The 72,089-nt window shown below is 42.4% G+C and overlaps 1 protein-coding gene across 1 annotated transcript; it reads right to left on the bottom strand.

The window, feature by feature from the left end:
* Window positions 1-16,141: 16,141 nt before the first annotated feature.
* Window positions 16,142-50,675, bottom strand: LOC137002867 (carcinoembryonic antigen-related cell adhesion molecule 5-like). Its single transcript, XM_067362794.1, has 9 exons — window positions 50,615-50,675; window positions 49,922-50,239; window positions 49,474-49,818; window positions 27,859-28,176; window positions 27,420-27,761; window positions 27,278-27,337; window positions 27,124-27,183; window positions 26,889-26,969; window positions 16,142-16,203 (listed from the first exon to the last, which is right to left on the bottom strand). Exons 1-9 carry the CDS (start codon window positions 50,673-50,675, stop codon window positions 16,142-16,144), a joined length of 1,647 nt encoding a protein of 548 aa, XP_067218895.1.
* Between the last annotated feature and the right edge of the window lie 21,414 nt (window positions 50,676-72,089).

The raw sequence follows: 72,089 nt of genomic DNA, 5'->3' as shown, positions 1-72,089 counted from the left end.
GAGCGCTATCCAGGCTCCCAGAGACCGTGCAAGCGGCACCAAGGGGACCACTGGCGTACCCGGGGCAGCGAGGTGGAATGCAGGGACACGGCCCGGGAGGCTCTCTGTGTGAGGCGGCCCGAAGCGGGGTCACAGTGTGCTGTGCAACACTTACCTGCTTCCACGGGTGGACAGAGGGAGCAGTCGAGGTTTTGCCTACCTGCTGCTCGCTGCTGTCCGCTGGCGACAGAAGAGGTGGATGAGAGTGGTGAGGTTCTAGACCTCCCACTGCTCTCCGAGCCCTCTTCGGACCCGGAGATAGAGGAAACTGCTCTTTTATTGAAAATTTGGGTACCACTGGCCGTTGAGCCAGCGGCGGAACAAAAAAGGGGAACAAAGGATTCTCCACCCGGCCCTCCTCCGGGGGAAGGAGCGGTGCAGTCACCACCTCCTGAAGAGCAGTCCCATCCATCTCCGGGTCAACCGTCCTAGGGCGGCTTGGACTTGGCCTTGCCACCCTTCTTCTTAGGGGGTGGCTGGACGGGCTGGGCACCCCGCCCGCGACCGGCTCCACAATGCCGCTTGGATGGAGGCTGCTGGGGCGTGGGAGCGGGGGCGGCTGCAGGGGGGCGCCCTCGGCGACGGGCAGTCTGAGGTGCCGCCGGCGGTGGAGGTGCAGCAGCTGACCGCCTCGGCAGGATGTGACTGATGGCCTCAGACTGCTTTTGTACAGCCGAGAACTGTTGGGCAAAGTTCTCGACCGCGTTGCCGAAAAGGCCGGTTTGGGACACGGGGGAATTAAGAAACCTTACCTTGTCGGTATCCCTCATGTCCGAGAGACACAGCCAGAGATGGCGTTCCTGGACCACCATGGTGGACATTGCACGACCCACTGACCGCGCCGTAACCTTCGTCGCACGAAGCGCGAGGTCCGTCGCGGCACGAAGTTCTTGCAGAACTTGCGGATCATGACCACCCTCGTGCAGGTCCTTCAGTGCCTTGGCCTGATGGACCTGCAACAACGCCATAGCGTGTAGGGCGGAAGCGGCTTCCCCACAGGCCTGATAAGCCTTGCCGGTAAGATCCGACGAGTACTTACAGTCCTGGGAAGGGAGAGACGGCTCCCCCCGCCAGGTGGAGTTAGGGCACAGTTGCATAGCAACGGCTTGTTCCCCGGCCTGTATGGTGGAATTTAAATTCTTTTTCTTTTAAAAAAACTTGAGTTTGAAATAAAGATTACAAACAAACAAAACAAACAAACTATCACACACTGACCATAACTTACACATATACTGATCGTAACTATCACACACGGATCATAACTAGCACATATACAAAGCTGAACAAGGCCGCTGGAGTGATTGCACAACACACGCCTCACAAATCATTTAAAATATTTATGATGTTTATTTAGTTACTTGACATTAGCCAAGTCCTTACATTACTCCATAATTTTTTTTAGGCTTTCTGTTGCATTTTGTTTCACTGTAGGCCTCACGTTACTGTCAAGTTTGAATCACGGAGACAACAGACAGATCCAAGTGCAGTAGAGTTTAATGGGTAATTCAAAGCCGTATCCAGAAACAGGCAGGGGTCAAAATCTACAAAGCAGTCAAAAACAGAAAACCAGAAAACAAACAAAGAAACGGGTGACCAGAACTGAAAACTCCATGACAAAAGCAGAAACAAACAGGGTATAAATAGACAGACACTGATGAGAGAACTCAAAACAGCTGGGTGCAATGACATGAGATAATGGGTCCAGGAAGTGCATTATGGGTGATGAAGTTCATAAGTGGGGTGAGACACAGTCCGGGTTGGAGTGCCCTCTAGTGGCAAACAAGGGAACTCCCAGTAATGATCATGACATTACCTCCCCTCAAAGGAGCGGCTACCAGACGCTCCACCAGACATACAAAAAAAAAACAAAAACACAAAAACTCAGGAGGGAGGTGGAAAGGAGGAGGACCAGGGGGAGGGATGGTGGGCCAGGTCCAGAGTCTCCAACAGAAGGCCAGGGAGGAGCCGGGGGAACAGTCCATGGAGACTCTAGTGGGGTTGGGGTTCTGGCAAGTTGCCAAGGCAGTGCTGAAGGAACTGACCAAGCAGGTGTCAACAGGTCTGGAGTCCTGGCTGACTGCCAGGGTGGCGCTGGAGGAACTGACCATGCACGTGCCAGCAGGTCTGGGGTCCTGGCTGACTGCCAGGGTGGTGCTGGAGGAACTGACCATGCGGGTGCCAGCACGTCTGGAGCCCTGGCTAACTGCCAGGGCGGCGCTGGAGGAACTGACCAGGCAGGCTCCAGCAGGTCTACAGTCCTGGCTGATTGCCAGGGTGGCGCTGGAGGAACTGACCAGGCGGGCACCGGCAGGTCTGGATCAGGGAGAGCGGGCAGCTCGATGACGAACTCCGTGGCCATATCAGGAAGAGCGGGCAGCTCGGTGACGACCTCCGTGGCCGTATCAGGGAGAGCGGACGGCTCGGGCTGCTCTGGCGGCGGGGCAAGGCGCTTAGTTGGCGCCGGCAGGGCAAGGCGCTTGGTTGGCGCCGGCAGGGCAAGGTACTTGGGAAAACGAAGAACAACCTCTAGAGTGGTCTCCAGGCCTTGAAGGACGGAGGAAGCCCTTCTCCTCCATTTCCTCCTCTTATGAAGGTGAAGCTGTGGCTCTGTGCCTACCTCATCTGTAGGCACAGAAGTGGACCCACAGGCTGGAACAGACTCTGAAGCGAATTCCTCTGGAGCGGACTCACTGGCTGGAGCGGACTCTGGAGTGGACTCACTGACTGAAGCGGGCTCTGGAGTGGACTCACTGACTGGAGTGGACTCACTGACTGAAGCGGGCTCTGGAGTGGGCTCACTGGCTGGAGCGGGCCCACTGACTGGAGCGGACTCACTGACTGGTGCAGACTCACTGACTGGAGCGGACTCACTGACTGGAGCGGACTCACTGACTGAAGCGGGATCTGGAGTGGACTCACTGACTGAAGCGGGCTCTGGAGTGGGCTCACTAGGTGGAGCGGGCCCACTGACTGGAGCGGACTCACTGACTGGAGCGGACGCACTCACTGACTGGAGCGGACTCTGGAGTGGATTCACTAACTGGAGTGGACTCACTGACTGAAGCAGGCTCTGGAGTGAACTCACTGACTGAAGCGGGCTCTGGAGTGGACTCACTGACTGAAGCGGGCTCTGGAGTGGATTCATTGGCTGGAGCGGACTCACTGACTGGAGTGGACTCTGGAGTGGACTCACTGACTGAAGCGGGCTCTGGAGTGGACTCACTGGCTGGAGCGGACTCACTGACTGGAGCGGGCTCTGGAGTGGACTCACTAACTGGAGCGGGCTCTGGAGTGGACTCACTGGCTGGAGCGGGCTCTGGAGTGGACTCACTGGCTGGAGCGGGCTCTGGAGTGGACTCACTGGCTGGAGCAGGTTCTACAGTGGACTCACTGGCTGGAGCGGACTCACTGGCTGGAGCGGGCTCTGGAGTGGACTCACTGGCTGGAGCAGGTTCTACAGTGGACTCACTGGCTGGAGCGGACTCACTGGCTGGACAGGTTCTAGAGTGGACTCACTGGCTGGGGCGGACTCATTAACCGGAGCGGGCTCTGGAGTGGACTCACTGGCTGGAGCGGGCTCTGGAGTGGACTCACTGGCTGGAGCGGGCTCTGGAGTGGACTCACTGGCTGGAGCGGGCTCTGGAGTGGACTCACTGGCTGGAGCTGGTTCTGGAATGGACTCACTAGCTGGAGCGGGCTCTGGAATGGACTCACTGGCTGGAGCGGGCTCCGGGCCTTGAAGGATGAAGGAAGCCTTCTTCCTTCTCCTCCTCCTCCTCCTTTTACCTGGGTGAAGCAAAGGCTCAGTGCCCACCTCCTCTGTCTCTTCTAGAACGGGTTCACGGGCTGGAGCATGCACACTGACTGGAGTGAACTCATGAGTTGGAGTGTGTTCTGGTTGACACGGTACAGCCCCCCTACTCCGACGTTGGAGGTAGTGGACGAACCCCAAAAGTCCAGGTCTCCCAGTCCATCCATCTCCCACAGAGGTAGTGAGTTATCCAGGCACTCATTCAAAAGTTCCATTAAGGCCACATCATTATATCCCAGCCCTACCGCCAGGGTCCAAAACAATTGGGCAAAACCACCCACCTCATTGCCCAGTTGTTTCAGGGTGGTTAAATTCTCAAGTTGATCCATCCGCTCCCTCACAGTAGCTGGAGGAGTGATTCGAATCCCCATTCTGCTGGATCTAGTTAGGTTGGAGTTTTCTGTGACGTTCGAATCACGGAGACAACAGACAGATCCAAGTGCAGTAGAGTTTAATGGGTAATCTAAAGTCGTATCCAGAAACAGGCAGGGGTCAAAATCCACAAAGCAGTCAAAAACAGAAAACCAGAAAACAAACAAAGAAACGGGTGACCAGAACTGAAAACTCCATGACAAAAGCAGAAACAAACAGGGTATAAATAGACAGACACTGATGAGAGAACTCAAAACAGCTGGGTGCAATGACATGAGATAATGGGTCCAGGAAGTGCATTATGGGTGATGAAGTTCATAAGTGGGGTGAGACACAGTCCGGGTTGGAGTGCCCTCTAGTGGCAAACAAGGGCACTCCCAGTAATGATCATGACAGTTACTGCCATTTTTACATCTGAGGGACAGCCGACGACGAGTAGCGTCAACTTTTGGGATATAGAGGTGCTGGTCATATAATGAGAATATCATCAAAAAGTTGATTTATTTCACTAATTCCATTCAAAAAGTGAAACTTGTATATTATATTCATTCATTACACACAGACTGATATATTTCAAATGTTTATTTCTTTTCATTTTGATGATTATAAATGACAACTAAGGAAAATCACAAATTCAGTATCTCAGAAAATTAGAATATTGTGAAAAGGTTCAATATTGAAGACACCAGGTGCCACACTCTAATCAGCTAATTAACTGAAAACACCTTTAAAAGGCCTTTAAATGTTCTCTCAGTCTAGTTCTGTAGACTATACAATCATGGGGAAGACTGCTGACTTGACAGTTGTCCAAAAGAGGACCATTGATACCTTGCACAAGGAGGGCAAGACACAAAAGGTCATTACAAAAGAGGCTGGCTGATTAGAGAGCTCTGTGTCCAAGCACATTAATAGAGAGGCGAAGGGAAGGAAAAGATGTGGTAGAAAAAAAGTGTACAAGCAATAGGGATAACCACACCCTGGAGAGGATTGTGAAACAAAACCCATTCAAAAATGTGGGGGAGATTCACAAAGAGTGGACTGCAGCTGGAGTCAGTGCTTCAAGAACCACTACGCAAGACATGGGATTTAGCTGTCGCATTCCTTGTGTCAAGCCACTCTTGAACAACAGACAGCGTCAGAAGCGTCTCGCTTGGGCTAAAGACAAAAAGGACTGGACTGCTGCTGAGTGGTCCAAAGTTATGTTCTCTGATGAATATAAATGTTGCATTTCCTTTGGAAATCAGGGTCCCAGAGTCTGGAGGAAGAGAGGAGAGGCACACAATCCACGTTGCTTGAGGTCCAGTGTAAAGTTTCCACAGTCAGTGATGGTTTGGGGTGCCATGTCATCTGCTGGTGTTGGTCCACTGTGTTTTCTGAGGTCCAAGGTCAACGCAGCCATATACCAGGAAGATTAAGAGCGCTTCATGCTTCCTGCTGCGGACCAGATTTCATTTTCCAACAGGACTTGGCACCTGCACACAGTGCCAAAGCTATCAGTACCTGGTGTAAGGACCAGGTATCCCTGTTCTTAATTGGCCAGCAAACTCGCCTGACCTTAACCTCATAGAAAATCTATGGGGTATTGTGAAGAGGAAGATGCGATTTGCCAGACCCAACAATGCAGAAGAGCTGAAGGCCACTATCAGAGCAACCTGGGCTCTCATAACACCTGAGCAGTGCCACAGACTGATCGACATGCCACGCCACATTGCTGCAGTAATTCAGGCAAAAGGAGCCCCAACTAAGTATTGAGTGCTGTACATGCTCATACTGTTCATGTTCATACTTTACAGTTGGCCAAGATTTCTAAAAATCCTTTCTTTGTATTGGTCTTAAGTAATATTTTAATTTTCTGAGATACTGAATTTGGGATTTTCCTTAGTTGTCAGTTATAATCATCATAATTAAAAGAAATAAACATTTGAAATATATCAGTCTGTGTGTAATGAATGAATATAATATACAAGTTTCACTTTTTGAATGGAATTAGTGAAATAAATCAACTTTTTGATGATATTCTAATTATATGACCAGCACCTGTATTTTAAGGTAAATCAAACAGACTACTGTGCAATGGTGTGGATTTTAACCACTTGTCAGTGCTCAAACATGTGGAGACAGCTCCGTCATTCGTAACGCCTCAGAGTCTGGTAAAATCGGCTCTTTTTAATGCTCGCTCCGTGAACAATAAGGCAGTGATTTTATATGATACTATCATTGAGAAAAAAAACTGGACTTGGTCTGCTTAACAGAAATATGGCACAAACAGGGCGATGGACTTCTGTTTAATGAACTTACTCTCTCTGGCTACGGTTTGTTTGATGTCCCGTGGGGCGTTGTTGTGTTATATAATCAAAGATTTACAATAAGTCCAGTAGTCATCCCCCATTTTAATTCTTTTATGTCTTCTATGTCTTCTGTATGTCTTGTTTTAAGTGTCTCTGCACCCATCACTACCGTTATAGCTACATTATACAGACCTCCTAAGACAACTGAACACTTTTTATCCGAACTTGCAGAACTGCTGTCAGTAGCTTGTGGACTGCTCTACACATATCAGGGGTCACACCCTTGATCTCGTCATTGCAAATGGATCATTCTTGCCACATTGAGTCTTCATTAAGTGTTTTTTCTCCATCTGACCCTCTGGAGGACAAAATCTCTCTGTTAAATACTGTTCTTATGTCTGGTTTGGAATCATTTGCACCTATGAAATCCCGGTTTGTGGCCTTTGTGCATTCTGCTCCCTGGAATAATGAAGAGCTGCACTCTATGAAGGCAGCTTGACATAAGGTGGAGCAAAGGTGGTGTCTTTCTGGCCTGAATGTGCATAACCAAGCTTGTGTAGTAGGGCAGTCTAGGTACCGCCCTATTAAATGTGGTTGTCACCTGAATGACAGGTGCAACAGCCTATTGGCATATTGGTATATTTAAAGCGTAGTCTGTCATCTGGGTGCGCATTGTGCAATCATTGTTGTGTGTGGGTGTGTGAGCGCGCAGCTCTGTGGGAGGTATGCATCTAGTGGTTTGGCTCACGTCTAAGTGTGTATATTTTAGTGGTGGCGAAATGAAGCTTCATGAAGCTTTGAAGCTTTCCAGCTAGATGTGTTGAAAAGTGGTTCATTTCTTGAGGCTTCGAATGCACGCTAGGGACACCTGCTGGTCAATGTAAATGTGCCACTTAAAAAATTGTCAGGGGTGTGACAGTGCCAAAATGTGTGCTACATGGCTTACAAAGGCTTCATATAAACATATACACACAAACACATCTAAAAATAAAAAACAAAAATAAATAAATTGAGTGAATGAATGAGAACTTAAAATATTTTATAATTTTGTAACTGCCAGTGCTTTGGTTGAATATAGGGAAATTGACTTCTTTAGACTGGATAAAAACAGACTGAACATGATTAAGGTGGACTAGAGGGCATTGTGAGTGCTTGTGTAATACTGAACAGAGGGCATTGGAAATGCTTGTGCAGCATGAGGGGAAACCTTATTTATTTTTGTTTAAGAACAATATTTGTTCCACTGTCTTCAGGCTGAGTCGATTTCTCTTTTTGGATGTTATCTCCCCAGCCTTGGAAAATACCCGCTCACATGGCACAGATGAAGCTTGGCAACATAAAAATGTTTGAGCAAGAACATAAAGGTTTGGGTAAAAGCATTTATGTGCTTCCCAGTATTTAAGAGGGTCCTCTCCTCTCTGAATATTTGACTCAGCCATGTAGCGCTGAACCTCCACCATTGCATCAGCTGTATTATTTGTGTTTTTTTTTAGTTTGCTGGACAGATGCATCTAAATGACGCCACAAGTTACCTAAAAAGACAAAATTGGTTATTAAATGTCATAGTTCAATGTCAAAACAGAGTACAGTATTAAGAGCGTACATGATGTTGAAGGCTCCTCATCTTCAGCTGGCACTGCCTGTGTTGGTGTTTCTTGAGAAATTAATAATGCACACTCAGAAGTGAGTCTCCTAACAGCCTGATTCCCCTATATGGGCTGAGGAAACCCAGCACTTTAAAACGTGGGTCTAGAAGAGTTGGTAGAGTTAGGATACTCATGGATCACAATCCCCAATATAAAAATACTCCTCAGGTGTAAGTGGAGAAGTATCAGTGTGAAGAGATGCCACAGCTGCACCCACTGGCTCTCTCAGCTCATAAAGTCGCTGAAACATCTGGAAGGTGCTGTTCCAGCGGGTTTCTACTTCTTGAAGCAGTTTCAGCTGTGGACTGCCTAGGTGTGTCTGCATTTGCACAAGCCTTTCCTTTACACAGGATATAGAAACATAAGGATTTATTATGAGGGACAGTATAATAACTTTATAACAATGACAATGAAATTATGTATTACAAAAACTTCACTACTGATGATGTGAATTACAAGAGCGTGGTGTGCAATGCTGTCAATATCATGTCACATACCTTAGCAGTGGTGCTGCATCGGAACAGACTTACAAGCTTTCTGGCTTTTCTTCTCAGGTCAGCAAGTCCAGGAGTCTGGTCTAGTGCCAAATTTAGTACATGTGCAATGCAGATGGAATGTTTTACACTGAGCTCTCTGGCACAGACCATCATATTCGCTTCAGCATCTGTAACAGTAAAATTTGCAGCAGTGTGGGCTTGGGGGAATTTCTGCACTCCTAAAAGTACAGTATTAAGTGACCCCTCATTAAGAAATGGCATGTGATGGCAAGATAGGCATCCATATTCATTGAGGTCCACATATCTGCTGTCAGACTGACTGCCACAGCTTTCATGACCTGGGCCTTGGCTTCCTCCTTGGACTTTTTGAACTTTTCTGCCACCATTGTTTTTAATGCCTGAGGAAATGAGATTGAATGTTGAATAAAAGCTGTTGAAAAATATATTTTGTCATATATATTTATCAATGATCACATACAAACCTGTCTGGAAGGCAAAACATATGTAGGGTCCAGTTTGTTCACAAATTCCCTGAACCATTCATCTTCGACCAGGGTGAGTGGCTGAGAATCCTTTACTACCATATCAACCAAGGCCTCATCTAATTGCTGTTTCCTGGAAGCTAGGGAAAAAGGTATATAAAACAGCATAACAAAGTAAAATAAAATATATAAAAAAGTTATACCTATAACAACACATGTAAAGCAATATATACCTTCCCTACCTTGGCTAGGTCTAGGTCCAGCTTCAGTCTCCTTCTCATGAAGGGCACGGTAATGTCTCAACATGGAGAAGGTGTTGTTATTATATCCTAGCCCTTTGTCACAGAGTAAGCATTTCACCTAGGAATAAAAAAGACACCAATAAAACTAAATCTGTATTGAAAAGGTATAAAAAAGCTTTAAGAAGTTATCAATGAAACCAGGTTATTTAATTATTGTATTTATTTGTGTAGTTCATATAATAAAATAATTAAGGTAATTTCTGGGAAATCAACCTAAAAATACATAGTTAAAGATGTTGACATCAATGACACCATGAAATAATACAATAATTAGGCTAATAACTGGGAAATCAACCTACAAATACAAACCTTACTGGGAGAGATCATTTAAAAAAATTCCCACATAGGTGAAAACTTTCTTTTTCTTGCTGGCTCCATGTTATTGTGATGAAATTAGACAAGTATAAATTGCTAACGGAAACACTCCAACTACTGACAAACCCTCGAGTTCGAGAGTGGATTTGACACATCATATAGTCGAAGCGTCCCGCCAAAAGTGAACCCTTTCTCGAAGCACTGCACTCAAACAAGGCTTCGAATGTCATCAGTGACGTCACTTCACTAAAACAATACAAGCCTCGATTTGCGCTTCACTAAAAAAAAACTTCTGGGATTTCTCGAAACACGCTCCGAAGCCTCGGCACAGAACGTGTTATGGTCAGGATTGGTACGACGTTGCTGTTGGGCACAGGCTGTCTTTCACTCCAGGTATGTAATTTCAATGTATTAACGTTTGTTATATTGGGAAACGTGGTAACGTGCTTTGATCATATTGCAGTTTGTGTATGCTTCGGAACGCCATGCATATTTGCAGTCCGATTACGGATAAAACTGTGAGTAACTGAACCTGTATATTTAGCTATCTACTTCTGGGTACGTATATCTAGTCCCTTGAGCAGTATTGGGGTGGTGTCTTTGGCTAATTTTATTCATTTTGATGTATTTTAGTGGGGTAACTGCTCGTGAGCATTTCGTCATGGTGGACTGCAGGGCAATTGCTCCTACGTCAACGAGAAGACTGCACTGTTTGTTCTGCTGCTATCCATTACTCAAATCTCAGTGTGGAAGGAAGACCAAAACATAAAGAAGAATATTCAAAAGTATCTGGGTTAATGTAGACGTAGATCCTCTGGCATTCACACTGTCTCTCTTGTAAATTCCCTTCACAAACATGTTCTGTGCCATTTTCCAATATTTACTGTTAATTTATTAAAAGTAGAGAGTCTGTTTCATCACTCATGTTGTTTGTTTGACAGATGCCTTCTCAAGATAAACCCCAAGGGATGGAAAGCTGAGACTGTTCTTCAAGAAAGCAGATGACGGTCAGTCCACAGCATGTGTCAAACTCCGCTCCTGGAGGAACACTGTCCTGCAAAGTGCTCCAGCCCGCTCCAGAACACCTGCCTGGAAGTCTCTAGCAATCCTGAAGACATTGATTAGCTGGTTCAGGTGTGTTTCATTAGTTCCTGTCCTCAGAGTTTAGCTCCATCCCTGAGTTTGACACCCTTGTTCAAAAGGTTCTTTCACTCTCAACCCAAATGGAGAATACATGGAGAACATTCTTCAGAAGAGAGTCCAATCTCCCTCCATTCACTTGCACAGAAATTTCCATCAGCGTCACGCAGACTTTGAGAACACTCGCTCTTTCCTGCTTCGTTTAATTGTTTGTTTCTAATGACTGCTTGTGATTCATCTGTCGGCCAGTTTTGACCAACAATTCATCTGTTGACTGTTTTTAATCATTCCTAATCCTGAATGTTTTTACAGTTTCAAGTGTTATATGAACTATATTTCATCATGACAATAAATGGATGTTAAAAGCATGGAAACGCGTCACAGATTCTGTCCTGCTGCTGAGCCCCTCAGCGCTATAGGTTGCTGCTATATTCAACCTTATTTATAGGTCATTTTATTGCTTTTACACAAGTAAATGTCCTTCATTAAACATTAAAAAGATGAAGAAAATCCAGATTTCTTTACCTGTGAGAAGTGAAGAGAGAATGATCAGTCCCAGCAGACACAGATTATCAGCCATTTTCTGTTTCTGTCAGTCTTTCTCTTCATTATATAGTTACAGCTCCTCCTTTAATCATCATCAGCTCCTCCTGTGGTTGAGAACTTCCTCTGATCTGAGTGATGACATCATGCTAGAGTTGCTATAGTAAATCTATAACACAGTGAAGTGTTGCTTTACATCTGAGTAAAACATGAAACATTTCTCAAAATGTCTCAAAATCTGTCATTCATACTTCACCATCTGCAAAACACTGTATATTTGTAGCAGATTTTTCTAATGTACTTTCAAAACTGATAAAAGCACATTCAGATCAGAATGATGATAAACTGCAGGAATTATATTGAAATATAGAAAATCTTAGCAGAAAATTAAGTAATAATCCTTCCAGTTTCAGCTGAAAGCCGACCAGGGCCCGTATTTATCAGGCCTTTGAGAATTACTCACAAGAACACTGCTAAGAATTGACTTAAGAGTAAAAAGGTTTTTGCCTTAATAGTCAGTTATGAAGCATCTCAGTCGTACTTTAAGTGAAGTGTAGGACTAAATTTTAAGTGTCAGTCTTAGAGATGATTCACAACACTTTGCTGTGCCACAAACAGGATTTTGGATGACGACACAGGCATGGACCAAACACTGAATAGATTTCCTTGTTTAAGAAAATTCTCAGATAAATTCACATTGAATGGTCAAATTGCTAAGAGGAGTTTACATTCAACACACATTTGACAATAAAGAATTTTCAACAGAATGATGATATACACATTGGAAATGAAAGACAAACACATTTTCCATCATGATTTAATGGCAAATTTTAAACCGAAGCTTGAGAAATACGGGCCCAGGTGTCCTGCTTCAGTCTCAATACAGTGTTTTAGGCTTGGAGCTGATCTTGTGTGGAAATATGGATCAGGTTGTTGGGAAAGAGGAGTGGAACAGAGAGGAAATGCTGTTATTGCTGCTTTAGTAAGACGCTGCTGCATCAACAGACAAACATCAACGTGACGTCCATAAGTGACTTCAGGCATCAAGTTTCCATTGTAAATGAACACTGAAAGGAGCCTCTTAGTGTCTAAGTATCTTGAACTATTGCAAAGACTTTTGTATGACACTAAATGATGTTTGACCACACTGGTTATTAAAGAAACCCACTCCATCAGTCTAAACTGGGTTCAGTGATGATCTCATTTCCTCTTCTTTCTTTAAGTGTGTTTCTTTATTAAACTCTGTAACCACTCATCAGTAACATGTTTCCAGACCTCAACAGTGAGATCACACCTCTGAAAATACCTCAGAAACCATACGTATAAAATTAGACAAAAGGTCATCCAAACACTAAAACTCAAAGCCAGAAAACAAATAGGACAGAAGAAAAAGTGGAGAAAGCCTTTATTTCATTTGCATATTGCTATGTTCTCCATTTCAAAATTAGTCTAACAGCTTCATTCTCTTCATTATATAGTTACAACTCTTCCTGAACTGAGTGATGACATCTTGCTAGAGATGCTATTTATTGACTCTATACCACAGTGAAGTGTTGCTGGATAACACCGCTTCTACCCGGTGGTTGAGGCGTTGACATCAACTATGAAGGGCTTCTCTGGGTCGGGGTGCATGAGGAGTGATGCGCTGCTGAAGGCTTCCTTGAGGGTGTTAAAGGCTTCATTGGCTGTTGGAGACCAAGAAAGAGACTTGGGCTTACCACAGAGGAGACTTGTCAGAGGGTATGCAATGGAACTGTAATTCCAGATGAATCTTCTATAGAAATTTGCAGACCCGAGGAATTGCTGGAGCTCTTTGATTGTAGATGGAGTGGGCCAGTTCTTGATGGCTGCTACCTTCCCCTCGTCCATTTGGATGGACTGCTGCTGATGTTATATCCAAGGAACTGCACTGAGGGTTGATGGAAGGTACACTTCTCGGCTTTGAGGAATAGATTAAACTCTCTCAGGCATTGCAGGACCTCCGCAACATGGTGGTGATGTTCGGCCATGCTCCATGAGTAGATGTAGACCAGGACAAACTTATGGAGAAACTGCCAGAGCACCTCATGGATGAAATCCTAGAAGATGGAGATGGGTGTTGACCAGGCCATACGGCCTCACGCAGTATTCATAGTGGCCAGTAGGGGTCACAAAAGCTGTCTTTCATTCGTCCCCCTCACATATCCGAATGAGGTTATACTCGCTGCAGAGGTCCAATTTGGTGAACACAGTGGCACCGCTTAGATGTTCCAATATAAGGATAACAGAACTTGACAGTGATGCAATTCAGAGCTCGATAATCGATACAAGGCCTTCAAAACAAATCCATTAAACTTTGGGGAAATGTCATCTAGGTACTGTGTTAAACTGTATTTAAATAGTAGCACAATTATAATACTGTATTGTGCAAGATTATGTAATTCAAAGTACAGTAGTCAACTTTTAAAGTGGATCAAAAACATTCAGGAAAATTGTCCTAAGAAGAAGGTTTTAGGATCTAATTAGTACACTTTAAGTATATGCCTGTGTAGGGACTAAGTATATTTGAAGTTGTTCCAATATAGCACACAAAAGTACACTAAATATAGTTAAAGTTGTGTTTTTATACAACTTAATTACAACTAAAATATACTTAGTACAAAATTAGTTGTTTCAAAATAGCACACTTTAAGTTAACTAATCATTAACACACTTGAAATATACTAATAATCAAAGCACTGTTGAATAAATGTAAAGAATACTGTTGAATATCAAATGTCAAGTCAAATGTCAAGTGTCCCCAACTAAGCAAGCCAAAGGCGACAGTGGCAAGGACCCCAAACTCCAACAGGTGACATCAGGTGGCAAACAAGTTTTTTGTGACTTTCAGAGTGTTTTTATATTGTCACTATTGTCGAGATTCATATGCTGATTCTTGATGTCTCTGAGTCTAAATGATCCTGTCAAAACATTTTCTGGATAATAACTGCATAAAATCTATCAGAGTATCAGAGCACTGAAGTAATTTCTACAGTAGCACTGGCTTGAGAAATTAACAACTAACATTAATCAAGTCAAGTCATCTTCATTTATATAGCGCTTTTCACAGTACACATTGTTTCAAAGCAGCTTCACAGTGACAACAGGAAAATTATTATCAAGCTAAAGTTGGTTCCCTTTCGTGGGAACTATCGACACTACGTCGGATGACGTGATGGGAACCCTCTGTATTTTGTGTTCGTGAAGCACCTCTGTATCCAACCAATGAAAAGACGCGACGTCAGAGGCGGGTGACGTCACGGATCAGGAAGCTATAAAGCACACCTGAACACAAAGCACACCAGCTTCTGTTGTCTTCAGCAATCGCTCTCTGTATCTCGTTTGTCTTATTTATTGTTGTCTGTCTGATATATTCACACAGTGATCTCTTCGTCCGAGGACAAGAGTTTCAAGCACAATATAAGACACAGTTATAAAAGCATGGCGGAAAAGCTGCAATTCAGAAAGTGTGCTCCTCCCTGCCCACGCTTTATTGTGGCAGGAGACACACACGATATATGCGTAAAATGCCTGGGGGTTGAGCATGCACAGGCGGCTCTTGAGGGAGCCGTCTGTGTGCACTGTGAGTGGCTCACCCTCAGAGTGCTGCGATCGCGTCGAGCGCTCTTCGATGAGGGCGCCGAGGCGAGTGTTCCCCGCGAGTCTGGTTCCGCTGCTGCCGAGGCACAGCGCAGGCTGCACTCGTGGGGTTCACAGATGGATCTAGCGGAGGGGGAAGAGACGGGCTCTGCCTTATCGCTTCCCTTACCCGCTAGACCCAGTGTCTCTCCTTTGGTGGCGGAAGCACACGTAGCGGTTTCTTCCCCCCGAAGAGAGACACCGATGCTCAATATATCTTCCTCCAAGGAGGTTGATGTAGAGAGCGTCGATGATGAACCGCCATCAGCTTCACCAGCTTATGAGGAGCTATTAGAGATGGTGACCAGGGCTGTTGAAAAGTTAAACATTGAATGGCCCGCGGAGAAAGCTGAGTCCAGAGTTAAAAGTAAACTGGATGAACGCTTTCTTCCCCCTCGGTCACTGCCTCAGCACCGGGGTCTGCTGTTCTTTCCCGACCTCCATGCCGAGGTGTCGAGGTCGTGGAAGAGACCAGTGCAGTATCGGCTGTACAGCCCGCAGACATCGTTGTACAGCAATATTGTCGGTCTGAAACATCACGGCTATGGGGCGATGCCTCGGGTAGAGGAGATGCTTGCGAGCCATCTCTCGCCCGAGACCGCGTCGTCCCTTAAGACCCCGGCGCTGCCCACCAAGCCCCTGAAAACTACATCCAGCTTGGTGGGCAAGGCTTATTCGGCGGCAGATCAGGCGACGGCATGCCTTCATACAATGTCTATCCTCCAGGCATACCAAGCCGACCTGCTGGGGGAAATTGATCAGAGCGGGGAAGCGTCCTTTGAGGCAATTCATGAGCTTCGTAAAGCCACAGATTTAGCTCTCCGGGCCACTAAGGAGACGGCCGATGCATCGGCCGTTCCATGGCAGCCCTGGTGGCCACGGAGAGGCACCTGTGGTTAAATCTGTCAGATATCTGACAAAAACATGATTATGGACACGCCGCTGTCTCCTGGTGGCCTGTTCGGCGACGCAATGTCAACGGACGTCGACAGGTTCCAGGAGTGACGCAAACAAACAGCGGCATTTTCTAAAATTATTCCCCGCCGCTCTCATCCCCCCGAGGCTGGTGGGCGGGAGCAGCCTCGGCCGACAGCCAGCTCCTCAGCAACATCTGCGCACAGAGCGCAACAAAAAGCCAGTGTCACAGGCGAAGCCTTCTGGAGGTAGGGCGGATCTGAGGGCCGTCATTATCTCCCGGAAGGCTTCAAAGAAGAGGTCCCGACGTTAGTGGCGCAGGATCTCTCGAGGGCAGCCCCCTCCGGGAGGATTCGGATATCGGGTCCTCCTCGGTGCCCTCAGGGGACCGTTCTGTCAACCCTGCCACCCAGCGTGCGTCAGGGCACAGCAGTTTCCACCGATCCTCCGAGGAAGGATTCGAAGTGGGTGCTGCTCATGATAGAACAGGGCTACAGAATTCAGTTCGGTTCACGACCGCCCAGGTTCAACGGGGTGCTTCCTACGGTGGTAACCCCAGAGCAGTCTCTTGTGATGGAGCAAGAAGTAACGACACTTTTGCAAAAAGGGGCTATAGAAAGGGTTTCCCCTCCCAGCAAAATGTCAGGCTTTTACAGCCGCTACTTCATTGTTCCGAAGAAGGATGGAGGGTTGCGTCCGATCATAGATTTACGCGTGTTAAATCGATCCGTAAAGAAGCTGAAGTTCAAAATGCTTACACTCAGACAGATCATCCCTCAGATCAGGTCCGAGGACTGGTTTGTAGCGATAGATCTGAAAGACACATACTTCCATGTGTCCATCCATCCTTCACACAGGAAGTTCCTCAGGTTTGCTTTCGGGGGCGAAGCTTACCAATACAGGGTTCTTCCGTTCGGCTTATCCCTCTCACCCCGCACGTTCACGAAGTGCGTGGATGCAGCGCTGGCTGCGCTGAGACTCCAGGGCATCCGCGTGCTGAACTATATCGACGATTGGTTGATATTAGCTCAAACAGAACAACTGGCAGTTCAACATTGAGATGTTGTTCTGTCGCTCATGAAGAGGCTTGGGCTGAGGCTCAACGCCAAAAAGAGTGTGCTGGTTCCGAGTCAGGTTGCCAACTATCTTGGGGTAATCTGGGATTCCACCACGATGCAGGCGCAGTTGTCCCCTGCTCGTGTGAGTTCCATTCTCGGGGCCGTGAAAGGGGTGAAGTTAGGCCAGTCACTCACTGTAAAACAGTGTCAGAGACTGTTGGGTCTGATGGCAGCTGCGTCCAACGTTATTACTTTTTGCCTGCTGCACATGAGACCCTTACAGTGGTGGCTCAGGACCAAGGGGTTTTCCCCGAGGGGAAATCCTTTTCGCATGATCAAAGTCACGCAGCGATGCCTTCGTGCTCTGGTTATGTGGAAAAAGCCTTGGTTCCTAACCCAGGGACCCGTGCTGGGGACTTCTGGTCGTCGCGTAATGCTTACGACAGATGCTTCCCTCACGGGCTGGGGAGCGGTCATGAGTGGCCATTTTAAGTCATTTAAGTTCATGTTAGCCTATTATTTTGAACGTTCATTGAAGCGGTCGCGCTATGAGAGTGAACGTATTCGCCGTCTCTAAATTGAAGTGTGCAGGTCCACCCGCGGATTCCATTTTCTAATTTCGTTTCGGCAGTATCATCAAAGGGCTTAGCTATCATCAAAGCAAACTTCTATATTATCTTCTATATTCCCTCGTCATCACTACAACTGCCACCTCATCTCAGTGATAAGTATTTTCATCGTTTTATGCATCTTGATGTCGTTGGGTGTATAATCATACTTTTTTGCTCTTTACATACATCAGCAGAGCCGTACAGTGCAGTCGCACGCATTTATTTGAGACAGAATGGTGCTCGTTCGCATTGTTACATTCATAGCATGTCGGAATGATCCGCTTGAAAGCGGAGTTGGACTCGTCGTCTAACAGCAGAAAGAACGACACGCTTTGTAACTTGGGCATGGCGCATAGTGTCGAGTGACTTCCCTTGTAACGTTAGAGGCAGAAAACATGATTTATGTCCTGCATGGTAATAAGGCTATGTCGTTTGCATACTGCTTATAAACGTGTTTATTCTGAGAAAAAAAAAAAAAAAAAGCCTACCGGTACGTGTTACATTTCTGCAGTTAAAGTCTCCGTAGATGTCCTATGTGCTCAGCTTCATGCACGTGCACCAGATTTTCTTTGTGCGAAAAAGGGACAGTCGATTTTGTTCCATAGATATTGCCTTATCTTTCTGCGACTAACGTCATATATTGTGATATGACAAATTTAACAGATTATTTGAATAACCCTTTCGGAAAGTAGCCTAATTCTAGAACATTTAGGGTGATTTAAATGAAAAAGGGTGTTTGACATATTTCAGGTAAGTATTCAGATCCAGGAAACGATTCATATAAAATGACACTGCATAGTCTATACTGTATTAAATGAATTTAATTTACCTGTGCTAAAGGCACAATCTCGGCGTGGAATCGCGGGCGAGATTGCAACGAGAGACTGATTTCAGTGCCACACGCGAGTCCCAGCCTGCACTTCAAGGAACAGGAATGAGTCAATTCATTCTACTGAAGTACTTGCAAGTGCTTAAATACTACTCATACAGATAAGTTTATTTTATGAATTAAACTGAGGTAACGCATCGCTGTTTCACTTGGTCTAACATTACACTATCATATTAAACTACATTTGAGTGTTAAAGTTGTAAACTGCTATCTATTAGTCTGTTGACCGTATGCAAGATCAACAGCATGATTGAGCCATCTATGGTGTTGAGCTACAGAACATTAATTCATTCGTGTACTTTTGCTCACCTGTCCATTAATGTGCTAGAGCGGCATCTGTTAAGTTAGTCGTAAAGCTGTTGCATTTCGTAAACACCATGCTGATGTTGATCCTCGCTCCAATTCTTATTCCAGTTTGCTTGCCATGTTCCATAGTGTTGGATGAAACCGTGTGCCACTAGACATCACGCAACTGTCCATGCCTGTTTCCACGGTTACTATCAAAGACTATAGAATAACACACGACGTGTCACTCGTTTTTGAATGGGAGAAAGTGTATTGCGCAATATGGCGGAATATGTCCCGCCTTCTAAATTAAAGCCAATCGCCGACTGCTAAAGTCATCACGTCACAGCAGCGGCTCTTAGAAGCACTGGTTTCTATAGAAACGGTCAGACACGCGCCTCAGAAAGGTCTGCGGGCGGTCGACATACGGAAGTTGTAAGCTTTAAAGTTCTCGTTCTCACTTTTGAGATTCCCGCTACAAGCTCGCAAATACGTGACGGCTCGTGAAAGTAAACCGTTCGTTTCGCTTAACTTTAATACAGTGATAACCTGAAGAAAGCCTGCAGTATATTTATTGGAATATAAAAAATCTTAACATTGACATAGCATGTAACACTAAGGCTACTCATTTTCATAAATACACGCGGTGAAATAAAAATATATAAAATTATATGAAAACAATGTCTAATAATTTAAAAAATCTTTTAATAGGTTATGACATTTGTTCGTGATGTTATGTTGTATTTATCATGCATTAGCCTTATAATATGCTGGGGCGGTCAGTTGAGCTACAAGTTTGCAGCACATCTCAATTCTTAAACAATACGTCCGTGTCCTTGCGTCCTTCCGAGTTCGTTCTTTCAGGTCGCTGGCAAGTCCGTAACTCTGCGTTCTTGGAATTGAGAAACGGCCCGAGAGGCATTTCAAAGATGGCCGCCGAGTAAAATGACTGTCTTAAAGGGACTTGTTACTTTGCAGTACAAAAAGAATCCAGGGATAATGCAGAATTGCAGTTATTATGCCATTGACGGGCGTTATTTTAAATTTGTGACTTTCTCTGAATTTACAAATCTTGGTAACATTAGGATATGTACGCGCACAATTTACATAGTGTTCTATATATTATAAAAAAAATTAAATAAAAATAAAATCAGAGCAAGTGGTTTTATCTTTTATATCATCTTTAAAGCTGCAAAGTTATTTCTCTGTACTTTGTTGGTTAACATGAATGACACAGACAGCAGCGAGCCTGCTGTAAGTTAAGATCGATGCGTGGAAACCCTATAATGATACACATTAGTTCTTCATGTTACCTAAGCCATATGCACTGTGTGTACAAGGACATTTTGACATAAATCTGCATGTACGTGTCTATCCAGGCAAAAATTGATGCATAGGTAAAGCAATTAATCTTTAACATGTACACAGAATAGCGCATAAACTGACAGGACCTAAACGTGTGCAACTATGCTATCCTTGCGTCATGACTTGTGGATGCGCACATTGAATCATATCTAAAGTGATATATTGTGCTGCCTACTACACATCGAACATCGGAGATACTGTGCTCCGTAAGCTTCTCCGCACCCGCCTGGTCATAAGCATTTCACTTGTGCTCATTGTGCCCCTTCTGGCAGGGTACTCCCGAATGCCTCTTATCTCTTTACTAAGGTATTGAACAATGATGCTCATGGTGTTATACTTTTGCAAAGGTTTGCTAGCTTCAGCCAGGTTCAGCATTGTCAAGTAAAGTGCTTCCCTTTTGCAAGGGCACCGTACGACTAGGTTTCTCAATTTTTATCTGCCCCATGCATTATGTAATCTTTTACTTGTGTCATTCTGAACTGGTTAATTTCTTTGGGGGTTCTTTTAGCAGGTTCTGACAGTTAGATGAATTCTCTCTGCTTAGTTCTGTCTAGCCGTGAGTGGGAGTCACGGCCAAGTATATTGCATAAGTCTTTCCTATAGAAAACATATATACCTTTTCATTATTTACTTAAAATGACTCATGATCATTCACTCATAGTATCACATTACGTCAACTATTGCTCGCTAGCTACTAGCAGTGGTGTCATTGTTTTCTACTTTATCTTCAGCTTCGTTCTTCACAATTGCATACCTTTATATCATTGGCTTATCGTGACCTTTAATCTGTATTCATAATGGGCCTTTCGTGGCCTTTACTTATAACGGCCTAATCATGGTTTTCGTGTAACATAGAATATTGTTGCTCTGCCCAGAATGGCCCCTTGACTTCTGCGTTGCGTAGAATATATCATACTAAATTGCCTATTATTGCCTTTGACTTAGTATTATAGGTATATCGTTATGTTGACATCTCATAAAATCACCTATTATGGCTTTGCACTAAATGGCCTCTCGTTGCATTCACATTCGATGGCCATCATAACTTTTAGCTTTACATGGAATATTGTTGCCATAACATTAATGGTTTATATTTGTCATCACATTATCATGGCTATCATGACTTTCAGCTTCACAGGGCATGTCGTCGCCATCAGGCATATTGTCGCCACCGGGCAAATCGTTTGCATTGGGCATATCGTTGCCATCGGGCATATTGTTGCATTGGGCAAATCGTTTGCATCGGGCATATCGTTGCCATCGGGCATATCGTTGCCATCGGGCATCGGGCATATTGTTGCATTGGGTAAATCGTTTGCATCGGGTATATCGTTGCTATCGGCTATTGGGCATATTGTTGGCATCACATAAAATGGCTTATTACCTCACATTAAATGGTTTTCATTTTTCCATCAAGTGGCATATCATGGTTCTACACATTGGCCTGTCTTAGCGCTTCATATAATTAAAACCTTTCACGGCCACAAGGTAAGTCTGTTTTATGTAACTCCAAAGTCTTCTCAAATTGGCCTATATTGACTTTTCAAGGTACAGGACCTTTGTGGTCTTTCCATGTTAATCAGATTAACGTAGCCTCACTCCATATCTTTATCTGTCAATGTTATGTATGCAATTTATTTGTAAAAATTTAATATTAGTACGTTACTAATGCAAACTACTGGTGGTGGTGTTTTCATATGATTTAATATCACTCGTTATGATTTCCCTATACTCACTCAAGCTCAAGCGAACCGCTAACTCTATGGATCATGGTCCTCATATGCAGTCTTCTAGGATCACAGACTAATGTGTCTTTCTGACCATTAGTATCAAATAACTATTCACATCACTGGTATTCTTTGGTGTTTAATCTAGGATTACCAAGGCTATGTTTATAGCAAGCTTTAGGTAAGGTTACAGCTTATCATAAAATCCTATATTTAAATCTTCTGTGGTAAGTATACTATTGAGACAAACTACCTGTAATGGCGTCAGTTTATATTCCTGATATTTACATCTATATGACTTGCTTATTCGGCTTATCCGGGCATCTCATTCATCTACATCTACTTCCCCTCACTATAGCCTATCCTGGCATCATACATGATCTACATGGCACATTTATACGCTGGCCTATCGGCCTACTTTGCTTTCATGCTTGACCTAATGTGGCAATGTTACATAATGATTCTTTCTGTTAATGATTAAACATTCATTAATGTCTGTGCATTCATTATCTCTTTCTCTTTGGTAATATTTAGGAACGCATTCAAAGAATCATCCAACTGGTGTGTATTTTCTTCACATTCTCAGTTCTTTTGGGGTTAGGCTCCGCCCCTGCCTTCATCTTAAGGCAGGATCTGCAAACGTCTGCTACCCTCCGGACTGTACTATGGACGGGGCCTACGCCAAAGAACTTTTTCATTTATCAATGATATTTACATTCATACTGTTGAATAAATCGTATTCAAACGTTTCTTTGCTTCCCGAGTCTTTCTGGTAGAACTGGGCTTATGTCAATGTTTCTCAACTGTGGGTTGCAGGACCACACACTTATCAATCACATGCAGATATTACTCACTATAAATAAAGTGCAAAAGAAACTACGAGCATGCAGCGTCGATAATATATACACATGTGTCTGGACCGAAATATTCTGCTATGTGAGATCACAATATAAGGCATAAGCTGATTTTTTTAATGCATACATAAATGTGAGAACTATGCATTTGTACTAGAAGATGCTAATTTTTACGTTAATTTATAAAGTACAAACAAAAATGTATCACATTTAAATGCACAAAATAATTAATTTTACATTCTGGCATTTATGTGCTGTTGACTTCCGCATTAGCAAATGGGAATTCAAAAGAGAACACATTGTACTGAGTTTAATTGTTGCAATCATTTATTTTGACAAAATAGAAATGTAAACATCTAGTGTTTACTTTTAAGAAGCATCGCCCCGTCTGAGAGGTAATGTCTAAGGGCATTATCTCATGTGAGATGTTAGTATATACTCCTTATATCTAAAGTTAATAATAAAGACACATCCGGTAAATCATGTAACTCAGAAATCTTATTGATGAAATCAGTAGAATCCCTAATATAAGATGGTAAAGACTGTACGTACGGTTTAATAAAAAAGTCAATTGTAACAGAGTTCAGATGTAAGGAAGGAAGAGGACAGGGTCGGCTTTGACTACTGGCTGCTTTATTAAATAAATCACAAAACAAAAGTGTGCAGACCGGCACAAAACAGTAGTGATGGGACGATTGATACCGGGGCTCCGATGCTCCGACGCAGTTTTCAAAGCACTATTGTATCACACATTGTACCGATGCTTGTATCGAAATGACAATAATACGTGATTGATGACGTTTGAAGCTTCGAACGTCATGCAGTATCGGAAAGTCGAGACAGCTGGTTTGAAAAAAAATTGGCGCTTCACCTGATGCATAAAGGAAAATTTGATCATGTTTTATTGCTGGGGTCTCAGAGAACCCGACCAGAACATAAGGGTTAAACAGCTCACCCAAAATATTTCAACTTACTCACATCAATTATGATCACATCATTTTATATTTTATATTATTGATAAATATGTGAATCCATTGACCAGGCTAACACATGACACGAGTTGTGGTCTCATTGTCACAAATTAATTTAGATCAGATTAGATAAAACTGTATTGATTCAAGACAAGAGTGATTCCGTATGTCACGGACTTCCGAAGCTTTGGTCACGTGCTTTTTCAAACTGTAGATCTGCTCCGCAATGATTTAGATATGGTGGAGAAAACAAGTCTGACCACCAGATGGCGCTAATGCGCACTGTGTTAAAAGCTTCGAGTAATGAACCATTTTTCGGAACAATTTGATGAAAGCCTCAAACGCTTCAGAAAGCCTCGGTTTCCCATCACTACAAAACAGTCACAAATAAACATTCACTCCAACAATCAGGGCAGACAGCAATCCAGGAGTGTGGCAGCCAGTAGTCCTTTATACTCTCCACGGCAATTACTGAAACAAGAGACAGGTGTTCGTTATTTGCGCTTAACCCACTCACTCACCGCACGTCTCCCGACTCTCTCTCCCACTGCAGACTTCGCCAAACCACGCCCCCCTCGCCACATCAACATACTGGGGCCCCGTTTACACGTACATGGTTATTTTGAAACACGGAGACATTTCCCTTCGTTTGCGCCCTGTCCAGCCAGAGAGGAGATTTTGAAAATCTTCGTTTGCACGTTTGCATGTAAACTGAGACAAACGGGTGTTTAGGCAGCCAACGTCACAGTGTGTGCCAGAGCTCGCCCCTACGTCAAAAGTGCGACCTATGTTTACATGTGATCATGGAAGCGTTCAGAGTAGCAGTGGCATTTATGTTGGTGCAAACTCTTCTTTTGTGTTATTCGTTGCTAGTTTTGGGATAAAATTGGAGTCAAGACGCCACTGGTGAGGCCTTCTGTTGTTGTGTTATAGCCTCTGTCTGTGTTTTCCAGGGACTACAGTGTAGACTCTGTGAGATTACATTAGTATGTTCCCGGTTTGTGTAACTGTGCTCTTGTGTATCTGTCATCAGTCATCTTACCTCTCATGTCCCTGGTCCAATTCTCCTCCCCTTCCCAATTTGTTACACACCAGTGATATACAAAATGTAAGCTGTGTTAGAGTTTCTTCTGTTGAACACAAGAGAAAATGTTTTAAAGATTTTTGGTTACTAGACAGTTCATGGTGGCCATCAACTGCTGGTTACCAACATTCTTGTTCAACAGAAGAAAGAAAGAAAGAAAGAAAGAAAGAAAGAAAGAAAGAATGAATGAATGAATGAATGAATGAATGAATGAATGAATGAATGAATGAATGAATGAATGAATGAATGAATGAATGAATGAATGAATGAATGAATGAATGAAAGAAAGAAAGAAAGAAAATCACAAGTTTAGAACAACTTGAAGATGTTGAGACATTATTCCTGTATTTTGTGTGTGCATGATTTTACAGTATTATAAAACATTATTCCCAAATACCAAATTAGCTTTTTTCAGCGTTTGACACTGTGATATTCTTGTTTTAACTGAGTAAAAATGAAAAAACACAACGAGGGCTTCTGTGCGATTACTACTGAAGTCTTCTGTAAGCATGTAAACGGCTCATGCTCCTTGACCTTGTGAACACGCCCTCGTTCTGTCGTCAGACTCGAAGTGTTCAGTCTGAGCGGCTCGTTTTTCCACATGCTTGTAGAGAAAGGCTTGCCAAAACAAAGTTTCTGGGTTGTGTTTTTTCTCATTTCTGGTCAATCAAGTCTGATTTTCATGATCTGAACTTAATTATCACGTCCACACTGGAACTTCACATGCTGCCATCAAAATGTTTTCTTTAGTGTCATCTTTCAAAATAAAATGACTTTAATATAAAACAATATAAAACTGTATTGTAAGATAAATACATTGTGTCTTTTTTATTACTTTACTTTACTCTATTTCTGTATATATTACAGATGTTATGCTAGTTGGTGTCAGTGTAGCCCCTCCAGTTTGCACTTGCTCGCTCCAAGCTGGACTCGAACCCCGGCCCGTCCACATGGGAGGAGGCTAAAGACTGTAGCGTCAGTCGCTAGAGCACCTTTGAGTTCAGGGGAGTGAGGTTTACACGCACACATCTGTTACATCAGCATGGATCTGCAGTAATGACACTCAGCAGCAGGGGGCGCCAGAGACTCACAACACAACACCACAAACTTACTGACCATAACCAGCACACACTGTGGGTAAATGTGATTGTGAGTTTAGTGATAAACATCAAGGAATGAGAGGAAGAGATTCAAAACAAAGTTATACGGAGCTACAGACACAAACCAGACAGGAGCAATCGATCCACCTGTGAAACCATTCAGCTGTTCAAGATCATTTGTGATGATTTCACATCTGAAAGAGAGGCGCTCGTTTCTGTGCACACCTTCATTCTGTGAATCACACATCTGAGAAATGATCGCAAGATCACATTTAGGATGGTTTGTGTGACACATTTTATAAATGAGGCCCATATTTGTGACAAACATCTCAGGAAAGAGACATATTAAACAATTACAGAGCTTTAATTAAGAAAATGAGTAGAAATCATTCAAAATGAACAAAGATGCTAAAAACAGGAATGAAAAGACAAGATATGAGAATCAGCAAATCATATTAATCACACAGAACAGAGAGAGGATTTTACAAACAGTCTGTCCATTACTGTATTTAATATTATATTTAAAGCAGTTTATATATGAAGCACAAGAAAATGACATTCAACACTGTAGGAAAATATCCATCAAACCATATAAATGAACATAAATCTGGCCTGTTATTTGTAAAAGATATTTGAATCTAAACTTGATGGTGTCACTATTTCTTCAGGGAGTTTTTCTCTGTTTTCTGAGAAGAAGAAAATCAAACAATGAACAATCCTCTGTGAGTTTTTGCTGTTTTAAATCTTGTTTCAGATGGTCTCCAAACTCAGCAGTATTTTATTGTAATATTGTAGGCATCTCTATTTCCTCTGGGTGCTGCGAGTCCTTCCTCCCTGCAAAATAAAAGCATGGACTGACCTCTCGTATGTGTTTTTACCATGATTGATCCAGATCAGATGAGTGTGAATCATCAGATTGTGTGAAGCTCAAACTCACCAGCTCTTCTTGCACAGATGATCTGAAGAAGAATCACAGTAGGAGCAGCAAACACTGCCATCTCAACAATCATCACAATCACTGCAGGAAACATGTGTGGAAGAAGAAGAAGAAGAGAAACTGGACATGACTGAAGTCACGGGGATTCAACTATGAACAGTTATTGATGAAGCATTTACAGACTGACTGATAGTTTAATGGTGTAAAGCTGTCAGTAGAAATGAACGTGTCGTACCTCTGAATAATGATCCAGCAGTCACACTGACTTCAGTTTCTGATGCTGTGTCAGCTGGACCTGTGGATCACGTCTGTTAGTTCACTTCAACACATCATGACACATATAAGTGAAGAGACTGATGATGTGTGACAGTGATCATGTGATCATGAACCTTGTGTAGGAGCTGCTGCTGTAGTTTGGCTTGATTTCTTCTCAGAGTTTGAGCTGCTGACTGGAATCAGAAGATGAATGTTCAGATGTTCATCTGTAGGACATTACCATCATATTTTACAGTAGTAATAGTTGTTTCTCACCTGAATACTTGACAGTGTATCTGACTGAGGTCTTGGATTGATTTCTGAGAGTAAGCTGACATCTCCACTCTCTGTTGTCATCTTCATTCAGGAGTGTTGTAGTCAGAGTGATGAAACAGTGATCTGATGATGAGAATAATATCTGATATCTGGAGTCTGTCTTCAGATCAACACCAGCCTGATTCACCCACAACAGATGAAGACCCTCAGAACGAACCAAAATATAACAGGAGAATCCATCATATGAATCCAACTGACAGGAGAGAGTCACAGAGCGACCTGGACTGATCTCAGTCTGTGAGGATGATGATGATGATGATGATGATGATGGAGACACTGAAACTGAACACAAGACACAAATCACAGACTCTTCAATCATCATGTGAGTTTAAAGGGAGAATCTGCTCTTTTTAAATTGATCACATGATCATAAATTCACCATGAAGAACATGCAGATCAACACGTTTATCAGTTCCTTGTTGTTCTCCATTCACATATTGTCTGCAGGTGTATAATCCATAATCTTCTTCTGTGACGTTCTTGATGTTCAGAGAGCAGTCAGACCCCAGACTCAGTCTCTCATGTCTCTCTGTGTTTTTCCTCTTTATCCCTCCAGTAATCAGTTCAACTGCTGCTGAATGTCTGAATCTGGTATAGTAGATCCATGTAGTTGATTTGCAGTCAGGAAGAGTATTATTACAGGGCAGACGGACATTTTCACCAGAACTGATGAACACACGATCCACTCCACTGGTACCTGAAACACAGTATATTTGAGTGATCATTATGATATATATTAATAAATGAAGACATGAAACATATCAGCATATAAATCAGTCAATTCAAGTCTGTTTTCCTCATGAACTCAATCATCACAGTCTCCAGAATAAAGTGTTTGTCTTGATCATGTAGCTGTTGAAATCTCTGAATATGAAGATAATTGTTGATCATCAGATGTTTGAGTGACTCTATGTCCAGTATCAGGAATAATACAGTATGATCTGTATGTATCAATACACAACTCTGCTCATGCAACATGCTCAAATCAACTCTTTCCACACTCTAAAAAAATCTGTCATTTTCCTCTATTTTGAAAATCCTGTAAAATTACAGGAATAGACAGTAAATTTACATATCCGAGAGAGAGAGAATGAGGAGTTACATGTTTATATATGTTATATGTTTTTACTCTGCCATATTAGCAGGATACACTATTCGTTGCCATGGTTACCAGAGAGTACAGAACCCTGATGGTTTTTGGGTAACAGCCACACAGTGCCGGCCCTAGCCTCTTTGGTGCCCTAGGCAAGATTTTTTTTGGCGCCCCCTTATATTGCGATTTATCCAAAGGGGCGAATCTAGAATATTATTTATAGGGTGGCAAAGGGGTGGCATGAGGTCTATGAGGGGTGGCAATACCAAAGCAAGCACTCATGCATAGTTTTTGGAGATTTATAGCCTTACATACACAATTGTGTTCACAAACATTGCATTACCAGAAAGTATCTATATACCTGTTTAAAATTAATAAATAACAAAATTTCAATATCCATCTTGGCACCAAGTAAATAAACTATATGAAAAACTTCTAAATGAGTCTGAGCTTGTATCACTAAAGGAGATGAGCAGTTTTATCAATATTACACAGGCTACTTCAATGGTATAAATCACATTTTAGTGCAAGAGCAACAGAACAATTTTTGAGTTTCTGTTATTAACAAAGGTGGGAATGTCTGTGTGTGTGTGTGTGTGTGTGTGTGTGTGTGTGTGTGTGTGTGTGTGTGTGTGTGTGTGTGTGTGTGTGTGTGTGTGTGTGTGTGTGTGTGTGTGTGTGTGTGTGTGTGTGTGTGTGTGTGTGTTCACCCAGAACAGCCTATCAACTACATACTCGAGCAACACCCCAGCAACTGCAGAGCCTAGCAACCACCCAGAATCTCCTAGCAACCACCTAGCAACACTTTAGCAATCACCCAGAACATATATTCTGGACTAAATGACCAAAGTTCTTACATTTTTTAAACAAGACTTGAAGTTGGGTTTATGACAAGCCAACATAAATTTGTCCTTCAAACTTTTCAGTCTCTATTGTATTTCTTGATTGCTAATGCACAATTCATGAAACAATTCAACATTTTCTCACAACTAAACACAATATCAAAACTATACACCAACTTGCACAAACCTCAAACGTCCAGGTCAAAATAAAATGTTCTAGTCAAAAACTTATTCTTGTCTGACAAAATCAAACTTTGGCATCAGATGACACACAAAACATAACAAATACACAGACTACTGCACTGCCCAGTGAACACTAGTGAGATCAATTCATATAACACCGTAACAAAAATACCTCTTTTTCATGAAAAAGATGAAAAGCATGAGAAAAATAAGTATGAACTTGGTATGCACCAAATTACAGTAAACTGTCAATTGCAGTAAAAGTAAATTCAGCATCCTCTGCACATTTGGCTAAATTTCATTACAGTATACAGTACTATAGCAGTGTATTGGTCTTCTGACACAAGACTATATCCCTAGGCAATCATTTCTCAGTGCTGCAAAAAATACAGTAGCGTTACACATATAACAAATGATTACAAAGAAAGTTGACAATCACAACGTGAAATTTCCCTCATCTAAAGTAGCCTACATGGTACTGTTTTAAGTTTAAAACCCCTGTAAATTATTCTTTCATCTCTCTCTCAGATTTTGACTTGTGTGTGTCATTAGTTTTGCTACCTAATATTGTCATTGTTAAATGTTTTGAGAAATGTGTCTTTGTTTTGACAACTGAACGAATGGTTTGGGAAACTGGGCCAACTGAATCACTTATAATGTGTTAGCAATCGAGAAAAACTAAAATATGTTTAGATTCTTACCCCATCTCTGCTATTAGTTTCTGTGATCGGATCATCGGGATCTCCGTACTGATTTCATGTTATTGGTTCGTCGGATGGCAAAAGTAGGCTACCTTTATCCATGATGAAAGTGGAGCGGGCGGTCGCTGAATCAGCTCGCCAAAAAATTACGAAAATTAATCTCAGACATATTCGGATGGGACTGCATTTCTCACAGGACTTCTGAGTTAGCCGGGAAGCAGTATTTTCCGATTCACGTACAAATATGGAAAAAAATCGTAAGTGAACTTGGCTGCGCTGTGTTTTTGACTCTCAAATAATCGGTTCATAAGAGTCATTTGTTAATGAATCACACTGGGCGCGCTGCGTGCAACCATCATGCACAGTTTACTGAAAGACGTGCTTTCTTGCCATTACTTTGCGTTACGCAATTCTTTTAGTCATCATATTGAAGTGCCGCTCCTGAAAAGCAGTACTTGAAACACTGCTTATTTTATTCTGTGATAATTTTGGGGTGGCAAACAAAGCCTTTCCTTAGGGTGGCAGATGCCACCCCGGTAGATCCGCCCCTGTCCACGCATCCGGCCTCTTTGGCGCCCCTAGCGAGATTGCGCCCTTAGCATTTGCCTATACTGCCTATATAACGGGCCGGCTCTGCAGCCACAGGTGTGAGAGAGAGGAGACCTGAGACTAGTGCTGCGTCCCAATTCACCTACTTATACTACGTCCTGAAAGTAAGTGCTGTTTTTGTAAAGGAAAAGTAGGGTAGAACGGGGCTAAAGGCGCCTTTGATGTTATTTTCCTCTAAACCACTAGATGGCACAAAAACTTGCCGCAGAACTTTCCTAAACATCCGTTTTTCAAAATGCACAAAATTTGTCTGATCCTCGACGCGATCGCGGGCAGAAACTCAAAGTTGATTCTGAGGCAGTTTGATCTAATATTTGATGTTTTTTAAATGTTGTTGATTTAAGGAGCAAATGAGAATAAATTAAATTAATGTTTGTATTTTCAGACAAAGGTCTTCTTAATGATTTTCAGTTTTGTTCAAGGTAATTCAAGCAACAGTTTTTCAATAAGGGAAGAATATGTAAAAGTGTGGTATTTGGGGTAAAAGCGCCGCTGCTGTTGGGGCAAAAGACACAATAATTAACATGATAATGAAGAGCTGACTGACTTTCCATCTGTTGACATGACATGGTTAGATTCACATAGCAAATATCATATATCAAACTGGGTATCCATCTTAGAGATAATGCCCATATTTATGATGAAACAATCAAATTTTAAATTATATTAATCATATCATAATAAAATATTTTGTTACTACTGTAAATCTATATTAAATAGGCTATTATGGGATCTCCTTCAATGCTTTCAGAATCTTTACTTTTTAAAATAATTTTGATTCTGTATTTTTAAAATCTATTTTTATATTTTATATATAAAAATATATATCACATAGGCCTATTTTAATGACAGAATATTTATTGAACAAAAATGAATTCTTTTATTTATCAAAATAAACAGAAAATAGTACAAACTTTGCTAAAGTTATTCTTTTGAACAAGTATTAAACTAGTCATTATTAAAAACATATTATTTTAGCTAAAGTATTTGTATAAATACTGTGTGCCTTTTACCCCATGTGTACCCCCTCACCACCTCATACATTTTATAAGATTTTTAAACAAAATTAACCACTTTATGATTTTTTTTTCACACAAAATATGTTGCTCCATCAATGTCCAATACAAACATATATATTTTTCCTGTAGTCATATACTTTGAGAGTAGTGAAAAGCACAATTTTTCTTAAGGTGTGCCTTTAGCCCCGTTGTACCCTACATACTTTTGAGTGTGCAGCAGAAGAGTATGCGAGCTTTGGGCGTAGGTTTGGTCTCAGTTTTGGTGGGGACACCCCCCTCCCCCCAAAAAAAATGCACTCTCAAAAAATAAAAATAAAAACCTGAGACTGTGTAATGCTGCACAACCAAACGTTTTATTAACAGAAATTATTATGTACACTAGTATTTACACTAACAAAAAATACTCTGCCACAAGGAAACAAATCTAAATAAATAAATATAATAATCTTTTTATATTATAAACACTATTTACCCTCCAGTACACTCACGTTTATACCTGGGAATGTGAAATGCTGAACAACCATATGGTTTATTAACAAACAAACATAATTTACTATGTACGTTAATAGCCTATTTATACTTACAAAAAAACACTGTTGGCTAATTGACATTCAGTTACTTGCTAATGTAGCATTCTATCATCCTGGGTAACGCATACTATCACCAGTTAATACTATTTTCCACAGTAGAATTTGCATTTGAAAACCTGGTCAGTCACTACTGCTAGTTTATTTGTGTGGCTAGCTAGTTATTTTGCCTACTTACACTCTGACTCTGCTTTATGAAAAAGCATCTTATGTCCCGTGGCATCTACAAAGTAGAAAAAGGGGCAAAAAACGGAATATTAAAATGTTTTTACTCTGGCCTTTGTATGTGGCAGACAAACAGCCCTGGTAACTTACCGTCGGCGTCGTCAACATGCGCGCGCGCGCACACACACCACCCGCTCGCTGCTAGTGCAGGCACAAAACTGACAAAAGTAGTCCCGGCCCGCGCGTGTAGCTTGTAAGATACCCCGCCGCCAATCAAAAATTTAAATTACGCCGTTTCTTGTACTGTCGTCGTCCTGGCCGTTAGAATCGATCCAAATAGCAGTGCAAAGATCCAAATAGCAGTTCAAAGGAGCTTGCTAAATATTGGTGGGGACAAATTTGTCATCTCAAAATATTGATAGGGACGAGTACCTAGCGTCCCCCCCTAAACCTACGCCCATAATACCTCATCATAACTGCGTCTTTAACCTGTAACTGTTTAAACTGCCCTGTCTATCATCTTGTCACAGTTAAAATCCTCCACATTGAATTAAATTTAATTTCCTACCGTTTTGGAGAGAAATGTAGTCGCACGTTGATCTGCCAGTCATGGGTCTTTCATGCAATAACTCTCCTCATGTTTGCATAATGATGCATTTAAAAGTTAATAACCCAACGCATCGTTATAAAAGTTCACAATGCTGTTGCAGATGAAATATAATGTGGATAACATTTAATAAATATCTTTTCGTCAGGTTAGATACTGATTATTAATCATCCAAGCCCCTTTATCTTAACCGCTCTGCTTAACCGTGGGTCTCGCACATCCGCCATGTTTGTAGTTTTTAAACACTTTTTATTTGTATTTGTAGTTCTAATCGAATCCTCGTCCACAGCACAATGTGTTATGGGCAATATTAGCCGTTAGAGTGTGCACGGATCTGCACTTCGGATTCTAACCGGGAAAAGTAGACCATCCGGATATCTTTGGAATACTCATTTCAACACACTACGATTTGGGACACACTCATTCTTTTTTCAAATACTATTTAGGACGGATAGTATGTGAATTGGGACGCAGCACAAGATGAACACATTTCGGGAAGGTGCCGCCATATTAGCAGGATACGCTATCCGTTGCCATGGTTACTTTGACAGCGAGATCGAGAGAAAGAGCAACAGAGAGAGAGAGCAGATTAATTTAATAAATACATTTTGTGATACAGCACAGTTTTATGGGAAGAAATGGAGGAGGAGAAAGTGAAAGGAAAGGAGTTATATCAGGAGAAACTAGATAACTCCATTAAGCAGCGTGTCTCCTTCTCCTCTCTTTGCCAGTCTGCCCTCATCCATCCATTACTCAAATCTCAGTGTGGAAGGAAGACCAAAACATAAAGAAGAATATTCAAAAGTATCTGGGTTAATGTAGATGTAGATCCTCTGGCATTCACACTGTCTCTCTTGTAAATTCCCTCCACAAACATGTTCTGTGCCATTTTCCACTATTTACTGTTAATTTATTAAAAGTAGAGAGTCTCTTTCATCACTCATGTTGTTTGTTTGACAGATGCCTTCTCAAGATGAACCCCAAGGGATGGAGAGCTGAGACTGTTCTTCAAGAAAGCAGATGACGGTCAGTCCACAGCATGTGTGTCAAACTCCGCTCCTGGAGGGACACTGTCCTGCAAAGTGCTCCAGCCCGCTCCAGAACACCTGCCTGGAAGTCTCTAGCAATCCTGAAGACATTGATTAGCTGGTTCAGTTGTGTTTCATTAGTTCCTGTCCTCAGAGTTTAGCTCCATCCCTGAGTTTGACACCCTTGTTCAAAAGGTTCTTTCACTCTCAACCCAAATGGAGAATACATGGAGAACATTCTTCAGAAGAGAGTCCAATCTCCCTCCATTCACTTGCACAGAAATTTCCATCAGCGTCACGCAGACTTTGAGAACACTCGCTCTTTCCTGCTTTGTTTAATTGTTTGTTTCTAATGACTGCTTGTGATTCATCTGTCGACCAGTTTTGACCAACAATTCATCTGTTGACTGTTTTTAATCATTCCTAATCCTGAATGTTTCTACAGTTTCAAGTGTTATATGAACTATATTTCATCATGACAATAAATGGATGTTAAAAGCATGGAAACGCGTCACGGATTCTGTCCTGCTGCTGAGCCGCTCAGCGCTATAGGTTGCTGCTATATTCAACCTTATTTATAGGCCATTTTATTGTTTTTACACAAGAAAATGTCCTTCATTAAACATTAAAAACACTAAAGAAAATCCAGATTTCTTTACCTGTGAGAAGTGAAGAGAGAATGATCAGTCCCAGCAGACACAGTTCACACTGATCAGCCATTTTCTGTTTCTGTCAGTCTTTCTCTTCATTATATAGTTACAGCTCTTTCTTCAGACAGGAAGTGCTGGTCGTGTCTAAAGAAAGAACTTCCTCTGATCTGAGTGATGACATCATGCTAGAGTTGATATTTATTGACACTATATCACAGTGAAGTGTTGCAGCTTTGAGTGAAACATGATGTTCAGTGAGATGGTGTATGTTGTAAACCACACTGACACACATCATTATAAGATATTCTTGGGTGTTTCTCACACTCTCACACACACTTGTGTTCTTCAGTCTCAGGGAAGTGTGTGAAGCAAACCTGGCTTGAGAGCACATGAAGGACACGTCCGGCATCATTGCGGCCTACACTGCGTACTACGGGCCCATTCCCTTTGCCTTAAAAGTCAGTTATCAAGCATCTCAGTCGTACTTTAAGTGAAGTGTAAGACTAAATTTTAAGTGTCAGTCATAGATGTGATTCACGACACTTTGCTGTGCCACAAACAGGATTTTGGATGACGACACAGGCATGGACCAAACACTGAATAGATTTCCTTATTTAAGAATATTCTCAGATAAACTCACATTGAATGATCAAATTGCTTGAGGAGTTTACATTCAACACACATTTGACAATAAAGTATTTTCAACAGAATACATGATGATATACACATTGGAAATGAAAGACAAACCTGTTTTCCACCATGTTTTAATGGCAAATTTTAAACCGGGGTGCTGTTAACTGACCTGCCTATATATAGCCTTGATTTTATGATATAATCAGAAAACTGAACTGACACGAGGAAGAAGTGCTACTGAATTAGTTGAACAATTCAGCCCAACATTAACCAGCGCTGACAAAGATGATGCCTGCTCTGGCCAAACGATACCGTTTGATTAACTGCTCGTCGTCAAACATTTCAAAAACATTCTTGCTCCCCTGAAAGATTCACACTCATCTCTGTCTCCTCAGTGCCCCTGCTGGCAACTCCTAACCACTTGAGAGACCTCTCCAGCTGTCTTAAATAACTGGGAGAGTAAGAGTGATTCTTAGAAATTATTTGATAACTTGCTTTTATACTTAAGTTTGAAAGTAGGAGTAAATTTCATGAATTCTCAGCACTTCAGACTAAAATGGCCCTTTGAGAAGCTTGATAAATACGGACCCAGGTGTCCTGCTTCAGTCTCATTACAGTGTTTTAGGCTTGGAGCTGATCTTGTGTGGAAATATGGATCAGGTTGTTGGGAAAGAGGAGAGGAACAGAGAGGAATTGCTGTTATTGCTGCTTTAGTAAGACGCTGCTGCATCAACAGACAAACATCAACGTGACGTCCATAAGTGACTCCAGACATCAAGTTTACATTGTAAATGAACACTGAAAGGAGCCTCTTAGTGTCTAAGTATCTTGAACTATTGCAAAGAGTTTGACCACACTGGTTATTAAAGAAACCCACTCCATCAGTCTAAACTGGATTCAGAGATGATCTCAGATGATCTCATTTCCTCTTCTTTCTTTAAGTGTTTCTTTATTAACTTGTGTGGTTAAACTAACTGAGGTTTCACACTCAGCAGTAACATGTTTCCAGACCTCAACAGTGAGATCACCATTCTGAAATTACCACAGAAAGCATGTGTATAAAATTAGACATGTCTAGTTACCAGTTTCTTTTATTGTATTTTTTTTATGTCTATTGAATTAAGAGGTATCTGGGTCGAGAGTAATTCCACTAGGAGATGCTTGAGGGCGCTAGTGCACAATGGCTACCAGATAAAAGCCCTAGTTACATACAAGCAAGTCAGGTCATTTGGTAGAGGGAAACCAGATTAATGGTTGAACTGACTCTACCTAGATCTACTCATGTTAATGTCCTGTTTTGAGAACTCTTTGAGAGTCTACGCTCAGTGTGAGTATTTGCCAACTATGACTTCTTGTATTTTTAAAAAACATTTGACTGATGTGAGTCAGCAAACACCGTAACGGTCTTCAATTCTCACTCATTCGATTATATCATTGCATCGCTCTCAAAATACATCATAGATATACACTCATTTCATCACTCATCATTCCAGCTCATCTAAAGTTGATCATTGACTGCATAGAGACAAAGACAACGTAGTTTAGTGGGTATTGGATCTAGTAAACATGTTGTTGGTTTAGACGCAGTGATAAGTTTATTTAGCTCTTCTTGTCCTATAGTTGTAAAGCACTGCAACTGTTCTTGAGGGGCGATAATTGAGGCTGAATCATAAAACTCTGTTAAAGGTTGTACATTTACAATTGTATTTCTGATTCTTTCGATTTTCTCAGTAAAGAAATTCATAAAGTCATCACTATTAAACTGTAATGAAATGTTTTGTTCTGGTGATGTCTGTTTATTTGTTAATCTAGCTACTGTACTAAACAAGAACCGTGGATTGTTTTGGTTATTTTCTATGAGTTTGTGGAGATGCTCGGCTCTGGCTGCTTTTAGAGTCTTTCTATAACGGGACGAACTGTCTTTCCACGCGATTCTGAAGACCTCTAAATGAGTTTGTCTCCATTTGCTAGTCACTTTCTCAAGATCATTTGCGTGTTCGGGTACGATGAGCAGCTGAGACAGATCAGGCAGATTATTTGTGAATTTATCTATAGTTGTCGGGAGAATTGTTCTGCCTAATCGATATTGCGGAGCAATTTGACAAATATCATCAGTATGCAGTACGCATGTTACAAGGTAGTGATCAGAGACGTCATCACTTTGCGGTAGAATTTCTATATCGGTTGGATTGATTCCATATGATATAATTAAATCTTGTGTATGATTAAAACAGTGAGTGGGTCCAGTGACGTTTTGTTTGACCCCAAAAGAGTTTAGTAAATCTTTAAATGCAGCCCCTAACGCATCATTTATATTGTCAACATGAATGTTAAAATCTCCAACAATCAGCGCTTTATCGACGTTGACCAATAGATCTGAGAGAAAGTCTGAAAACTCTTTTAGGAAATCAGCATAAGGCCCTGGAGGTCTATAAACGGTAGCTAAAGCAAGAGATAGTAGCGACTTTTTATTTATATCTGAGAGTGTAACATTTAGCATAAGAATTTCAAATGAATTAAACCTATAGTTTGTTTTCTGAGTAACATTAAGATTATCTCTATAGATTGTTGCAACACCACCGCCACGGCCAATCAGACGGCATTTGTTTTTATGACAGTAGCCAGGTGGACAAGATTCATTAAGACCGAAATAATCATTTGGTTTAAGCCATGTTTCAGTAAGGCAAATTAAATCAAGACTATTATCTGTGATCATTTCATTTATAATAACCGCCTTAGGTGTCAGTGATCTAATGTTTAGTAGCCCTAGCTTTAGACATTGTTTCTGTTCAGTAATTTTGTGAATTTCTGGTTTGATTACGATCAGGTTTTCTATAGATCCTTTATTTTTATTGTTAAACCTCATTATTCGGGGAATAGCCACAGTTTCTATAGACTGTACTACACTCACATTTCTATCAATTAAGTGGGCAGAACACAGACTGTGATTTGAGGTTTGACTTACTAGTCATATGGTGCGAAGCGTCTTGGAGATGTTCTCTGACAGAAGATCAGCTCCGGTTCTGCTGGGGTGCAGGCCATCAGCACGGAAGAGTCTAGGTCGCTCCCAGAAAAAATTCCAATCTGTTGACAGGATGAACAGGCGGTTGAAATCTGGGTGCGCAAGCAAGAGGGCGGACTTTAGCTGATTGAAGGAGTCATGCTGTTCTCTCTTCCTTGAGCTTGTGGTAATGCGCTGGTGGCACACGTAGGTAAGGCAGTCTAAAGGGGCGACTATCGGCAATATGTATTCGGTGGAAGAAATCCTTTGCTTTGCCACAATCAAGTTTATTCTTTGGGAACACATCCTCATATTTGCATATCTGCTGCACAAGTTGTTCTTTCCAGTGCTGTGACTCTTCACAAGAATTAACATCAAGGTCACTTAGACCGAGTTTACTCGATCTACTGCTGAGACTTAACTCAGGGGCCATAATACATGGCTTTCAGCTCATGACTGGTTGGATGTTGGGGACTGATGTCCAAGTCCTCCAGAGCTACATGAGGGAAAACATCAGCCAACTTCGTGTTCCTCTGCAAAGTTATGAGCTTGTCAGTAGCATTCAGCACCTTGACTGGCATCCATCTGTCATCGCTCATGGATGCTACCACCCGACCTATGTGACTGTGAATTTGCAGGTTCAATGAGGACAGCACTTCCCTTGGAAACCGGTATGGTAGCAGGTAACCTGCCCCAAATGAGATGTTCGTGCTGAGGACACAGCACTACGGCTTGGTAAGCTTAGCCATTCCTATCTTGCTGGGCATCTCAGTACCTTTCCATCTGTGGAGACCAGACAACATGTCTAAAAACTGCATAATGTCATCATTACCTGAACTTTCAGGTCGATTCAGGACACGCCAATACCTGTGTGTACTCTTCATCTGGCTGATAATGTACTTGATAACATTAGTGCCCAAGATCAATTCATCTCGCTGACCAGGAACAACTAGAGTGGGAACACTAACTGCATGTCCATACACTTCCATCTCAAGCTGGTAAATGCTCTCAGGTTGAATGCTTACACCACCGCAACCAACAAGGATGATATCAGGGTGTGTTTCACTGGGTGCGAGTAGAACTCTTTCACTCTTCAACTTGCATTCAGCTTCCCCATTCATGGTACAGGCCATGGATCCACTGTCAAGCAGTGCACGTAATGTAACTTGGGCCCCTGTAATGACAACATCAGTGTAAAACAGGCTGTCAGCTCTTTCCGACTTCAGCACATTTTGATATAAGACACTCTTATCAGGAATTGCTTTGCAGCTTTCGTCATACAACAAAATATCATCTTCATTGCTGAAGGTTTCACCCTCCCTGCTCACATCGTCCCCTCCCCAATGCGAGCAGGTTAGTTTTCCTGAGAGTGTGACGCAACATTCGGCTGGGAAGCTGGTTCTGTAACATTAGGACAGTCTTTACGCTTATGTCCAACCCTCATGTAGATAAGGCACCTCTTCTCTCGCATGCAGTGTGAGCGAGTGGAGTGTGTTGTGTCCCCACAGACATGGCAAGACAGAATGCGAGCTCCATGTGTTTGAAAGGGCCTTGAAGGATTGTGTACCGGCTGACTGATTTGTTCCAGAACTCTCTCTAACACGGTGAGGACATGTTCCAATGCATTAAAATTGGGTGAGACTGGATCAACTGTCTTAGGATGGCTACTCGGAGTGAATGCTGCAGCATTGATAGCAGTGATTTCACCTTCCATGGCTTCAACACTAGGGACTGAGGTAGCTGTCGATACTTGAAAGGTGTGGGGCTTAACTATACTGGGAATTCTGCAAGACTGACTTTCCCTCTGATGTTCATCAATAGCCTCCTGTATCTCTTCGACTGACCATTTGCTCATAGGTTTGCACTTAACTCTCTGGAGTCGGGTAACGCGCCGGCGCGTTTTGCAGGTATTTAATGAATGAAGGAGCAAGAAACTTAATGTTATACTAAATGTGTATGGTTAAGAACGGACAGGGAGTGCTAGGAGTGAGTCCAACTTTAAGGGAGTGCTAATGACAAAGAACAGGTGCCAGGGATCCAGGAAAGGTGGGAAGCTGATGAGGGAAGTGCCAACAGGTGTGCAAACAAGGAGGATACTGGGAACTGGAGTCCGGGAAGGCGTGGTTGTAACAGCTCCATCTATTAAACCTTCCATGTGATCAATCCTGAACACAGATTTGCGGTAATACCTTCACTTTAATCTACTAGAAATAATGAATTAAGAATAATACAGAATAAACCAAATATAACATTTTATTTGTCAAGTAAAAATGTATCATGCCAATTACATTACAATTAGACAATTAGAAGCCAATTCAGAAATAATAAATGCATAATATCAATTACTCAAAGAAATGCATATACACACAGTGATACGTGAATGTCTTCAGACATTCACCCATCTCTGTATGGGGGCCTCTGGCTACAGAAGATCCAAAATTCTCCTTAGTTTTCAATCTTCCTCATAATACCAGTGACTGCTGTGAAATTGAGACCATTTTACCAATCGCACTGAAACATTTAAAATGATACCAAACATAAAATGGGAAAAACAATAGATACACAAGTTACATTATATGTCTTGAAGAACTTTCAGTGACTTGAGTCAGGGGGAAGAGAAGGTGTGTTTGTGTGTGTGTGTGTGTGTGTGGTGGGGGTTTAGGGCAAGGCGTTGTCCTTTGCTACTTCTTTGAGATCTTCTCTCCAGATGAGTTTTATTACTTTATTGCGGGGCGCTTGATCTCAGTTTTTGTCTGAGCAGGAAAACCAAGTCTTACAAAACCATCTTACCAGTCGCACCAGAAGTATTTATATTGATGTCACTTAAAACAACTAAGATTGTAGATTTGTGAGGTTTGCATTGCCTGAGGGGAAGGAGAGGGTGTGAGGAGTCAGAAACTCAGCATGGGGGGAAGAGAGGAGGTCGAGCCAGGTGTTGTCCTGTGCTCTTTCTCACAGATCCTCTCTTCAGATTAGAGAGTTTTATTGTTTTATTACAGGATAGGAATCTTGAATTCAGTCTTGGTGAAATCCATCCTTACAGTATTGTGAAAAGTGCTATACAAATAAATGTGAATTGAATTGACCTGAGTCTCAGGGAAGTGTGTTAAGCAAACCTGGCCTGCGAGCACAAGATGGTGTTATGAACAACAATTAAGATGGCATTCCAGGGATCTGTTTACGACAGGGCTGCTGGTGTGGAAGAAGATGTGCCACACTGTGATTGGATCTTTGGTGAATGAACATAAACAAAGGTTCAGCAACATCAGATAAGATGTTAAGACAACTGCCAGACACCTCTTCCAGAGCAGGAAGGGGGACCTTCTGTACCCACCAAAACCAAGGAGAGGATTTCTCATTGGATGACACATTGACTCTAACCACCAAACTCATTCCTAAGGTTTAGGCAAGGACTGCCAAAAAAAATTCCTCCAGGACCTCCTTGATGGAGCAGCAGTGACAGAAATGAAGTGAGGCCACAGAGATCTATCTAAATCCATTCATACCTGTCACGGAGTAACAGCGTTTCTTGTTCTGCGTTTCTTGCTCGACGGGGAAATAGACATTAACAGACACTCTATGTCCTGAGTTTCTGACCTGATGAGGAAAGAGACTACAAGACAGTTAAGGATATGCTTTTGAGAGTAAAACCTTTCACATTGCTTCCAGCTGCACTCTAGCTGTAGAAAGTGCCCCAGCATTGAGGGACTTCATCTGACCCTCACGGCTCCTACAGCAGCACAGCCCAGTCCGCAAAGGACTTCTGCATCGACAGACATTGCCTGTACCACATGCAGCCAGCCTGCAGAGGAACCTGTTAAGATTAATCTGACCCAGTTGCCCAGTCCATCCTTAAGGACCCTCTTGGCACAACCGAAGTTCAGTATCCTCCAGCCCACGACTACTGGTTCGCAACTCCAAGCCGTCCCACTGCACGCAGCCTGCCTCATCAGTGGAAGATGTCTCTGCTGCCGGATTAGTATTGTTGACTGGTGCCCCGTATAACAAATGGAGGAGGGGTCATCTGATGCACTCATAACCACACTTTAAGTGACACGTGATCAAAAATCACAATGTTACCAGTGAATGGAGTAACAATCACTACAATGGACACATCCGGCATCATCGCAGCCTACACTGTATACTGAAATTGCATATCACAGCTTTGCAGATGACACCCAGACCTCGTGATCTTACATCGGTTGTGATGCTGCCATCTGAGCTGATGGTAGAGCCTAGGTACTTAAAGTCCACCACTTTCTTCAGATCTTCCCCATTAATGCTGATGGTGCCGTCGGTTTGGGGCCCACACTCCATGTACTCCGTCTTTTTGATGTTGAGCCTCATCCCATTTTCATCCAGACATTCCTTCCATAGGCGCGTCTGCCTTTCTGCTTCTCCTCTCTCTTCGTCCGAGAGGAAGATGTCATCTGCGTAGAGGAGTGATCATGGCAAAGGCGTATACAGGTCAGCAGTGATCGTGTCCATGCATAGGATGAACAGGAGTGGTGATAAGGCCGATCCTTGGTGCACTCTGACGCTGATGGGGAATGGTGGTGATGTTCCAACTGCGCACCTGACTACACTTGTGACGTTCTTATACAAGAGTTGTACCCAATGCATGTAGGTTTCAGGGACTCCATGGGATTGAAGTGAGTGCCAAATGAGGTCGTGGGGGACCCTGTCGAATGACTTTTCCAGATCGGGAAATCACACGTGGATTGTTTTATTCTTTTCCCTGTGCCTTTGCAGTAGGATCCTTGCCCCGAATATGGCATCTGTCGTGCCGCATCCTTTGGCGAAACCACATTGGTTGGGCAAGAGGGTGATGATATTCCTAATCCTCGTGTCCAGGACTCGTTCGAAGATCTTCATCGTATGGCACAGGAGTTGAATAGGCCAGTAGTTTGAACATTCTGCCACGTCGCCTTTGCCCTTCCAAATTGGGATTGTCTTGCTGGCCGACCAGGCTTCTGGAGCCTCACCTGTGTTCGTGATGGTATTAAAGAGCTGAGTGAGATGGGCGGCACCCTGGCGACCAAGGATCTTCCAGACTTCTGCGGGAATATCGTCTGGTCCGGTCGCGTTTCCATTCTTCATTCTCTTGATGGCTTGTTCCACTTCGGTGATGGCAATGGGCAGAACTGGTGGGTCTCTGAGAACTGTATGGTTCCCATCCTTGATGCATTTGATCTGACCAATATCCTGGGTCGAGTGATGGTGCACATCTGCCAGTCGGTAGATCTTGTTGGCACCTTTGGGGGTGTCTAGCTCGATATACAGTTGGTCGTATTGAGTTGATTTTGCCGCTGCTACTGCTCGCTTTGCTGCTGATTTGCAGTTCCTGTAGTTTTGGTAGTCCAGATACTACCAAACTACTAAAAATAAAGTCAGGAATCTTGGTGTGATTTTGGAGTCAGACCTGAGTTTCAGTAGCCATGTAAAGACAGTAACTAAATCAGCATATTATCATCTCAAAAATATTGCAAGAATTAGATGCTTTGTCTCCAGTCAAGACTTAGAGAAACTTGTTCATGCTTTCATCACCAGCAATGTGGATTATTGTAATGGGCTCCTCACTGGTCTTCCCAAAAAGACCATAAGACAGCTGCAGCTCGTACAGAACGCTGCTGCCAGGATTCTGAGCAGAACCAGAAAACATGAACACATCACACCAGTCCTCAGGTCCTTGCACTGGCTTCCAGTTGCATTTAGAATTGATTTTAAAGTACTGTTGCTTGTTTATAAATCACTCAATGGTCTAGGACCTCAATACATTGCAGATATGCTCATAGAATATAAACCTAACAGATCACTCAGATCATCAGGATCAAGTCATTTAGAAATACCAAGGGTTCACTCAAAGCAAGGTGAGTCTGCTTTTAGCTGTTACGCCAGCCGCAGCTGGAACCAGCTCCCAGAAGAGATCAGGTGTGCTCCAACAGTAGCCACATTCAAATCCAGACTCAAAACACATCTTTTTATCTATGCATTTGCTGATTGAGCACTGTGCTATGTCAGAACTGTTTGCACTTTATTTTATACGTATTATCTTTTTATTCTTTTAAATTCCTTTTCCTGTTTTTATTTCATTTTTAATGTATTTTATATCTTTTATGTATCATCTTGTTATTTCTGACTTTAAATGTATTTTAAATCTTGCTGTCTGGTTGAGAATTAGGAAATAAGCATTTGTTATTCCTGGATGGAGCTCTGGATAGAGTTAGTCCAGGAAGATTTGTCTGTAAGGGTACTGTTTAACACTCTGAGGTCTGAGGGTATCCCCGGTGATACCACCGTGTTTTTTTTCTTATCAGTGTGAAAGAGACTCAAAATACTCCGTCAATGTTGCACATACAATTAAGAGTTATACACCATTTTAATCTGTGGAATATCTTCTTTCATTTGTGTACACTCAGAGTAAAAACAAAATGTTGTGCTTTTTGTAAAATAAAGAAAACTAACATGATGCGTGATCTCTCTTCTCCCTCTGAACGAACTCCAATCTGATAGTTCTTAGAAAATGAACTGTAACTTAGTGAATACTAATCACAAAAAAATTACACTTATGTCTAAAAAAACGTTAAGATGTCAGGTTTTAAAACATATAAGTCAAATCGAAAACAAACCTTCTGTGTTTATGTAATCTGTATGAAAAGAGAGCCATGTCAGAAGTCCGTGATTCAGCTCATTATCCGCTAATGCGGCCACGCCCACGGAGCCAGCGCTATTCAGACGCAAATTCAGTCAATACATGCATTCGTCATCTCAATCGTGTATTTATTGTCTTCAAAAGTGTTTTGAATAGCCATATTTAGCGATCTCTTGCCTCTGTTAGTTCCTTGATTGTCACATGATATGCCTCTTCTTTTACTGAGGCATTTGTGGACAAAAGGTGTACAGAGCGCCCTCCGGCTGCAAGTATGAATTAAAAACACAGCATCCAGCGCTCATAATGATGATAATAAATATAGAATAATAAATATTACTCCTCTGTATAGAAAATTGATATAAACATATGAGAATCCATCAATATTTCTCCAAATGTGTATGCTTTTAAGCATATTAAGAAATTATGGTCAATATAAGATTTTAAGAGTCAAAATGTGAAGCTTGAGTCTTAGATGTATAGTTTGTCAACTGCACATCAACATTTAGGCTCTATAATATAACAAATATAGTAGCCTATATGAAATGCCCTAGAGGTAGGAATGTTCAGACGCATTGCATCACAGAAATACATTATATTTTAAAGTATATTAAAACAGAAAACCATTATTTGGTTAGAGACTTGAGACTTCTTTTAAAAACATTATAATGGCAATGTGTTCAATATTTTGACTGGTAGTGTAATTTAACATAGGCCTATACAAAATTTTCTTCATATCATGTGCAATAATACGTGCATGCATGAGATCACAAAAATCATGTTTTTTTTTTTTTGTCCTGAGTGGACTTTAATCCTGTTATCAGCATGATCACAGAGGGTTTTTTCACAGCCTACCTGACTGAAAGGCCTCATTAATATGCAAGTCATTTCAGGTCATTATTATTCAATTCTTTTGTCTTCTCAGGTGAGAATCACCCATTATACATGAGGATTCACGCCTCCACGCATACTGTGTTTCTTGACCTAAAGTGTTTAAATTTAAATCTCTCTATTGTTTTATATGAAGGAGTAGGCAGCATAATTTTTACATAATTTTGAAGCAAAAACTCTAGTCTACAACCTCCAATACCCAAAAGTCTTGTGAACACAGATTAAATATACTTTTTTTGGCCTTATTTCAGTGACTTAAGTTTTTTGTTTTTTCAATAACCACGCATAAACATAATTCCTTCAAAAACACAAACATGTACATACATGTTCCTCACATATTATTGTAGCCTAGTTTGTGCTGAATACAGTGTAATGACACTTTTTCCATTAATATGTTTATGAACAACTGAAAAAAGCACAAATGTCAGGGCATGTCAAAACTTCTCCAAGCCCCAAATCAGCCTCAGACTCCAGAGGGTTAAACGCACAGCTACCTGACAAATTCCTCTGCGTGAGGAAGATCCGTTTAGATCCGCTCTGACGGGCAATTTAAAACTCCCTGAAACTTCCTAACTCTTCCATCCAGATAGCAAAATTCTCTGTTTTTACTGTTATTCCCATTTCTTATACAGGTACGTTCCATTTTTATTATTATGTATTTGGTTCTTCTTTATGTAAAACACTTTGAATTACCATTGTGTATGAAATGTGTTATACAAATAAAATTGCCTTGCCTTGCTAGAGACCCACCGCAACAACACTGCCCCACATCACAGCGCATGATGAGCATCTGTCAAAAACCATAAAAAAACATAACCAGAGGAGACATGCAAGATAATAATAAAGAAAGAAAGAAAACACTACAATGTTGTCTGCAGCTTCTGTTGAGTTTTTGTTTGGGACGGTTTACAGTTTGTTTGTCAGTTGATAACAAGCATCGGTCAAAACTGAAGCCACATGTTCAAAACTCTTCACACATTCACTCAAACAGAAGTCTGTGTGGACTGAACTGTCAATCATTTTTCATTGCTTTCACATTCAATGAGCACATTTCCCAAAATCCATGAACACTTTTGTCATTCATACTCCACCATCTGCAGCAGATTGATCTAATGCTAACACACTGCTTTAAACTGATAAAAGCACATTCAGATCAGAACGATTAACTCAGCATTTCTGCAGGAATTATATTGAAATATTGAAAATCTTATCAGAAACTGAAATAATAATCATTTGACCCAGGTGTCCTGCTTCAGTCTCATGGATCAGGTTATATGGGATCAGGTTGTTGGGAAAGAGGAGTGGAACAGAGAGGAATTGCTGTTATTGCTGCTTTAGTAAGACGCTGCTGCATCAACAGACAAACATCAACGTGACGTCCATAAGTGACTTCAGACATCAAGTTTCCATTGTAAATGAACACTGAAAGGAGCCTCTTAGTGTCTAAGTATCTTGAACTATTGCAAAGACTTTTGTATGATACTAAATTATGTTTGACCACACTGACCACAAACCCAGTCCATCAGTTCAAACTGGGTTCAAAAGTGTTTTTTTATTAACCTGTGTGGTTAAACTAACTGAGAACTGAGTTCTCACACTCAGCAGTGACATGTTTCCAGACCTCAACAGTGAGATCACACCTCTGAAAATACCACAGAAAGCAAATGTATAAAATTAGACAAAAGGTCATGCAAACACTAGAACTCAAAGCCAGAACTCTAAGAGGAGAAATAGAAAAAGAGAAAAAAGAGAAAGTCTTTATTTCATTTGCATATTGCTGTGTTCTCCATTTCAAAATTAGTCTAACAGCTTCATTCTCTTCATTATATAGTTACAGCTCCTGATCAGAGTGACGACATCATGCTAGAGTTGCTATAGTGACTCTATACCGCAGTGAAGTGTTGCTTTACATCTGTGTGAAACATGATGTTCAGTGTGATAAAGTGCATATTGTAAACCACACTGACTCAATGCACATCTGTTAATTTCACTTCTTTCTTTTATCATGTCATTAAAATCTAGAAATAAAATCATTACAATATAAGTGGTAGCTGTTTTGTTACTGAAAGATTTCCTCTATCCATGAGTCCTGAATTTAAAAGAGTTTTAAAGTATTGTAAAGTGATTATCATCATCATCAGCTCCAGTTTGGTCAAACAGAAAGTATTTGCACACACTACATGAGCTTCTCTGAAGAAGGGAGTGTGTTAAAGTCATTAGTTTATCAAAGTGGATTTCTGAACTAACCAGAATAAAGTTATGTGAATTATTATGAACATGAATGAATCATTTCATTATTAGTTTATCTTTGCTGCTGTTCATCCTCACATTACAAGCTCATGAATCACCATATTTGTGACAAACATCTCAGGAAAGAGACATATTAAACAATTACAGAGCTTTAATTAAGAAAATGAGTAGAAATCATTCAAAATGAACAAAGATGCTCAAAACGGGAATGAAAAGACAAGATATGAGAATCAGCAAATCATATTAATCACACAGAACAGAGAGAGGATTTTACAAACAGTCTGTCCATTACTGTATTTAATGTTATATTTAAAGCAGTTTATATATGAAGCACAAGAAAATGACATTCAACACTGTAGGAAAATATCCATCAAACCATATAAATGAACATAAATCTGGCCTTTTATTTGTAAAAGATATTTGAATCTAAACTTGATGGTGTCACTATTTCTTCAGGGAGTTTTTCTCTGTTTTCTGAGAAGAAGAAAATCAAACAATGAACAATCCTCTGTGAGTTTTTGCTGTTTTAAATCTTGTTTCAGATGGTCTCCAAACTCAGCAGTATTTTATTGTAATATTGTAGGCATCTCTATTTCCTCTGGGTGCTGCGAGTCCTTCCTCCCTGCAAAATAAAAGCATTGACTGACCTCTCGTATGTGTTTTTACCATGATTGATCCAGATCAGATGAGTGTGAATCATCAGATTGTGTGAAGCTCAAACTCACCAGCTCTTCTTGCACAGATGATCTGAAGAAGAATCACAGTAGGAGCAGCAAACACTGCCATCTCAACAATCATCACAATCACTGCAGGAAACATGTGTGGAAGAAGAAGAAGAAGAAGAGAAACTGGACATGACTGAAGTCAAGGGGATTCAACTATGAACAGTTATTGATGAAGCATTTACAGACTGACTGATAGTTTAATGGTGTAAAGCTGTCAGTAGAAATGAACGTGTCGTACCTCTGAATAATGATCCAGCAGTCACACTGACTTCAGTTTCTGATGCTGCAGAAGATGAATGTTCAGATGTTCATCTGTAGGACATTAACATCATATTTTACAGTATTAATAGTTGTTTCTCACCTGAATACTTGACAGTGTATCTGACTGAGGTCTGGAGTTGATTTCTGAGAATAAGCTGACATCTCCACTCTCTGTTGTCATCTTCATTCAGGAGTGTTGTAGTCAGAGTGATGATACAGTGATCTGATGATATCTGATATCTGGAGTCTGTCTTCAGATCAACACCAGTCTGATTCACCCACAACAGATGAAGTTCCTCATAACGGACCCAACGATCACAGGAAAGTCCAGCATATGAATACAACTGACAGGAGAGAGTCACAGAGTGACCTGGACTGATTTCAGTCTGTGAGGATGATGATGATGATGATGATGATGATGATGATGATGATGATGATGGAGACACTGAAACTGAACACAAGACACAAATCACAGACTCTTCAATCATCATGCGAGTTTAAAGGGAGAATCTGCCGTTTTTACATTGACCACATAATCATAAACTTACCATGAAGAACATGCAGATAAACACCTGCATCAGTTCCTTGTTTTTGTCCATTCACATATTGTCTGCAGGTGTATAATCCAGAATCTTCTTCTGTGACGTTCTTGATGTTCAGAGAGCAGTCAGACCCCAGACTCAGTCTCTCATGTCTCTCTGTGTCTTTCTGCTTTATCCCTCCAACAATCATTTCAACATACTCAGAATGACTGATTCTCTTATGGATCCATGTAGTTGATTTGCAGTCAGAAAGAGCATTATTACAGGACAGACGGACATTTTCACCAGAACTGATGAACACATTCTCAATCACTCCACTGGTACCTGAAACACAGTATATTTGAGTGATCATTATGATATATATTAATAAATGAAGACATGAAACATATCAGCATATAAATCAGACAATTCAAGTCTTTTTTTCCTCATGAACACAATCATCACACTCTCCAGAATAAAGTGTTTGTCTTGATCATGTAGCTGTTGAAATCTCTGAATATGAAGATAATTGTTGATCATCAGATGTTTGAGTGACTCTATGTCCAGTATCAGGAATAATACAGTATGATCTGTATGTATCAATACACAACTCTGAGATCACACCGTGAATGTGTGCAAGAATAAACTGAGCATGTTCAAATCAACTCTTTCCAGACTAATTCCACTAAATGTCTTTAGAGAAAATCCAGATTTCTTTACCTGTGAGAAGTGAAGAGAGAATGATCAGTCCCAGCAGACACAGATCACACTGATCAGCCATTTTCTGTTTCTGTCAGTCTTTCTCTTCATTATATAGTTACAGCTCCTCCTTTAATCATCATCAGCTCCTCCTGTGGTTGAGAACTTCCTCTGATCTGAACTGAGTGTTGAAATCCAGCTAGAGTTGATATATAGTGACACTATAACACAGTGAAGTGTTTCATCTTTTGAGTACACATTTACATTTACATTTAGTCATTTAGCAGACGCTTTTATCCAAAGCGACTTACAAATGAGAGTAGTAGAATCAATTAAATCAACATGAGAACAACAGTATGTAAGTGCTGAGTGAAGTCACAGTTATGTCAGTAAAGTGCTCAAAGCGAATTTTTTTTTTTTTAATAAATAAATACACAGATAGGAGAAGAATATTAGTCAAGGTAAGTGCTACTACTACTGGGTCAAGTGCTGACGAAAAAGATACGTCTTTAGCATTTTTTTGAAAATGGCTAGAGACTCGGCTGCTCGGATAGAGCGTGGTAGGTCATTCCACCAGCCAGGAACAGTCCCGGAGAAGGTCCGTGAGAGTGATTTTGTGCCCCTATGTGATGGCACCACAAGGCGCCGTTCACTTGCAGAACGCAGGTTTCTGGAGGGCGCGTAAGTCTGAAGTAGTGAGTTAAGGTATAGCGGTGCAGAGCCAGCTGTCGTTCTGTAAGCAAACATCAGAGCCTTGAATTGGATGCGAGCAGCTACTGGCAGCCAGTGCAGACTGATGAAGAGAGGAGTGACGTGCGCTCTCTTCGGTTCGTTGAAGACCAGTCTTGCTGCAGCATTTTGGATCAGTTGTAGAGGCTTGATAGTGCATGCTGGAAGGCCAGCCAAGAGAGCATTACAATAGTCCAGTCTGGATAGAACAAGAGCTTGGACAAGAATTTGTGTGGAATGTTCAGATAGGAAGGGTCTAATCTTCCTGATGTTGTACAAGGCAAATCTGCAGGACCGGGTCGACCGGGTTAGACCATCATCCATCACCACTCCAAGGTTTCTGGCTGTCCTGGAAGGAGTGATGGTTGAAGACCCAAGTTGAACTGAAAGGTTGTGATGAAGTGTTGGGTTTGCACCGATCACAAGCAGTTCCGTTTTTGCAAGGTTGAGTTGGAGGTGGTGGTCCTTCATCCAGGCAGAAATGGCTGTCAGGCAGGCTGTGATGCGACCAGCAACCGTCGGATCATCTGGTTGGAATGAGAGGTAGAGTTGTGTGTCATCAGCATAACAGTGATGGGAGAAACCATGATCCTGAATGACCGATCCTAGTGATGACGTGTAGATGGAGAAGAGAAGTGGACCAAGCACAGAGCCCTGAGGTACCCCAGTAGCAAGATGATGTGACTTGGACACCTCACCTCTCCAAGATACCCTGAAGGACCTACCTGAGAGGTAAGACTCGAACCACTGGAGCGCGGTTCCCGTGATGCCCTTCGACATGAGTGTAGACAGGAGGATCTGGTGGTTCACTGTGTCAAAGGCAGCAGACAGATCCAGCAAGATGAGTACTGATGATTTTGAAGATGCTCGTGCCAGTCTCAGGGCTTCAGTGACAGTCTCAGTAGAGTGGCCACTCTTGAAACCAGACTGGTGGTTGTCAAGGAGGTTGTTCTGTGAGAGATAAGTAGACAGTTGGTTGAATGCAACTCTCTCAAGTGTCTTAGCAATGAAAGGAAGAAGGGATACTGGTCTGTAGTTTAAAAAAGAGCTGGATTCAGAGTGGGTTTCTTAAGCAGTGGGGTAATCCTAGCCTGCTTAAAAGCTGTGGGAAATGTTCCAGTGTGAAGGGAGGAATTGATAATGTGAGTGAGTGCAGGTAGAATTGAGGAGGAGATGGCCTGAAGAAGATGAGTGGGGATAGGGTCTAGCGGACAGGTAGTGGGGTGATTGGAAAGAATGAGTTTGGAAACGTCTGCCTCAGAAAGCATGGAGAAGGAGGGGAGAATTTGTGTGTTTTCAATTAAGATGTTCTTGTCAGTGTGTGGTGTGGAGAATTGGCCGCTGATGGTTGTTATTTTATGTGTGAAGAAAGTGGCAAAGTCATCAGCTGTAAGAACTGATGTGGGAGGGAGGGGAGGAGGGCAAAGAAGAGAAGAGAAGGTTTTGAAAAGTGTTCGGGAGTCATTTGAGTTGTTAATTTTAGTGTGATAGTAGGAGGTTTTGGCATTGGTGACATTAGTAGAGAAAGAAGAAAGGAGTGACTGATATAAGCTAAGGTCAGTAGGATTTTTAGATTTGCGCCACTTCCTCTCTGCAGCCCTAAGTCTAGACCGATGCTCACGGAGAACATCAGAGAGCCAGGGGGCAGAGGGGGTGGCGCGGGCTGGTCTGGTTAACCCTCTGGAGTCTGAGGCTGATTTGGGGCCTGGAGAACTTTTGACATGCCCTGACATTTGTGCTTTTTTCAGTTGTTTATAAACATATTAATGGAAAAAGTGTCATTACACTGTATTCAGCACAAACTAGGCTACAATAATATGTGAGGAACATGTATGTACATGTTTGTGTTTTTGAAGGAATAACATTTATGCGTGGTTGTTGAAAAAACAAAAAACTTAAGTCACTGAAATAAGGCCAAAAAAAGTATAATAAATCTGTGTTCATAAGACTTCTGGGTATTGGAGGTTGTAGACTAGAGTTTTTGCTTCAAAATTATGTAAAAATTATGCTGCCTACTCCTTCATATAAAACAATATATTGATTTAGTTTTTGTAAGACACTTTTTGCCAAGAAACACAGTATGCGAGGAGGCGTGAATCACCACTGAAAATGGGCCATTCTCACCTGAGAAGACAAAAGAATTGGATAGTAATGAGCTGAAATGACTTGCATATTAATGAGGCATTTCAGTCAGGTAGGCTGTGAAAAAAAACCTTCTGTGATGTCTCAAGCTCATTATGATATATGAAACATACAGAAAAATATTATTACAATATAAAGTAATGGTTTTATATTATACTTTAAAATATAATGTATTTCTGTGATGCAAAGAGTCTGAATATAGGCTTTTAGTTTAAAAGCATGCACATTTGGAGAAATATTGGATTCTCATATGCTTATGTCATTTTTCTATACAGAGGAGTTATATTAACTTAATATTCATTGTCATTACTATGAGCGCTGGTGTTTTCAATTCATCCTTGAAGTCGGAGGGCGCTCTGTGCATTTTAGTCCACAAATTCATCTAAAAGAAGAAGAGGCTATTCCATGAATGGAGTTTCCAATACATACAGCAGCCGGAGGGCGCTAAAGAAACAAAAACTCATCTAAACTTCATCTGTAGAAGACAAGTAAACAGGAAGTAACTGCATGTCTTCTAGAGATCGCTAACCATGACTTTTACATCCAGATAAACACTTTTCAAGACAATAAATACACGATTGAGATAATGAATGCATGTATTGACTGAATTAGCGTCTGAATAGCGCTGACTCCGTGGGCGTGGCCGCATTAGCAGATAATGAGCTGAATCACGGATTTCTGACATGGCTCTCTTTTCATACAGATTACATAAACAAATAAGGTTTGTTTTCGATTTGACTTACATGATTTAAAACCTGACATCTTAACGTTTTTTTAGACATAAGTGTAATTTTTTTGTCATTAGTATTCACTAAGTTACAGTTCATTTTCTGAGAACTATCAGATTGGAGTTCGTTCCGAGGGAGAGGAGAAATCACGCATCATGTTAGTTTTCTTTATTTTACAAAAAGCACAACATTCAGTTTTTACTCTGAGTGTACACAAATGAAAGAAGATATTCCACAGATTAAAATGGTGTATAACTCTTAATTGTATGTGCAACATTGACGGAGTATTTTGAGTCTCTTTCATACTGATAAGAAAAAAACCACGGTGGTATCGCCGGCGATACCGTCAGACCTCAGAGTGTTAAGAGGGGGCAGAAATCATCTAAGCAGGATGATAGAGTGGTGCATAGAGTGTCAGTAGCAGTGTTAGTGTCCATTGATGAGAATTGGTTAGCGGGAGGAAGTGTGGATGAGACCGAAGAGGATAGATGAGATGGTGAGAGGGAGCGTATGTAGCGCCTCCTTCAGGTCACCAGGACACCGCGTCTGAATGGACACCCAGGTGAATTAAAAAAAAAAAAGGAAACATGGACCAGTACCTCTAGGTTCATAAGGAGCAGTGGTGAGAGATTGAAAGAACAGACAGCCAACAAAGGTAAGGTCTAATTATATAGATAAAATTTATAGCAAACGATAAATGAAATGAATTAACAAACTGTTTCTCTTTCAGGTAAAAGCAGAAACTAATGAAAAGAGTGATGATCAACAAAATTACAATGAAATTACTGATTGACAATAAATGCAAGAAAATAAATAAACTGGGCTCTGAGTATGTTTCTTTATTAGAATGACCTGTTATTTATCCTTCTTTAATCTCTTTTCCTTTTAGGATTAATTCCTTTTAAATCTTTTTGAAATTTAATCTTGTAGTATATTACTTCTAGTTCAATATATTCATTATAGTTTAGTATATTTAGTATTACTAATTTAAATTCTCTTTTTCCTATTTATCTTTTAGTATTTTAATTATTTATTTGAACCGTTTTAGATTTTAAGTTCCTAAACTGAAATCTACACTGGTCTACTTCAATGGGTTAAATGCTCTGTACTTTCAATTTGAATCTGATATTCAAATAGACAGTTTAGCAAAAAAAAAAAAACAACAACAACTTGCATTTCAAATATTTCACCCAATAAATCTTTTCTTCAAATTAAAATACAGGTAAAGAATAATTAAACAAATAAAAAAAAAATACAATTCAACTGTTAATGTGCAAACAGTTCAAACACCAATAAATTCAGTAATGTATTTTCAAATACCAGTCTCTGAATTCAAAAAGAAAACCAATCGTCCATACCCGATTGAGACGTTAGAAGCAATAATCCAGGCCTACCGTTGTGTTGAACAATCAACCAAAACTGAATGAGACGTTAGATGTAATGATCCAGGCCTTCTTCTGTCGTATTGAACAGAATATCTTATATAGGAAACAAAGAGAGTTCAATGTCTGTTAACTCACAGATTGTTTTCCTCTGTCCGGAGAAAACTTGCAGAGAATCTACTGAAATCGCTCGACGATTTCGTCGTAATCAAGATTCGCTGGGAGGCTCGCCATGTTTCTTGTGGTGAAGAGCTCAAACTGCGTCATCGCTGCGTTCACGTTGAAAAACACTCAAAAATAACTCAAAATCACTCAAGAAACAAAATAAAGTTCAGTTCAAAGAAAAATCATTTTTTTTCTAGCTGTTTTATCTGGTTTCGGTTTGAAATCACTAGTATTTTCAGTCAGAATGATCTCCGCCGATCTTTCTGTTTCCAGCTCCTCTCTCTCTTCCTCTCTCGCGCGCTGGTGACGTCATCCACTTGCTTCACGTTGTCTCTCTCCTGATAGGTCGACAGTGAACCCCACCTCATATTCTCTTAAAGGCAACATAACATTCAACTATGTACATTAATTTTACATTTTCAACATAACAAAATAACAAGAAAAATAAAAGAAAACACTCTTTGATAATTTATGAAAAGTTTTAACTTTGCATTTATGCGTTTAGTTATTAATCTACTTTTTTATTTTTCTTTTATTTTTAAGTAACTCCTCTGGCCTACCATTTTTTCTTAATCTTGTTTCTATTTGTAATCACTCTGGGTTACACCCTCCCCCGTTAACTCTATGCACGTCCCTGTGCATGCAACTAACAGGTTGTGTTACCACAGGTTCAGATGAATTGGTAAAACTGCTGTCCATAATAGATTCAGTCACAGCTGTACTAAGACTCTGAAACAGAGACTGTACTATTGAAACCAAAGGATTACCCAATTCAGGGTAAGTGAACACTCGTGGTTTCTGTCTAACTCTATTAGACTTTCTGATGAAACTGCCATCATTTTCAGTTTGCTCTTGTGAAGATTCATGTTCACAGACTTTTTCTGTTTCTTTTACAGGCATGCTCTGATCAGTGAGCGTGTCAGAAGCAACTGCAGGTAAATTTTCATTTACCTCTGGATCATCAACAGGTAAGTAATTTAAGGTAGGTACACTTTCAATTGTAGAATGCTCTGGCCCAGGTGACAAGACAGCCAAGTCCTCAGTTGGAATGTTATCAATGTCCTGAACAACAGAGATTGAGGGAACATCATTCTGTGACCCTTTTTCAGTTTCATAGACCTCAATGAATCTGGTATTTGTGCAGTTTACAGGATCTCGGTACAGCAGTTCTAAACAACTATCATCATCAGAGTCAGATTTTGGCTGCTCTTGTACCTCATTGCTTGGATTTCTACGAGTTGGCGGACGCTTACGGGACCTGGGCAAATCAACTACCTCTTCAGGTAACTGCAACAATTCACAAGGTAGTAAAAGATCTCTATGAAGAGTTCTCGACGGACCATCTTTACCTTCTGGCTTAACAGTGTATACAGGAAGATCACCTGCCCTGTTCACAACAACATATACAAGTGATTCCCACTTGTCCGCCAGTTTATGTTTACCCCTTAAGCGTACATTCCTAACTAGAACCCTATCTCCAATATCCAGAGTAGATTCAAGAACATGCTTGTCAAAACGAGTTTTGTTCCTCTCTCCAACTTTAGCAGCATTTCTCATTGCTAAGTCATAAGTTCCTTGCAACCTAGACTTCAAATCACGCACATATTGTGAATGTGTCTTAAACTGCTCTCTGTTCTGAGGAACATCAAAAACCAAGTCTATAGGCAAGCGCGGCTGCCTCCCAAACATTAATTCATATGGGGTAAACCCAGTAGAATCATGTTTGGTACAGTTATACGCATGTACGAGGGGCTTCACAAAACTACTCCAATGCACCTTATCACACTCTTTAAGCGTACCAAGCATACTTAGGAGAGTACGATTGAATCGTTCAACTGGATTCCCCCTGGGGTGGTACGGAGTTGTTCTGATCTTGTGAATTCCCATCAGTTGACAAAGCTCTTTAATAGTCTTTGACTCAAAGTCAGCTCCCTGGTCGCCATGTAACTTTTCAGGGATCCCATAAGGAACTATGAAATTCTCCCAAAGAGCTTTAGCCACAGTACGCGACTTCTGATTGGAAGTAGGAACAGCAACCGCATACTTGGTAAAGAAATCAGTGATAACTAGCACATCCTTGGTATTCTTGGAATCTGGCTCAATAGACAAATAGTCCATGCACACCAGTTCAAGGGGACGAGTCACTTGGATATTGACCAAAGGAGCAGCTTTCTCAGGTAAGGACTTATGACACACACATCTGGGGCATGTTCTGATTTTTCTCTCCACATCTGCAACCATTCTAGGCCAATAGAACCTTGACCTTGCAAGATCCAGTGTGCGCTCGATGCCCAAATGTCCCATCTCATCATGTAAACAGGTAAGAACCAATCCACGCAAAGATTCAGGAAGAACCAACTGATATTGAATCTGCTCTCCCTCCTGTCTTCTCCGATAGAGGATTCCGTTATGCAACTCCAGCTTCTTTAACTCCCTCATCAGCAATGGAAGGGTAGGAAGTTCTTTCCTTACAGGAGGAGGAATTGTTTCACCAGTCTCTAATTGGTGAATTATCTCACGGATGATGGGGTCAGATCTTTGCTTTTCCATCAAATCATTCTCTCCAAATGTTGGGACTTCAGGAAGATTTTCACAACCCTGATTCTGATCAAAACTGCATGGAATTGCATTAACATGCATAGCAAAGGATTCAACCAAAGCAAAAGGAAGATCACCACAATCAACTGAACTGTGATGGACAATGTGCTTGTCGCATATGGCCTGAATAACCTCAGCAGGAACAGTGTGAACATCATCAAGCAAGTGATTCAAAGTGAATTGACGGATTTGCTCTTGCTCCTTCTGAGACGTGACATCATTTCTCCATCCACCCTGAGGAAGTCTGGACAGACCATCAGCATCCAGATTCTGTTTCCCAGCTCTGTACTGTAATTTAAAAGAAAAAGTTGAAAGAGCTGAGAGCCATCTGTAGCTCGTAGAATCCAGCTTTGCTGAGGTCAATATGTATGTCAACGGATTACTGTCAGTAACAACGGTGAACTGGTTACCGTACAGATAATCATTGAACTTCTCGGTGACCGCCCACTTAAGGGCCAAAAACTCCAGTTTGTGAGCTGGGTAATGGGCCTCACTGCGAGAAAGACCACGACTGGCATAGGCAATTACTTTCAATTGGCCATCTTGCTCTTGATATAAGGCCGCTCCTAACCCTACAGTGCTTGCGTCTGTGTGGAGGACATATGGAAGTTTCGGATCAGCGAAACCAAGCACTGGAGCAGTAGTAAGTGCTTCAATGATCGCTTCAAATGCCTGCTGACAACTTGCAGACCAACGGCTACCAAAGGGCTCTTTGGGATTATGGTAGTCTTTCCTTTCTTTGAATTTACAGCCCTTTCGGAGTGGTGGATACCCAGATGTCAAATCATTCAAAGGCTTCACAATCATGGCATAATCTCGGATAAACCTCCTGTAATACCCTGAGAACCCCAAGAATGAACGTAGTTCTTTCAGGTTCTTTGGGACTGGCCAAGATTTCAGCACCTCGACTTTTTCAGGATCTGTCTCCACACCATTGCTAGACACAATATGTCCCAGATACTTTACTGAAGCTTGGAAAAATTTACATTTTTCTGGAGAGAGCTTTAATCCATACTCTTTCAGTCGTTGCAACACCCTCAACAACCTGCGCTCGTGTTCTTCCAATGTGTCCGAAAACACTATCAAATCGTCAATAAAAACAACAACCTCTTTCAAATGGATATCACTCATGCACCTCTCCATGAGTCTTTGAAAAGTACTGGGAGCATTTGTGACCCCCTGTGGCATTCTGTTGAACTCCCAAAATCCGAGAGGGCAGACAAAAGCGGTCTTATGCTTATCTGACTCCTCTACCTCAATCTGGTAGTAACCAGACTTGAGATCAAGAACGGAAAACCAACGAGAACCAGTGAGAGCAGAAAAAGTCTCCTCTAAGTTTGGCAGAGCATAAGCATCTTTGATGGTTTGCAGATTGAGTTTACGATAATCGATGCAAAGTCGGACATCCCCATTTTTCTTCCGAACAACTACGATGGGTGAGGAAAAAGAGGACTCCGATTCCCGAATGACACCAGCATCTAGTAATTCCTGCAGATGCTTGCGAACTGCATCATAATCCTGAGGGTGTATTGGTCGAGCCCTATGTTTAAACGGGGTTTCATCATGTAGCCTTATATGATGTGTCACCTTATCAGTTCTACCAAAGTCAAGATCATGAAGGGCAAAAACTTCTGGCATTGACCATAGTTTTTGTGAAATCCTTTCCTTCCACTCCTCAGGTATTGGTGAATCACCGAAATCAATAGCGAAAGGCCGGGCAGCTTTCATATGATTGCCACTGTCCACTACTACTTCTTTCGTGATCACACTTTGCAGAGAATGTAATTCTGCAATGACACTTTTTGCAGGAACTAAAATGTCATGCTCCGTTTCATTTTTCAGGATCACTGGGATTTTCCGAGCTGTCTTAGAAGGAAATGCGACAAGACAGGAGGCACACAAAAGACCTCCTGGCAAAGAAGACTCAGTAGGAGATTCCATTAAGACCCATTTATCAGAAGACGGCTCCTGTGTACTGATTGAGCCTTCAAGAACAAGAGTTCGTCCAGCGGGAACCACTTCAGGCTTTGTACCCAAAATTCGCACAGACCCAATAATGCTATTGGACTTTTGCTTCAATCTTTGTCCAAGTACATTCAGAATGGCTCTGAACCCATAAGGTAAAGTCTGACAAGATGACAGAATTTCTGACTCAGACTGACTCTCATAGGCTAAGTCAAGAGTGTTTGTGCCTATAAGTACAGAAGACTGCGCACTACCACTGATATCAGCAGTGACCAAAGCAAGAGTGGAAATTTTGGTCTCTGCTCCAAGGAAATCCTTGGGGAACACAACATCAATTTCAATATACCCAAGGTAAGGTACAAGCTGACCATTTGCTGCTTCCACCTCAAGAAGATGTTCAAGAGGTTTAATTTCCAGGTGGGACAGATTCTTCTCATAATATGGCTGCGAAACAGTGGTCACCTGTGAGCCTGTATCGAGAAGACAATTGCAATTTTGCCCTGCAATAATAACTTCAGCTGTGCACTTTGCCCCAACTAATCCTTTGGGAAGAACAAATTGTTTGTTTCTAATGCGAACGTGCCAATTGGAGCTTCTGCTTTTATAATCATCGGGACCCCTGATACATTTCTCAGCCCCCGTTTGTCCCATAACTGGAGCTGGTTCTAGTTTAAAGGGGCAGGACGGCATGACCCCCGAGTAGTCTCCCAGGTAGCCTGTCTTTCTTTCAGAAGCTTCCTTTTGGATGCTACCAGAGCAGGATTTGCAGCATTATCACAAGTAGAGACAATGTGGCCATCCTCGCCACAGCGGAAGCAGTACCATGGTTTAGGATTAGTCTGCTTAGAAGAAAAGCTGTGGGAAAGTTCACTTAGGTTTGTTTGCACAGACTGTGATTTGGTCATCTTTGCAGCATGTTTACCATTTGCAGACTTAGTTGGCTTAACAGCAACAATCTGACTTTGCAACTCTGCTACTTGTTTTTGCAAATCACGAACCATACTCTCATGAGAATCCTTGGTTTGCTCTTTGGCCTTCTTTAAACTCTCAACCTGTCCCTGAAGCACTGAAATTTGTTTCTTCAAGTCAGAAACTGAAGTTTGAGCTGACACCACCTCATCCGAGGAAGCATACAAGGAGTAAGATGTAGTGCGCTGCTTGGATGTACCAAGATGCTTTCTCATACGGAACTCTTTTGTGCTTTGTTTGTCTTCGGCTGTACGCAACAGCAGCAAAAGTTCTGAGAACGGAGGGGGATCCGTTTTCTTTTGTTCAAGCTGAAACTCTGAAATGAGGGCATTGTCCCAACAACCCCTACAAAACTGTCTCAGCAAGTGTCGATCAGCCTCACTTGAGGATACACCACCTCTTCTTATGGCTAGTGTCAAAGCTACTTGCAGACGTTGTAAGAACTGGGATGGTCTCTCTCCAGCGTCCTGCAGAGTGTTCAAGAATTTAGCAAACAACTCATCGCCGTCTTCCACGGTTCCAAAAGCTGAATCTAATAGATCAAGATATGCTCTGGGCGTAGCATGTGAACCCAGTGTCCGAACAATGTCTGCTGCTGGAGGCAAAAGGCTGTCAAGAATTTTTCGAGATCTGACTAGATCAGAAACAGCAGGATCTTGTAGCATGAGTTCAACGCTGTTATGCCATGTATCATAATCCACCTCATTCCCTGGACGAGGGGACCTCCCAGAAAAGAACTTTAGCTTGAGAGGAGCATGCATGTGAGAAGCAGCATCTTCACTCTTCACAATGTGCTCAACTACAACACGCTGTACTTCTGGGGGATTCACATTAGGAATAGGTATTCTGGTTAATGGAACAAATGCAGAATCAGTGAGTGTTTCACGGTTCCCTTGAGCTGGACTGACTCTGGGAAAATCCGTTTGGATCTCTGGCATGGCATTCGCATTAGTAGGTGGTTGAACAGTTCTTCCAGATTCATCTTCATTTTGAGATACAGGTTCTCTGCATTTTGAAAGCTCCTCATTTAAGAGTTCCTCAAAAGATTTACCACTCAGCTTTGCAATGCGCTTCAATTCCTCCATATAGCCCTTGGTAGCGCTACTAGTGACTGTTTGCACATAAATACTGGACAAAGCTTTAATCTCATACTTGAGATTGGGCTGATGTGGGCTTTCAAAAATGAATGGCAGCTGAGGCTCTAAGCTCTTCAGTGCACTTCCACTCTCATACTCAATTATCACATTTTTGTGATATGGGGACTCAGGGTTGTCAATGCGAACAATCCTGCCAATGCATCCATATTTGCTGAGATGCTCAGTCAGATCGTTATCTCTCTCGGTATTTGTAATACCACTCACAATAAGTGAGTTTGGAACCTTAACATTCTCTTGATCAATGACTTCCATTCTTACAGTGCAATGTCTCTTTAAATGTGTCTGTTCTGTTATTAAGATATCTCTCTACTCACTACTCCTGGCTGGCTCGCCAAAACTGTAGCGCCTCCTTCAGGTCACCAGGACACCGCGTCTGAATGGACACCCAGGTGAATTAAAAAAAAAAAAGGAAACATGGACCAGTACCTCTAGGTTCATAAGGAGCAGTGGTGAGAGATTGAAAGAACAGACAGCCAACAAAGGTAAGGTCTAATTATATAGATAAAATTTATAGCAAACGATAAATGAAATGAATTAACAAACTGTTTCTCTTTCAGGTAAAAGCAGAAACTAATGAAAAGAGTGATGATCAACAAAATTACAATGAAATTACTGATTGACAATAAATGCAAGAAAATAAATAAACTGGGCTCTGAGTATGTTTCTTTATTAGAATGACCTGTTATTTATCCTTCTTTAATCTCTTTTCCTTTTAGGATTAATTCCTTTTAAATCTTTTTGAAATTTAATCTTGTAGTATATTACTTCTAGTTCAATATATTCATTATAGTTTAGTATATTTAGTATTACTAATTTAAATTCTCTTTTTCCTATTTATCTTTTAGTATTTTAATTATTTATTTGAACCGTTTTAGATTTTAAGTTCCTAAACTGAAATCTACACTGGTCTACTTCAGTGGGTTAAATGCTCTGTACTTTCAATTTGAATCTGATATTCAAATAGACAGTTTAGCAAAAAAAAAAAAAACAACAACAACTTGCATTTCAAATATTTCACCCAATAAATCTTTTCTTCAAATTAAAATACAGGTAAAGAATAATTAAACAAATAAAAAAAAAATACAATTCAACTGTTAATGTGCAAACAGTTCAAACACCAATAAATTCAGTAATGTATTTTCAAATACCAGTCTCTGAATTCAAAAGAAAACCAATCGTCCATACCCGATTGAGACGTTAGAAGCAATAATCCAGGCCTACCGTTGTGTTGAACAATCAACCAAAACTGAATGAGACGTTAGATGTAATGATCCAGGCCTTCTTCTGTCGTATTGAACAGAATATCTTATATAGGAAACAAAGAGAGTTCAATGTCTGTTAACTCACAGATTGTTTTCCTCTGTCCGGAGAAAACTTGCAGAGAATCTACTGAAATCGCTCGACGATTTCGTCGTAATCAAGATTCGCTGGGAGGCTCGCCATGTTTCTTGTGGTGAAGAGCTCAAACTGCGTCATCGCTGCGTTCACGTTGAAAAACACTCAAAAATAACTCAAAATCACTCAAGAAACAAAATAAAGTTCAGTTCAAAGAAAAATCATTTTTTTTCTAGCTGTTTTATCTGGTTTCGGTTTGAAATCACTAGTATTTTCAGTCAGAATGATCTCCGCCGATCTTTCTGTTTCCAGCTCCTCTCTCTCTTCCTCTCTCGCGCGCTGGTGACGTCATCCACTTGCTTCACGTTGTCTCTCTCCTGATAGGTCGACAGTGAACTCCACCTCATATTCTCTTAAAGGCAACATAACATTCAACTATGTACATTAATTTTACATTTTCAACATAACAAAATAACAAGAAAAATAAAAGAAAACACTCTTTGATAATTTATGAAAAGTTTTAACTTTGCATTTATGCGTTTAGTTATTAATCTACTTTTTTATTTTTATTTTATTTTTAAGTAACTCCTCTGGCCTACCATTTTTTCTTAATCTTGTTTCTATTTGTAATCACTCTGGGTTACACGTAGGTTTCGCCGAAAAGTGACGTGTGGTGGGGTGTGTGATGAGTTGGGGGTCAGGTTGAGTGTGAAAGTAATGAGAAAGTGGTCTGAGGTGTGTAGTGGAGTAACCAGTGTATTGTCGGTGGAGCCACAGCGTGTGTAGATGAGGTCCAATTGGTTACCTGATTTGTGGGTAGCTGAGGTAGCCACTCGCTTGAGATCAAATGAGGCAAGCAGCGTGTGGAAGTCAGCAGCCTGAGGTTTGTCTAGATGGATGTTGAAGTCACCAAGTACTAGCAGAGGAGTGCCATCCTCAGGGAAGGATGAGAGTAACACATCCAACTCCTCCAAGAAGTTACCTAGCTGACCTGGGGGACGATAAACAACTACAACATGAATTTTGGTAGGGTAGGTGATGGTAATTGCATGTGATTCAAATGAGCCATTTTCAGAGAGAGATGGTAAAGGATTGAACTTCCATTCATTGGACATAAGCAAACCAGTACCACCACCCCTCCCAATCTGGCGTGAGGTGTGAGAGAAAGTGAAATTAGAGGAGAGGGCTGCTGGTGTGGCAGTGTCCTCTGGTTTGATCCATGTCTCAGTCAGAGCCATGAGATGGAGATCTGAATAAGTAGCAATAGCAGTGATGAAGTCTGCTTTGTTGACAGCAGACTGACAATTCCAGAGCCCAATCGAAATAGAAAACAATGTACTAGGTGACATGGGTAAAGAACGCAGGTTGTTATGGTTGCGCTGCTTACAGCGTGTAGCATGCGATTTACGAGGGTTAGTAATAGTGGGAATTTGGAAGCACATACCTAAAACAAGTCAAAAGACAGACAAGAACACACGGTATAAAGAGGAAAGAAAGAAAAGAGCAATACTCAAGTGTCTTGTCTGTGTCGTTGCTCGGTGGAGTCGCACAGGTAGAGTCGCTGGTCTTTACACTCTTCGGTCTTCACACGAGGAGGGCTTCACATGAGGGCTGCCGCGGTACACTGTGCACTTATACCAGCTTATTACAACGTTAGTTCAGCAGGCCACGCCTTACTGACTCAGAGCAAACGAAACCAAACGCGATTTGCCACGTGACCTCAGTAAACAAGCAGTAAAGCAACTATACAGCACTAAAATCAACTAGAAACGACAGCAAAACACTTACAGTATGCAGATCCTCTTGTAGCTTCAATGATTCTCTCTAATGAATGCTAAATAACAACTGTTTATATACTAAGCTGGCTTTGACCACGCCTTACTGACTCAGAGCAAACGAAACCAAACGCGATTTGCCACGTGACCTCAGTAAACAAGCAGTAAAGCAACTATACAGCACTAAAATCAACTAGAAACGACAGCAAAACACTTACAGTATGCAGATCCTCTTGTAGCTTCAATGATTCTCTCTAATGAATGCTAAATAACAACTGTTTATATACTAAGCTGGCTTTGACCACGCCTTACTGACTCAGAGCAAACGAAACCAAACGCGATTTGCCACGTGACCTCAGTAAACAAGCAGTAAAGCAACTATACAGCACTAAAATCAACTAGAAACGACAGCAAAACACTTACAGTATGCAGATCCTCTTGTAGCTTCAATGATTCTCTCTAATGAATGCTAAATAACAACTGTTTATATACTAAGCTGGCTTTGACCACGCCTTACTGACTCAGAGCAAACGAAACCAAACGCGATTTGCCACGTGACCTCAGTAAACAAGCAGTAAAGCAACTATACAGCACTAAAATCAACTAGAAACGACAGCAAAACACTTACAGTATGCAGATCCTCTTGTAGCTTCAATGATTCTCTCTGTAAACATGATGTTCAGTGATGTTCACATGATGTTCAGTGTGATAAAGTGCATATCATAAACCACACTGACTCGACACACATCTGATCTGAACACAGTTTATAGGATATTCTTTTGCACACAAACTCATGCATTAATGTTAGTTCCACTACTTTCTTTTATCATGCCATTAAAATATAGAAATAAAATCATTAAGTTGTTAGTGATAAAATTGGTGTGTTAACTTTGTAAGGTAATTATCATCATCAGCTCCAGTTTGGTCAAACAAAGTATTTGCACACACTACATGAGCATCTCTAAAGAAGGGAGTGTGTTAAAGTCATTAGTTTATCAAATAAGTAAAAAATTGCTACTATCTCTTGCTTTGGCTACCGTTTATAGACCTCCAGGGCCTTATGCTGATTTCCTAAAAGAGTTTGCAGACTTTCTCTCAGACCTATTGGTCAACGTCGATAAAGCGCTGATTGTTGGAGATTTTAACAATCATGTTAGACAACACGTGTCAGGACCCACTCATTGTCATAATCATACTTTAGATCTAATATTGTCACATGGAATCGATATTGATGCCGTTGAAATTCTGCAGCAGAGTGACGACATCTCAGATCATTATCTAGTCTCGTGTATACTACATTTAGTCAAAGAGGCTAAACTGCCTCCCTGCCATAAATATGGTAGAACCATCACTTCTACCACTAAAGATCGCTTTATAAATAATCTTCCTGATCAGTTTCATCGCCTCAGCATACCAGACAGCTTAGAAGACCTCGATGTTGCAACAGAAACTATTGCCTCTGTCTTTTCCAGCACATTAGACTCAGTTGCTCCTTTGCGTTTAAAAAAGATTAAGGAAATTAATTCAACGCCATGGTACAATGAGCACACTCGGGCCCTAAAGACAGCAGCCAGAAAAATGGAGTGCAGCTGGAAGAAAACAAAACTAGAAGTATTTCGCATTTCGTGGAGAGAGAATGATTGTGTTACAACAGAGACACCGGAAGCAGAGATAAAAGCAGTTGGGTTGTTTATTGAGACAATCAGCAGAGCAAACAGGTAAGTGACTGGTGAATATGAGGGTCTTGGAGGTGAAAGAGAGGTAATACTGTCCTTATTCTTTGTATTGCAGGTGATGGTGGAAGGAGACGCTGGAGATGGGTGACTGGAACACTCACACACACAAGCAGGTAGGGACACGAGGAGTACTGGAGACAATGGAGACGAAGGAGATGATGTAGACAGGTAAGTATCGTTTTGAGAGTCCTTGAGGTAGGTGAACAACGAGGTGTATCACGAACGAGACCGGACAATGTGTGTGTGTGAGTGTGGGGTTCTTATAGTGAGGCTGATGACTGTGGTGATGAGCTGCAGGTGGCGGTGATTAGAATTCCGGTGATTGAGTGCGCGGGTAAGGGAGTGAGGTGGAACCTGACGTGTCTGTGACAGTACCCCCCCTCCCACGGCCCGCTCCTGAGGGCCGAGGACCCCGACGTCGTGGTGGTCGTCCTCGAAGTCGTGGGGCAGGTCTGTCCGGGTGGTTGGTGTGGAAAGTCTGTAACAGAGTAGGATCAAGGATATCATTCTTAGGGACCCATGAGCGTTCTTCGGGACCGTAGCCTTCCCAATCCACCAGATATTCTAACAGACCACCACGGCGCCGGGAGTCCAGGATCTCTCGAACCTCGTAGGCAGTTCCATCGTCCAGGATGAGTGGAAGGGGGGGCTCGACGGCTGCCACGTCAGGTTCTGTGGAAGGAAGAACAGAAGGGTGGTGAGGTTTTAGGAGTGACACATGGAAGGTTGGATGAATTCTTTTATATTGTGCAGGAAGTTGTAACCGGTAGGTGACGGGGTTGATCTGTCGGAGGATGGTGAATGGGCCAATGAAGCGGGGACTCAGCTTCTTGCAGGGCAGGCGCATCCTGATGTCTCTGGTGGACAGCCAGACCTTCTGCCCCGGTTGGTAGTTAGGAGCGTGGGAGCGCCGAAGGTTGGCTGTCATCCTGCGCCTGCGCAGGGCTCTCTGCAGTTGGTGATGAGCTGAGTCCCATACCCTCTCGCTCTCCCGGAACCAGTAGTCGACCGCTGGCACGTTGGAGGGTTCCCCGTCCCAGGGGAACAGTGGGGGCTGGAAGCCGAGCACGCATTGAAAAGGTATTAATCCTGTTGTAGCTTGACGGAGGGAGTTCTGGGCGTACTCGGCCCAGCCCAGGTACTGGTTCCAGGAGTCCTGGTGGCCATGACAGAAGGTACGCAGGAAGCGCCCAATCTCCTGGATCTTCCGTTCCGTCTGCCCGTTCGACTGAGGATGGTATCCAGACGATAGGCTGACGGTCACACCCAGGAGGGAGAAGAACGCCTTCCAGACTCGAGAGATGAATTGGGGTCCTCTATCAGAGACTAGGTCTTCGGGGATTCCATAATGACGGAAGACATGGTTGAACATTAATTCTGCTGTGGCCATGGCAGTGGGTAGACCTTCCAGGGGGATCAGACGGCAGGCTTTGGAGAAACGGTCTACGACTACTAGAATACAGGTGTGACCATCAGATTCTGGGAGGTCGGTAATGAAGTCTACTCCCAGGTGTGACCAGGGTCTCTCAGGAACGGGCAGAGGATTGAGCTTGCCGGTTGGAAGATGGCGTGGGCTCTTGGAGATGGCGCACTCCCTGCAGCCCTGCACGTACCTTCTGACGTCGCTGGCCATGTTTGGCCACCAGAAGCGCTGTTTGAGCAGCGAGAGGGTCTCATTGACCCCCGGGTGACCAGTGCCAAGTGAAGAGTGTACGGAGTGCAGGAGTGGAGTGCGTCGTGTCCTGGTGATGTAACGCAAGCCTGGGGGACAACCCGGCGGAGTGCGTGAGGAGGCATTGGTGGAGGGTAAGGTCTCTTCCGACCATTCGATGGGGCTCATGAAGAGAGACTCGGGCAGGATAGTTTCAGGGTCATCGTTCTTCTCCTCGGGAGCGTGGAGACGTGAGAGAGCATCGGCCTTGAGGTTCTTTGATCCAGGGCGGTATGAGATGGTGAAATTAAATCTTGAGAAGAACATTGCCCATCTGGCTTGACGTGGGTTGAGTCGTTTGGCAGCTTTCAGATACTCAAGGTTTTTATGGTCAGTAAGAACTTGGAAAGGGTGGTTAGCTCCCTCCAACCAATGCCTCCACTCCTCAAGGGCGAGCTTGACAGCCAGGAGTTCACGGTCCCCAATGTCGTAGTTTACCTCCGCCGGGTTGAGCTTGCGGGAGAAGAAGGCGCATGGATGGAGCCTACTTGGATTCCCCTGCTGCTGTGAGAGGACCGCTCCCACTCCGGTGGTGGAGGCGTCCACCTCCACGACGAATGGTAATTCTGGATTGGGGTGGACGAGGAGGGGAGCGGTGGTGAAGGCTTTCTTGAGGGTCTCAAAAGCTTCTGTGGCAGGTTGGGACCAGGACAGAGACTTGGGCTGTTTACGGAGCAGGTTGGTGAGTGGGCTGACGATGGTGCTGTAGTTCTTTATGAAGCGACGGTAGAAATTGGAGAAGCCGAGGAAACGTTGGAGTTCTTTAATGGTAGTGGGAGTTGGCCAGTTCTGGATGGTGGACACCTTCCCCTCGTCCATCCTGATGCCACTGTGGTCAATCACATATCCCAGGAAGTGGACAGAGGACTGATGGAAGGAACACTTCTCTGCTTTTAGAAAGAGTTGGAACTGCCGTAAGCGCTTGAGGACCTCCGCAACGTGGTGGCGATGTTCGGCCAAGCTCCGGGAGTAGAAGAGGATGTCATCAATATACACCAGAACGAATTTGTGGAGGAACTCCCGGAGCACCTCATGGATGAAATCCTGGAATACGGAGGGGGCGTTGACCAGGCCATACGGCATCACAAGATATTCATAGTGGCCGGTGGGCGTGACGAAGGCGGTCTTCCACTCGTCCCCCTCGCGTATCCGGATGAGGTTATACGCGCTGCGGAGGTCCAGCTTGGTGAACACAGTGGCACCGCGGAGATGTTCCAGGGCCGCTGGGACGAGGGGAAGTGGATACCTGAACTTCACGGTAATCTTGTTTAATGAGCGATAATCGATACAGGGCCGCAAGCCTCCGTCCTTCTTGGCCACGAAGAAGAAGCTTGAAGCAGCAGGGGAAGTAGACGGGCGGATGTATCCTTGGTTAAGGGCCTCTTTAATATATTCCTCCATGGCCTTCTCCTCCGGTACTGATAGGGGGTAAATGCGTCCCCTAGGCACTGGCTCACCCGGTAACAGATCTATGGCGCAGTCCCATGGCCGGTGTGGAGGAAGCTTGGAGGCGCGTTGCGGGCAGAAGACGTCACTGAAGGGGGCGTAGTCGGGTGGAACATCGACGGAGCGTTTTTCCACAGGACTTTCGATGGAGGTAGCGTTCACGGAGATATTCTTGGAGAGAGGAGATCTTGGAACAGGAAGTTCTGGGAAACAGCTGGAGAAGCAGTGGTCGCCCCACTTCAGGACTTCGCCCGTGCGCCAGGAGATGGTGGGATTGTGGAGTTCCAACCACGGGCGCCCTAGAACCACGTCAGCGGTGGATTCCTCCAGAACCAGCAGATGGATGGTCTCAGAGTGGAAGATACCCACTTGCAGTAGAAGAGGACCAGTGACGCGACGAACCATCTTTCGGCTTAGGCGTTTGCCCCTTGATGGAGTGGACCTGGTAGTTAACCGGAGAAGGCGAGGTCTTGAGCCCGAGGTGTCGGCAGAGGGCGCCGGAGATGAAGTTTCCTGCTGACCCTGAATCGAGGAGCGCCACCACTGGAACGGAAGCATTAGCAGCAGTAAGGTTTACGATAGTAGTGAGTGGTTTCATCTTTTGGATTGAAGGAATGATAGCACTCACCACAGGTCGAGGAGGACGGGTTGGGCATGTGGAGATGACATGCCCAGGGGATCCACAGTACAAGCAAAGATTCAGGGTCAGCCTTCTCCGCCTTTCTGCTGGAGACAAACGTGAGTTATCCACTTGCATGGGTTCGGTGGCTGGTTCTGGAGAGCTGACGGGTTCGGACCGACGGAGGAGGGTGGTGGTCAGTGGTTGGCCCTGGTGCTCAAGGAGACACGACTGCATACGAGAACCCACACGGATGGCGAGTTGGATGAATTGTTCGAGTCCCATGGAGTCCTCGTATGCAGCGAGATGCAACCGCACATTAGGCTCCAAACCTTGTCGAAAGGTGGTGATGAGGGCTTGTTCATTCCAGCCGCTGGTTGCGGCGAGCGTTCTGAACTGCAAGGCATAATCGTTAACAGTCTGGTTTCCTTGTTTTAAATTGTACAGTTTCTCACCAGTAGAAGAGTCAGCCAAAGGTCTTCCGAAGACTTCTCTGAAGTGGGAGACGAACGCTGGATAGGATTTAACGACTGAGCCTTTTTGAGTCCAGAGGGAATCCGCCCATTGAAGGGCCTTACCTTGCAGTTGGGAGATTATGAACGCTATCTTCGCCGTTTCGGTGGGATAGAGGTGCGGCTGCATCTCCAGGACCAACTCGCACTGAAGAAGGAATCCGCTGCAATCCTCCGCCGATCCTGAGTAGGGCGCTGGTTTGGCCATGGGACTGGCGGTGTAAACAGGTGAAGCAGCGGTGACAGTGGATGCGGAAGTGGCAGCGGTGAGGGGTCCTGGCGACGGTGACTGTGGTTGAGGGGTGAGTGCTCGTCGCAAAGCGTCCACGAGCTCTTGAAATGGGTCATGGTAGCTCATGCTGATGTATGGCTGTTAAGGTCCGGTCTTCTGTTACAACAGAGACACCGGAAGCAGAGATAAAAGCAGTTGGGTTGTTTATTGAGACAATCAGCAGAGCAAACAGGTAAGTGACTGGTGAATATGAGGGTCTTGGAGGTGAAAGAGAGGTAATACTGTCCTTATTCTT

Source organism: Chanodichthys erythropterus, chromosome 3, assembly GCF_024489055.1.
Source record: "Chanodichthys erythropterus isolate Z2021 chromosome 3, ASM2448905v1, whole genome shotgun sequence".
NCBI lineage: Eukaryota > Metazoa > Chordata > Actinopteri > Cypriniformes > Xenocyprididae > Chanodichthys > Chanodichthys erythropterus.
Note: the sequence above shows the minus strand (reverse complement) of the source record. Positions and strands in the feature narration are given on the sequence as shown.

Excerpts from the sequence above, each read along its gene's own strand:
- LOC137002867 (XM_067362794.1), bottom strand. The coding sequence starts at position 50,675 with ATGGCTGATCAGTGTGATCTGTGTCTGCTGGGACTGATCATTCTCTCT. Across the intron at positions 50,240-50,614 it reads TCTCTCTTCACTTCTCACAG|GTACCAGTGGAGTGATTGAG; the intron begins GTAAAGAAATCT and ends ACTGTGTTTCAG. Across the intron at positions 27,338-27,419 it reads ATACACTGTCAAGTATTCAG|TCAGCAGCTCAAACTCTGAG; the intron begins GTGAGAAACAAC and ends TTCTGATTCCAG.